At 39.1% G+C, this 58,848-nt stretch overlaps 4 protein-coding genes across 5 annotated transcripts; 3 read left to right on the top strand and 1 right to left on the bottom strand.

Annotated features, from left to right (window-relative positions):
- The first annotated feature begins 11,666 nt into the window (after window positions 1-11,666).
- Window positions 11,667-31,465, top strand: LOC115058082 (RNA-binding Raly-like protein). Of its 2 annotated transcripts, none has more exons than XM_029525388.1 (7): window positions 11,667-11,922; window positions 26,947-27,022; window positions 27,929-27,976; window positions 28,645-28,838; window positions 29,298-29,411; window positions 29,629-29,786; window positions 31,379-31,465. In XM_029525388.1, the coding sequence occupies exons 1-7, from the start codon at window positions 11,667-11,669 to the stop codon at window positions 31,463-31,465; spliced, it is 933 nt and encodes a 310-aa protein (XP_029381248.1). The 2 variants fall into 2 exon arrangements, with proteins under 2 accessions (XP_029381248.1, XP_029381249.1); XM_029525389.1 differs by lacking the exon at window positions 31,379-31,465 and adding an exon at window positions 30,692-30,724.
- Window positions 31,466-33,566: 2,101 nt separating this feature from the next.
- On the top strand, window positions 33,567-45,078 carry lrrcc1 (leucine rich repeat and coiled-coil centrosomal protein 1). The gene is given in 20 exon segments (XM_029524907.1): window positions 33,567-33,989; window positions 34,976-35,181; window positions 35,339-35,404; window positions 35,508-35,605; window positions 35,607-35,676; window positions 35,887-36,053; window positions 36,561-36,776; window positions 37,191-37,387; window positions 38,087-38,261; window positions 38,846-38,994; window positions 40,056-40,260; window positions 40,518-40,657; window positions 41,146-41,347; window positions 41,925-42,110; window positions 42,372-42,546; window positions 42,931-43,094; window positions 43,255-43,463; window positions 43,685-43,822; window positions 44,459-44,594; window positions 44,789-45,078. Coding segments are annotated over 20 exon segments (3,054 nt in total). The 5' UTR covers window positions 33,567-33,945; the 3' UTR covers window positions 44,900-45,078.
- A 664-nt stretch (window positions 45,079-45,742) lies between these two features.
- Window positions 45,743-51,841, top strand: e2f5 (E2F transcription factor 5). The gene is made up of 8 exons (XM_029524558.1): window positions 45,743-45,894; window positions 47,233-47,342; window positions 47,688-47,849; window positions 48,211-48,319; window positions 48,830-49,154; window positions 50,970-51,101; window positions 51,301-51,339; window positions 51,765-51,841. Exons 1-8 carry the CDS (start codon window positions 45,766-45,768, stop codon window positions 51,839-51,841), a joined length of 1,083 nt encoding a protein of 360 aa, XP_029380418.1. The 5' UTR covers window positions 45,743-45,765.
- Window positions 51,842-52,768: 927 nt separating this feature from the next.
- On the bottom strand, window positions 52,769-56,214 carry ackr4a (atypical chemokine receptor 4a). Its single transcript, XM_029524557.1, has 2 exons — window positions 55,946-56,214; window positions 52,769-54,962 (listed from the first exon to the last, which is right to left on the bottom strand). The coding sequence occupies exon 2, from the start codon at window positions 54,956-54,958 to the stop codon at window positions 53,849-53,851; it is 1,110 nt and encodes a 369-aa protein (XP_029380417.1). The 5' UTR covers window positions 54,959-54,962; window positions 55,946-56,214; the 3' UTR covers window positions 52,769-53,848.
- Window positions 56,215-58,848: the final 2,634 nt, after the last annotated feature.

Genomic DNA, 58,848 nt, shown 5'->3' with positions numbered 1-58,848 from the left:
GCTTTTCCTATTGGTGAGAAATATAACTTTGCTGGAGTTTGTTTGGCATATTCTTTGTACTTCTTTGCGCAGTCTCGAAGAGGAAGTTCGAACTTTTTAAAATTCTTCCTAACTGAATGTCTGAGCTGAATTCATGTTGAATAATCAAATAGTTTCAGATCTTTAGATGTTAAATTGATCTTCAAAACTTCTTCCTCGGGACAAATGAGGAGTTATGAAGGATGCAGGTTTAATTTTTCCCCAAATAAGTCTATGATTGCAAGTCACTGCTGTGCAAAATAAAAGATTCCTGCCAACTGAAATAGACGCAGCTGTGCTCCTCCACCCTGTTTCTCTTGCGACACACACAGACAGACATACAAAATCCTCATTGCATTTGATTTTGATAAAAGTCAGACATCACACAGCAAAGGTTGGAAACTTAAATTGGCTCAACAGTCAATAATGAGAGGAAGAGGGAAAGGAGGAGGTGGGATGTGGGGAAGGTATCTTTAAGGTCCAGACAAATTCTGCAGGAGTTCATTATGCAAATTAGGCCGATAGATCTGAGTAATAGTTTGACCTTCACATGCAGTCACAAACCTGCAGGAAACAAATCCAGAAACACTCAAAACTGCTGCAATTAAATTAATAGATAACGCCTACGATCACCTTTTCAAAATCCTTGAGTAAAGTTTGTATTTGTGCTCCATTTAAATAGCTCAAGACAAAAGCACTTTTCAGTCATCTTAAAAAGATATGGGTTAAGGCATTTGACAGTTATTCCAGCCTTCAGACTCTGCAGGTCAGGGAACCGGTGGGGTAAGCCAAGCATGAAATGTGCTGCAACGCAAACAATACTTATCTCACACGAGGGATGAGGTGGGGGGATGGCTCTGGAATAGTCAGCCTATACATTCATGCACAGAATCACTATGAGTCTAGAGAAGGAGCAAGAAGGAATAAAGTTTAGGCAGACATTTCTGGACCAGTCACTAATCTGTCTGTGGCCAGTGATTTCTGCACCCGTGGGTTGGGATGATCATTGACCCTTAACAGTGTACGATTCTGGCTATCTCAAAGCCATGCACCACAGAGCCCATCCTCTGCTAGATACGGGCGAAACACATTTCAGAGCTGCTCCAGCTTTCAGACTATAGGTCAAAGATGAGATTAGGGCAGATGCTTCCCCCTGTCTGTTTGTATATCCTTACATGTGAAAGACAGCTGGGGAGGTCAGACAAATAGAAAGAGTGTTTGGAAAAAACAAAAAACTGCATCAATATTTTTGAGCACATGTCTGATATCCATCTCACAAAAATAGTTCTTTGTTGCATTATGCATGTGGCGGTGCCCACTGCTCGCAATTAGATCTCACATCCATGGATCTGTGTGCTCGACGCCTGCATTAGTCATATTCCACACAGTCTGTCTTGCCCCTGGAAAGCAGCAGTGTGGATTAACACCAGTCACTGTATGTGCTTGCACCTGATGCTCAGCTGCTCGGTTGTGCTGTGAGATGTGCCATTAGCCCGGCAGCATCAGTATCTCAGAACCACGGCCAGCTCCTTTTATTCTCCATTCAAAGAGATAGCGGTCAATTTCAGCACCTTGGACAGCTGCCAGCACTTTATTACTGAGGCAGCTGGAGCGAGCTGATTCCTGCCCGGAAGTCTGGAGTGTCTCTGCTCACTAACCCCTGCCCTCTCCAACACACACCACTTATCCTGCACCCCGCATTTAAAAGGTTAAAAAAAGAGGTGCGACCCGACATGACACGCAAAAAATGCTTTCCCAGAATAGACCCCCTGTGTGTTAAGGATACATATGTTAATATATAACACGTAGTTTAGCCACTTTTATCAATACCAGTACATGGCCATCACAGCAATTGCAGCTCTAAATTTATCATAGACTTGAATTAGCATCTCTGGGACACTGTGGAAACAAAATAAGACATTGTGTAGCATTTTCTTATATGAACATTGTGTTGGACTATGTAATACTGTCGTGAAAGCAGACAAAATAAAAATACTTATTATGGAACAGTTATTATCATAATTATTAAGCTTAGTGACAAACTTAACCACTTTACTTTTTGTTCCTTAATTTAATCAATGGCATAACGAAAAACAACCAAGGATTGACCCAGCCACAAGTACTGCCTGATTCTTTACAGCCTGATTAAATTTGTTTTTGTGTCCAACAGAATGGGGGAACATTTAGCTAAGGGAGTGTGTGAAAACTTTGTGAAGAAACTTGTGCAATTTGAAAACTTTAAATTGTTATTTCAAAGCAAAGAAACAAAGAAACAAATAAGGTGGGCTGCAACAGGCCAACTGCACAGGACATGCCTCAGTTTCCCATCAATGCTGTCGCACCTGAATAGAGCCTGCTGCAATTTAGAGCCAAAAGCCAATGTTAACAAGTGAATGGAGAGGTTACATGGGTTGCTTGGAAATATTGATTGCTTAGGAATCCAGTTTCAGCTATTTCAAGTAATACAACAGTATAACCTTGTACAATACACAAAACTGCTAGTCAAAGTTAAAAAAACAGACCAAGCCAATGGATCAGCACTTCCAGGGCCACTATGTCTTGTGTGGAATAAAATACTGTAACAATATGAATGTCAGAAAGCAGCCATCAAAATATCTATAAAAGAAACCACACTGATATAATATTCATTTATTAGCATGAACTTGGGAGCAGCGCTGCTGTAAATATTCATCTGCTCACTCAGTTGGTTGAAATTAGTTCCAACAAAATGAACTATTCACTCCTGGAACTTAAAGTGTTTTAGGAGATGGTAACGCCACTTAAATGAATGAAATGGTGTGCTGGTGATGTGGCTGTAAGGATTCATGTCTTGAGAAGGAGGCAGAGCCAGTGCAGCTCAAACCACAGACATGATGGCTGTGGAAGTGTTGACAGGCAGACAAACACATTGTCAGATTTTTTCTTTTGAATGCTTTTTATCTTGAAGAACTATTGAATATCTGAATGCTAACCTTTTGTGTTTCTTCAATACTCTGTGCTTTATTTTAAATTATACAACAGGTCTTGTCGTTTTAACAAGCATTTGGATCGAAATTTATCATGAAGATGCAGAAACATGTCTTTGACCCAACCCCAACAATAATTTAGTTTTATAAGCTGAGGAAATACACAATTTATTGCACAAATGCAGTCCCAAATTGCATTATACAACGCTGCCATATTATAAAGTGCTTTTGTACAAATATAGAAACTGGGGAGCCAAAGCATCAACAAGGGAAAAAGCTGCCGCCAGCTGCCTTAATGTTTGTGCTATTTCTTTCTTTCCTTTCTAGTCCCATCACAGTGGATGTTTATTTCAATTTAAAATGGTATAATTTATTGTTTACCGCATCTGACATAGCATGTAGTCGCCTGCTGTGAGTCAGCTGAAGAAATGTGTGGTTTATTTACTTCACAATAAAATGAAACCACGATGAGTCTGGGATGTTTCATAGTAGACCAGACAGGGAAAATCTTTAGCTGAAATCATGAAGCTTAATCACATTCTATTTAGTGATCACATCCTGGAAACTGTGGGCAGCATGGCGGCATAGTGGTTAGGGCTGTTCCCCCTGAACAAGGAGGTGATGGGTTTGATTCTGTGTGGAGTTTGTATGTTTGGGTTAACTGGTGACTCTGAATTGTGTGTAGGTCTGAGTGTGAGTGGTTGTTGGTCTCTGTCTGTCTCTGTGTGTTGGCCCTGTGATGGACTGGTGACCTGTCCAGGGTGACCCCGCCTTCACCCGGTGTTAGCTGGGATTGGCTCCAGCACCCCTGCGACTTGGAAACGGATAAGTGATAGAAGATGAATGAATGAACCTGGAAGCTCTGACTCATACATGGCCACCTCAGCCTCATATTTTTCATTGATTTGATCAAACTTGCATATTTTTTTTAATGTTCTTCAGTACTCTTCTGGCCCTGTTCCCCCTTTTTCACCAGTGACTTTTTACCCCTCGCAGCCAAAGTCTGCCCCAAACCGTTACCTCAGTATGACTTTTGCACCTCAGTCTACAGGCCTCCAGTGCTGTAAAGCAGAAACATATTTTGTTATCAGCTAATTACTCACAACTCCAGTGACCCAGTTACTTTAGCTTGGTGGAGTGGAAGCTCTATTTGGCAGCCGCACAAGTGGAGAATTAAGGAAATGCAGAAATATGTCCATGCCAAGAGATATGGGAAAGCATGGCATATGTTCACATGCCCTGGAGCGGGGCATGTGGATTCCCCTGCTGTAACAGCAGGTGGAGTCTTCTTCTCTTGCGTTTCCTTGCAAATACATGCAGTGTTGTAAGAGCTATCCTTTGTTTTTGAGTGTGTGCATAGAGACAGTTCAAAATGAAAGAAAAGAACTTGTAAGAGTGCTCAGACGGTAGCTGTGTGATGTGTGCTGATGCAATTGAGAATTTTTGAAGAAGAAGAAAAACAAAACAGGGTTAAAAATCTTCCCTTAAAGCTGTAAGTCCCCCCCAGAATCGAATCGAAGAAGCTTTTCGCCCAATTAAATTTGCCCAAGAGTTTCTCTGTATGTTTATTTCAGACCAATTTACAAATGCTTACACTGACCCCAAGGATCAGGTGCGTGATATGAAATAAAATTGATAACAAATGTCCTGATCTCAGAGATTATCAGCCCTGTTATTATCACAAGATAGAGTTAAAATCTCTTGCTGGGGTCTCTCTTCATCACGTCTCAATGTATAGGTCACATTGAGCTATTATCTTGCAGCTGTCATCCCTGGTTGAGGCTATATAGGTTTCTTAAATCAGATTATGCTACAGATTCATGCTTTGGAGCGTCTCCATAAACTCACTTATAGAAGAGGAAGAGGGGATAAAGTGTGGTGTGTTTTCTTTACAGGGGCTTTGTGTAGTCGTACAGCCGTGGCTCTCTCGCAGTTCAAAAAGTCAGTTCATTAAATGTATAAAAAGAAGTGCAAATGATAAAACGCTGATGGAACAGTAATGTAAAAGGAGAGAGTCCCAGTAATAATTTATAAGGAGTACCTACCTACCACACGATGTATGCCTGCATTTTCCATCTTTGATATTCTAGTCCGAGGCCCAGTTCTAAGCTCCTTGAAGATGATTGGCATTGCAAACACCTTTTCCTTCTTCTTTTTTTTTTTTTTTTTTTTTAAACATCTCTCATTCTCACTTTCCATCTCACCTGCTTTTATTTCCCACTCCCTGCTTCTATATCTCTGCCTCTCACCCTTTGTTGCCATTTTCCCTTCTCCTTCTTCAATTCAAACTCAAGACAGGTATTATGCGGGGAGGTAATGGAGTGTAGGAACGCAGGGAAAAAATAAGAATAGTGTCATCCATCCTTGTTAAGCTCCACAGTAAAACTTTGTGTCAAGAAATTCCAGGTACCCAACAAACGTGGTTCAAAAACTGCCAGAGAAATTATTCATTGCATGTGAGCAACAACAAACTATTCTCTATCTTCTCTGCACTGTTAGCCAGTATTTACTGTACAAGTCCTGCAGGAGAGATTAGATTCCACTGGGCTCCTCTGGGCTGGGAGCAAAACGGCCCAGCAAAGGACCTCTATTCATTAAGCCTTTAATTGCTAATTGAGGTCTTTGAATGATTCAGCAATAGCTGCTGCTGTTGAGGCATTAGCTGAGTAATTTATGGCTGTTAGGGAGCAAGAAAAAAATGAACGAGGGCAAGAAAGTGTTATTAAAAAGGACACTGGTGCTCACACAGCATTGTTGTTGCAAACTGTATGTTAACTCAAAAATATGTACGGCATCCATTTTTGCGCCTAGTTTACACTCTATCTGGGTAGAAGTCATCACGTCTCGTGATTAAACATCATCATCATTTAACCATAATGCGATTTGCCTCTGCCCTTGGCATGTGATTTTAATTATATCCTTTTTTTTGATTGAGCGTGCTGTTTTGCTTTTGTGGAAGTTGTCATTGTGTACAACGAACAGTAGCTGTCAGGTCAGTCAATTTTATCTTTAACATTTAGTCACCCGCAGCACGGTGGCATAGTGGTCAGCGCTGTTGCCCCGTGTCTGTGTGCAGGTTTCCTCTGACTGTCCAAAACATCATGTTTGAGTTAACTGGTGACTCTAAATTGTCTGTAGGTCTGAGTGTGAGTGTGAGTGGTTGTTGGTCTCTGTCTGTCTCTGTGTGTTGGCCCTGTGATGGACTGACGACCTGTCCAGGGTGACCCCGCCTTCTCGCAGTGCGAGCTGGGACTGGCTCCAGAACCCCCCACGACCCGGAAACGGATAAGCGACAGAAGATGAATGAATGAATACATTTAGTCACCCAGATATAAAAGCCGGACTGTCAGTGAGTGATTTTTAACCTCATCTTCAATAATCCATACCTGCAGCGTAATTTAAACGGTATAAAAATTTTATTGGACTTCTCTCCACCTTCGCTACCTTTCACTGCTGGCAGTCATTCACAATAAGCTTTCTTGTTATAGAGACTGTAATATAATAAACACTTTGGTTTTTATACAGATGAAACTAACGTCATGCAGAATGTCGGTGGGCTTTTGAGCTGCATGTAGGTGGATGTTTTACTTTGTAGAGCTCCACTTTTTCAGGTGTGTGGAGCTAAGCTAACACAGATCTGACTGCTGCTTAATATTTAATGCACCGACATGAAAGCACAATCAGCTGTCTCTTCTACACTGGGCTAGAAAGGAAGTTACACAACCACATCTCCCAAATCTCTACCACTCGCCTCTTTTATAGTTCATTCTGTCATTTAACAATAAGGTTATCTGAGCAATTGAGGATGATATTTTACTTTTCTACATTTATAGTAATGCCTCTGTCTTTCTTTGTTTCGCACTACCAAATGGAAAAATGTAATAGTTAGGTCATGTACTATTATTGTCCATGACAAACTGCTCAGTGACACTATCGCTGTGGGAGTTTTAATACTAGTTCCAGCTTTTGCATTTTCCACAGGAGGAGTTTTATAAATCTTCCCAATTTTATGCTGCCTATGTTCTCACGTACTGGCGGAAAGAGGGGAAATCACCTATACCTGCACTGCAGTGTAGTCTGCAAATTTAGACTGTAAAAATTTAATTAGATTTCAGTCCACATTTATTCCCCAGTAATGCGTTTGGCTGTCATTCAGAAGAATGAGGCAAAGAGGAAAAAATTGCTTATTATACACCTACATTTCATTCTCTTAAGTAGACATATTTTTTTCCAGGGAGGTAGAACAAGTTGAGACTTGTTTCAAGAAATGCCTGTCTTCTGGCAGGCTATGAAGACATCTCCAAATTAAACTCTTCACCAGCTGATGACAGTCGAACGTAGTCACTGTTAGTTGTACATTGTCAACGCACTCAAGATAAAATGCTGCAATGCAACATTCAAGCAGCAGAGAGTGTGGCCTCAATGCAATCCTTCACATCTCATATGTATTTGTCATATCGGATGAGGAGTTTTCATCTCTTTTCCTCAGACAGGAGAGCGAGTCAGTGAAGACAGATCAGGGAGGGAAGGAAGTGCTAAAATGATTACTCTCACCAGTTCCTTGCTTCTTTATCTCGGGAGAATTCAAACTCTGAACCCCCTGACAGGCTGTGTGAAAGGACCAAAGAAGATCCATGAAATACTTAGACTTGGAACCTCCTCAACACGGGAGGATGCTGTAGAAGCCCTGAAGAAAAAACATCACTGTCAAGCACTCACTGCTCTGTTGTAAAGACTTTTTAGAGACAAACAAAGATGTCTTTGCATGGAAAACACCCTGCCAGGGATAATGTTGGGATGCGTTTGAGACTTCTCTGATGCATGAAGATGTTATTTAGCTTTAATGTGTGGGGTGTCAAGCATGCCAAGATGAATCCAAACCTCTCACTTTCTTCCTCTTTTGCCCGATCAGGCTGCCTCGATTTCAGTGTGAGTGTGTTTTCTGGCCTTGGATGTTTCCACCAGCGTTTTCAGGCAGTTATGCCGCATGCTTCTTCTAAAAAGATTTTGAGGATCCTCGAGACTCATAAATATTGTAAAAGAATCGTCTTTGAAGTCCCCTTTTTTTTTTTTTTTCATTTTGAACAAGCTCAAGGATTAACCTGAAATTCTTCTCCCTGTGATCTTTTTCATTAAAAACCTGTAATTGAGGGCCATTGACAAAATAATGCTCCAGCATCTCTGCGGGGGAATATGTAAGGTGCTGCATGTGGAGACAGAGAGACTGAAAACTCATGAATACCTCGACTTAACAGGGCATGAATTGCCTGCAGTTATGTGATTTCGGATGAGGCTCCGTGACCATTTGATGGTGATAGAAGTTTTACAGGTTTTCAGACTTTTTAGGAAGCGACAAACCATTAGTGGAGCTAATGTCTTGTATCCACAAGCAAGTTTGCATCAGACTTGCAATTCAAAAACAGACACAGACAGTTAAGAATAATTTTGCATTTCTTTCTGGTCTGTAGCTGCCTTTGTGTTCACTGTGATTATGTACCCTTTGCAGAAGTTTTTTTTTTTTTCTTTTTAATCAAAAAGTTGAGTCAGAGTCTGTATTTGTCAAAAAGAGGGCTTCAGTGAGAGAGACAACGCGACTAGCTGCATTCAGATACACTGATTGTTAGCTAAAGTCAGCATGATTTCCATTCATCCTGTGAAAAGCATCACTGTCTAAACCAAATGTCATGGCAATCCATCTGATAGCTGTTGTTGAGACATTTCATCCCAAACAACAAATGCCAACATGTAGCGAAGCCAGAGAAAATGAGGAGTGATCACTAACGTTGGTGCGATTCATCCTATCAGCACCATGAATGATCATTAGACGATTGTTCCACAGCGGGTCAAGCTGTGGAACAATCCACAGGCTAATATTGCTCCCTCCAAAGTCATTATTAGTTTTATTTTCTCATAAGCATATAAGGAAAAGGAGGGTTTCTTATGACTTTAGATTGTTCTGATATTAAAGGAAGTGCCAGAGGCTTCTTAATTTGGTTTGGAGTAAACCAAATACAGCTGCCGTTCAGGAAATCCAGGACGTTATTGCCTCTGACTGGATGCTGATGTAATCGGTGTGAATAATTGTACTCTTACACTTCAGTTTTTCGATAAAAGTGTCTTATTCTTCAGTTCCCCAGAACAATTGACTCACTCCTCACGCTTTCTGCCCTTAGATGTGATTCTTGGTAAATCTTTTTTAACTCTTAAGACGCTGTGATAAACACAACCTAATCAGGGGCCGTGTTGCTTGAAACTGCAGCCTTCGTAGCTGCGATAGGCAGAGCGAATCTGGATCTCTGCTTTAGGTCAGCAGCTCTGCCTGTCTGCACCGTTCTTGTCCCCAGGAAACTTTCTTTAGTAAACTGTTTTGTTTATACAAAAAGTTTTTCAGGCTTTTTAGGACCTTTTCTTCTCGGCTCAAACCTGATGCTTACGTTTAGAACTGTAATCCTCTGGCTCTCCGTTAGTATTACTGGCACACTATGAATCTTGGGATAGAGAGCCTTTGCTGCCTAGAAAGACAGGGATGCAGTTATTGGAAAATGAACCTCCGAAACAGGACAGTAGTCCCTGAATTGGCACACAGCTACAGATCCAGAAGCTCTGCAGCAAAATCTGAATACACCTATACATATTAAGTAACTCCTCCATTTTTCTTTTGTTCATTTCTACCTCACTGGAGCTCCCGTAATAACCAAAGACCATTTATACGAACAATTCAGCGAAGGCCAGAGCCTTCATTTGGCACAATATCCTGACTCGTTGTGGGATTAATTTGAGGGCCTCACATTTTTCCACATTAAACCTATTTTAAAATATGCTTGTTCTTACTCTATCAACCGCCTAATGGCATCACCCCGGCACATCACATCAGTCTCCCCCTGGGGTGAGTTAACAGCAGAGCTGGGAGGCCATTTCAAGGATGAGGGAGAGAATGAATCATTTCTGGTTTGATTGGACTGATGGGTGGCTTTTAAGTCACCCGCTCTGAGATAATTAAGTCAATCAACTCCTTAAAAGTGAATGAGGGCTTTGCCATATTATAAGATTCAGCGGGACAGCAGTGTTAAATTAGCCTCAATTCTTTCTTGTTTTTATTTAAGAAGAGCAGAGGAGCTTTAGAATGGATTATGTGTGGGTGTAGGCAAAGGATGGAAGTAAAGAAGAGGTAGGATGGGGAAAATTGTGACGTGAAGTGTGCCCAAGAGGCGTTATACTGCAAGAAGCACTGGGTGTGTGTTTGTGTGTGTGCGTGTGTGTGCGTGAGAGAGGATGAATATGGTAACTATTGCCCTGCATACTTATGCCTCCATCTCCAACTGGGAAAATGTAGGGACGTATTTTTAGAAAACTTGTATGGATATTATTGCATCCTTTTTCTGCACTTAGTCATCCTCGCTCAAGAGCCTTTAGGTTTGGGCCTGGGCCATAAAACACTCACAGATTAAAATAGATTCCTCTATACCCCCATCTGTGCTCCATATGTTCTCACCGTGAGAGGAAGATTTATGAAAAAAAAAACAAAACAACCCTAACCCTAAACCCAAAAAGACGAGGTCAACTTGTCAGGGCAGAACCATTAAAACCACATGACTCAAAATTATGTTATTAGGGTATCATTTAAAAAATCGATGCTATTTGTCCATGACTGAGGGCTGGAGTTGACGGCACATTCCATTTCCATTTCAACAAGTCTGAAAAGATTTAATGCACCCAATCCCATCGCTGTCATTACAAATACCCTCTGTCCCTGGTCTCCAAATATTCAGTGCGTTTGCACGAATAACAAACAACAATGTGTTTTCTCACACCTAAACTTTGACCGCCACATTACAAAAGTTGCCCTTTCCTAATTCTCCAAAACAGATCTTCAGATTAAATCAAACCTATTATCCCCTGAACCTGTCTGGTGAATGTCATTCTCATTTTAATGGAGAGACTATTTTTGTATCATGTGTGTTATGTGTGAGTGTAGCTGTAAGATAAATATAGTCAAATGAAAAAAAGTGCGAGGAGCACAACATGACAATACTGGAAAACTGGAAAACATATGGCTTATGACTCTACGGTCGTGTGATGTGCTATTTTCAAACGTGGGAATGCAGTTCGAGCCTCCACTGAGATTTCTTAGATTCACACATTTGAATCACAGCTGTTATGTCAGAGCTCCTCTCAGCTCCTGCAGTCAACAATCTTCCTCACCTCAATCTTCCCCAGACCTCAGTGAAAGCACACAGGAAGAGCAGATTTACAGCTGAAGACAACTGGTCTAAAACCCAGATTGGGTCTGTGGGTGCCCACGACACATTAATCCGTCAGAAAAATAATCATTTCACGGTTTGGCTTGTCATTTACGTTTCCAGCCACATGGTGAATCAGACTGAAGATGAAGTACTGTAACACTGTCAGGATAAACTGACATATCGCCTGGCGTGCAATGTAAAAGCAACCAAATGTATACATTTTTAAAAGAAATGAATTACTCAAAAGCTGCATGTCAAGCTGTGTTGGCCACCTGTTGACCACTGAAAAAAAGTGGAACACAAATTAAGCCTTTCACTTTTTCAGCTCAGACATCATTTTTATGTCTCTTTCAGTTTTCAGAACAACCTCTAACCTTCCCTGCTTTCTGAGCTGTGTCCAATTGTGTTTCCCAGCAGGCAGTGCCGTAGGACCACTAGGATGACTGGGAAGACCCAGACCAGCAACGTGACCAACAAGAATGACCCGCGCTCCCTCAACTCCCGCGTTTTCATCGGCAACCTCAACACAGCCGTGGTGACCAAGGCCGACATCGAGGCCATCTTCGCCAAATATGGAAAGATCGTGGGATGCTCAGTGCACAAGGGCTATGCCTTCGTTCAGTACGCCAGCGAGAGGAATGCCAGGGCAGCCGTGGCCGGAGAGAACACCAGGGTAATCGCTGGACAATCACTAGGTAACCCTGATCTAATATGCATTGTTTTGTGATTCATGCATGGGTACGCAAAATGAACAAATTGCTTCACATAAAAAAATATGAAAAGAGCATGAATGGCGATCGTTGGTGTGGAATTAACTACCTAGAATTATCTATTTATCAACCACCTCAAACCTTGAAACACAGCAGACATATTAATGCATCATATTAATAATGCTGAAAGAAACCAGTATTGTTTATACATATTTAGTCCTTTTGACCCAAGTAAATAAGTTGTATTAACTCTTTGAGGTAAAAAAGTATCGGAATATTTCATCACAGCCATTAATTCCACACAGAGAATTGTGAAAATATTTTGCAGCTACAGCTTCAAAGTGATGAAAGGGGTTTGATCATTGCAATAATAAAAGCCTTTATTTATGACATTTTTCTAAACCTCATTACAAAATAAAGCCCTCTATACGAGGCACATAACATTTTTTACAGAAGTAATAAAACACAATCAGAAGTACATATAAGAAAGCCAGCGTCATAAAGCAGGAATCAATAATGAAAGCTCATTTCATAAATGCATTTATTAAAAGTAATTCAATATTAAGCATTTTTCAGTTTTAGTTTTTATTATTTAGTCAGTCTGAGACTTTCAAGCCTGCTAATCAAAATGAAGCAGCAGAATAGACAAAATGATATTTCGAAATAAAACTTCCAGAGGAGCTTAAGTTAACGTCTGGTTTGTATTCTTTATGATCAGAACTTCGTTGAAGCATTGTGTTAAATCTTTGATGAGCTTGATCAGTAAAACCTATAAATACTGAAACAGAGTTTCAGCCAGTAGCCAGTGTTTAGATGTTAAGGAAGAGAATATATTTAAAGTTTTATACAGCCAAGCGTGGCAAACTTCAACATAAAGAGAAGAGAAAGGAGAAAGTGGGACGACAGACGGACACATTCAGAGCTCAGTCCTCGTGGACATTCAGTAGATCCCTGTAAATCTTCCTTATATTACTTATTGATTGGTTCACAGTCTCCGTCATGGAAAATAAAAGTCCTCCCAAAGCCATGTTTTCTCATTAAATATGAATCAGAGTGCTGCAGGGTCATATCTGTAATTCCAACCTGTGTTTGCCCTGTTTCATGCATTTTCGGCTGTGAAATTACATATGGCAGTGTGAAAACGGCAAGGATGAGTTGCATTCACAGTGATTTTCCATATAATTACATGACTCAAGCACTATTACTGTTGGCAAAAGAAAATTGAACTACTGCTGTTAAAAATGGATGTATTGGAGTGCCTGGCCTGAGACTTGCCTGTTATTTTTGGTAGTTTTGGCAACTATTTCTATCAATAATAACTTGGTGCTCACAGGATTTATTAGAGAGCTGGGAACCTGCCAACATGAGTAAAAAAACAATCAGAAAGGTTTTAAATGAGGCCCTGTATTCCAAATTTATTTTGAAGACCATAAATAAAATCAGTAAAACGATTACCCTATCTGGACCTCCTGGTTCAGTTTTAAGTTATAGCTTTTCTCACATATTGTTCCTGTACAATGAGGGATTGCTGCTGTACTCATATTTCAGGTGTGCTAACTTCAGGATTCTCCTCCAAATAAAGCAGCTCTGAAAATCTATCTGATCTGTTGGGTTTTTTCAAAAACTTGTGAGGGAGAACAGGGGAACGAAATGACCTTCCGCAGTACAATTGAAAAACACAACGGCACAGATTGTTCTTGTTTTTCTAAAGTAACATTTTTCATCACTTCTTGCAAGTAAATGTCTTTAATAGTTCATCTAAGATGTCAGTGTGAGACAATAGTAGATGACCTTTGATTACAACCCACTAGAGGTGCTGAGCGCTTTTCTTTTTACCTGTCAGACTTTGGTAGATGTTCGTCGTTGCTCTGATAAATAAATAATGTCATTAGAAAGCATTATTCAAATTAGACCCTACATTGGAATTGTTCTATGAAGGAATAGTCACTTTTTTGTAAGTTGCATGAGAGAATCTGTACCACTCTTATGATTTGTTGCCAAATATGAAATCAATTTTGAACTAGAATGCGATTCGATTTATTCCTATTTGTTGTGATGATGATGATTATTATTATTATAAAAAAAAAAACAATAATAAAATCAACCTACATAAAAGAAACCATGGAGAGTGTAATAGATGTTAAAGTGAGTGATTTTTAACAGGTGAGTTTGGAGTTGAAGATGAGCAGAGAGTTCCCATGGTGCTGAGGCGGTCTGGAGCTGGAGTTGCGATGTGAAGGTCCGATAGGTCGGAGAGAAGTGAGGTTGTGGATGGCCTTAAGGGTGTACAGGAGGAGTTTGAATTCTATACGTTGCTTGACTGGGAGCCAGTGGAGCTGCCAGATAATGGGGGTGACGTGGTGGCATGAGGGGGCTTTGGTGATGATATGAGCAGCAGAATTCTGAACCAGTTGGAGTTTATGGAGGGACTTTTGAGGGCAGCCGAAGAGAAGAGAGTTGCAGCAGTCAATCCGGGAGATCACAAAGCTGCGAACAAGGATGGAGGCAGTATGTGGTGTGAGAGAGGGGTGGGGTTGATTTAAAGTTTCTGTGGATTTGGTGTTGATGAGGAGGAATTCAGTTTTGTCGATGTATAATTTAAGGGAGTTTGAGGTGAACCATGAGTTTATTTCAGATATGCAAGAGGTGAGGGGGGAAGGAGAGGGACCAGAGTCTGGTTTGCAGGATAAGTAGAGCTTGTTGACATACATGAAGCAATGGAAATGAATGTTGAATTTCTGGAAAATGTGGACAAAGGGAAGGAGGTAAATGATAAAGTGAAGGGGCCCCAGGACAGAGCCCTAGGGCACACCTGAAGTGACAGGAGAAGGGTCGGATTTGAAAGATTTAACCTTCATGAACTTTTTAACATGCACGTTTTTGCACAGTGCACATCTCTTGTTAAAACTACATTGGTATTTCTTTTTGTGTTAGTCAGCTTTTGCGGTGCTGGAGGCAGATTTTAAACTTTGGAGAGAGCAAGGCAATGCTAAGATAAGCTAACCAGCTGCTGACGTCATACTGGACCCACAGGATCATCTCACCCCACACTGTGAAAAAAAGCATGAAGACTTACTTAACTGTCGGTGTCAAATAAAAGCATTGCAGATCTATAATGAACAGTAAATAAAGTGCTTAGTTATAAATGGCTGCCAGGAATCAGTTATGGGATGTTGAAGTTCACCCATAGAACCTGATTGCCTGATTTATACACCACACCTCAGAAATAGTCACACTGTTGTCGACACATATTCACGTCCTGTCTGCTCTGTCCTGCCTGCCTCACTGACTCGACTTAAACAGACTCCTCTCATTGTTATGCACACTGACAAATGACAGCACAGTAACATAGCCTAAAAAAAAACTAAAAAAAAACAAAAACACAACAGCTACACGGTCGTGCTTTTCCCCAGAGAGAGGGAGGCTCTACCAAGGGCGTCTCGCTCAGAAGCTCTCAGGTAAACATGCTTCTCTTGAACAAAGCCAGTGAACGCTACATTCACATACAGCAACCAAAGTGAAGGATTCTTTTGCAAAGCGTGACGAATTGCTGTTCCAAAGGCCGCTCTTTACTATGTCCCTGTAAACACTGAGCATCTGTGGACACATACAGACCTGTGATAAATTCAGTATATTAAAAATGCACTGTAAATGTCAATGGTATACTGCAGGTATAGAGTGCCTATAGTTATACATATATATATATATATATACATGTATATTTTTTGGAATTGGTCTTTTCTGCTTCTTCTTCTTCTGCTGCTGTGGCCCCTTTGAAATTTAAGCTTTGTGTCTAATCTTTTAAACATGCACTTTATATTTGATTAGACCTTGGAAGTCCAGAGGCAGGAGCAGTCTGCACAAGAGATGAATTCTTGACATCTTCTCCAACACGTTCCTCTTTTATTAAAATCCACAAAGTGAGGAGCAACATCAAGGACAATTGTGTAAAGGCATGACATGTGACAGGAGGGTCGTGAGGTCATATTCAAACCTGTAATAGCCTCAAAACGCGGCGAGCACGCTTGAGTACGTTTAATAACCGTGAGATCCTGAAGCTCCAGCGATTACTTTACTCAATTTAATTCCTTTGGACATGACTGAGTTGCCGGCACAATGACTTTAAGTAGCTCGTGCAAATAAAAGTGACATTAAATCAAACTGGGGGTTGACTCGAGACAGCAGCCACTTAGATCCCGAAGAAGACATGTGCTGGTGATAAAGAGCATAGAGGAGGATTTCATCACCTTTTCACCAGCTCAGCATTTCTCTCTGCGATCGTGGATAAAATCTGGATATAGGTGAAGTGATATTTTATAGTTAATTTATTAAGTCAGTGCTTGGTTTGATCATATCTGCTTTGCCACGATCTATAGTTCATAATGTGCATGAGCTCACTCAAATGACTGTTGGCAGGGTTGGTCTTTGAGTGCCTCACTGTGGTTGAAATACTTACTACAGGACACAAACCAAGTGCCAAAGGCTCTTCATTAATAAAGACAATGCATGCTCTGATAAAGCTTGCTGGGAAGGCTTGGATAATATTTGAATGCTCTCTTTCTTCTTGAGATTTCTGCTTTAGCTTTATATTTTTTTATATTTGTAGCATGGCGGCATAGTGGTTGGCGCTGTTGTTCGGTTCCCTAGCCTGGGGACTTTCTGTGCAGAATCTGCATGCTCTCCCCTTGTCTGTGCAAGTGTTTCCTCCGACTGTCCAAAGACATCATGTTTGGGTTAACTGGTGACTCTAAATTGTCTGTAGGTCTGAGTGTGAGTGTGAGTGGTTGTTGGTCTCTGTCTGTCTCTGTGTGTGGGCCCTGTGATGGACTGGCGACCCGTCCAGGGTGACCCCGCCCTCACCCAATGCTAGCTGGGATTGTCCCCAGCAGCCCCTGTGACTCAGAATCAGATAAGTGGGAGAAGATTAATGAAAGAATTCTTTATAACAGTGGTGTCTCAAACCTTTTCACAATTAGGAGCCCTAAAGTGATGCGAATAAAGTCCCATGTCTGATAAGGTATTTGCTTTCAACCGCAGAAAGTGTTTGAAATCAAAAAAGGATCACCATCATACATTCTGTCATTGTGATACTTGGGAACAGAATTATAGCAAAAATAAAATATTTCCCTTTTTGAAAGAACTCTTTTCTTAAACCTGGAGGGTCCCCAGACCATACTTTGAAAACCACTGCTTTAAAACTTCCCACAGTCATTAAAACAAGATATGACTACAATAAAATAAACATAAACATAAAATAAAACATACAGGGCATACAGATGAAAATAATGTTGATTTGAAAGCTTTACAACATATTCAAAGTTATGCTGAAAAACTTTGCAGATGCATTTGTGAATTTTCCACCTGCCTGAACACTAGATGGTGCTCAGAGAATACCAGTGAGGACATCGAATCTGGGACACGCGGTCCCTCATCATATATGATTCATTTGCATCCTCAAAATTAAAATTCATGCTGGGTTTTCCTGCTGAATGTGCAATCACATGTGATGTTATGAATAGAGACCTTTTAGGGACTGTATCTGTTTTCTATAGCACTCTGCAGCAGATTGGAAACTGATGACACCAGATTTGCTTTGTTTCAGGACATGACAAAGCCTGTTCTTCTTCTGATAGTTGAGGTGAAGAGTTAAATTAGTTTTAAAATTTATTGAACAAAATCCAAAATGCACAAGCACACAGACAATCTTCTCTTTCAGTTTTGGCGCTGTACCATTTTTTCACTCCTATCATCGAACAGTAAAGTGTCTTTTTAATGTTTCTCCAAAGATGTCAAAATGAGACACTAGTTGAGGCATTTAATTGCCTCAAAGGCATGAGAGCTTAATTCACAGCCTCTATCTTTCATGAGATTTTAATTTCTTGTCTTTCCTTACTGAGAGAGAGGCTGGAGGACGATTAGGACGTCATGCAGCGCGCCAGACAGCTGCAAAACTCCTTGTCAGAGTAATTAGATGTTACAATTACAAGGCTTCATCTGTAACAGAGCCCAAATGCTCCAACAGCTGGGGAATCAGCAGGCTGTTTCCGCCCCCCCGGGCACTCTGCTTTTGCAATCTGCCTCTTAAGTCCACAGCCTGTCCACTTAAAATTACATTTAAAAAGCAAAATAAAACAAAACAAGGAGAAACAGAGCGCCGAATAATGGCACAAAGTGGCAGCAGGAAGCTGGTTTGCCTTTGAAATAGGTGAAAATCAGTTGCCCGATGAGCGAGTTAAAATGGGATGTGTTTCCTTTGACAAACCTTGAATATGAAATAGGAGTCTTTGACGTGTGACACGTTTGATGAGAGTTGTCCTTTTACTTTTCACCAGTCAAAGAAAGTACAAACTAACTGCAGGAAATGATCTCCCCCCGTGGAGCTGGACTGGAAAGACCTTTCAGAATAAACACTGCTGCATGTGTGCATGACTAAGTGTGTGCTATCACATTAATGTTTATGTTGTGTTAACAGCTCATGGTGCACCAGCTTTCCTGGAAATGTATAATGCTAATTAATTATTAACTAATCTCCAATATATATATTTTTTTTCTGACGTGGATTCAGCAAATCTAATTAAATGAAAAGCTGAAAATTAGCATGAAATCAGATTAATTTAAATTATCATAGCATTTAAGAACCCCCCTCCCCATTAGCATGACCATGAAAACACTGGTGACCTGTAATTGTAAATATTAGAGGCAAACATGAATTTATCACTTTTAAATCGGTCATTTTCATCGCTGTATTTGGGTGAAGGAGACTTTTTAGGTGTTGTGTTTCCTTTTTTTTTTTTTTTGCTGTAAATGTAATGTTGGTAGCTGTGCTCCTGGGGGGTGGGGGGGGGCAGCTTCCCCCTGGAATAATCGGACAAATGGTTCGGTCTGAGGCGACGCGGCTGTTAGTTTGGAGCTGGAAGTGAACAGACAGCCTGTCCAGCTTTAGGAGGCTGGAAAGAGAAACGCAGAAAGCAGACCTCAGCTCTTCCGGCCGTCATGACCATGTACAAAGGCAGGCGTCGCAACCAGACGTGTGAGTATCTGAGGCGGTGTAAGTTGGCTCGTTTGGCTGCAGGACCTGGCAGTCATTTCTCTGCTTTTAAGGTTCAGTAAGGTGATTAGTTTTAATGCCGGGCAGAAATAATGTGCATTTCTCTTTGAATCGACCTTATACTGCCAGTTTAGAGAGAAACTGGCTGATAATTATTGAAATCGCCGTTTTTTCCTGTCTGCCTTTGTCCCCTGCGTTTGTTTTTCTCTTGCTCAGTATGGGTCAGAAATCGCATCTAAATGATTCATTTCAAAGAAAAGAAAGTAGTCCTTCTGTATCTTAAATGTGTGTAATGTTAGTGGCGCTAAACAACAAAGCTGCAGCCAGAAAATGAATGAAAGGAACTTTTATTTCATGGATTCATTATTTTTGCTCATTTGTTTTCCATTAAGGGATCTTCTCACGTGACTTTATTTTGAAAATAATTTGGGATTTGGACTCCATTGTATTGTTATTCAGCCTTGAATACATCTCCCTGGGCTGTTGTGGATTAAAAAAAAAAGAAAGAAGGTATTTCTTCATGTGTTGGGGCATTTTGAGGATAATCTGACTGAAACTCTGCAAATCATACAGAACACTCATTTCGGAACCTGTTTGGAAGGATAATAATTCAGGAGTGATACATATTTTTTTGTTGTTTGTAATAGAAAGTATGTGACAGACTTGATCACCGGCAGGTTCTGTCCAAAGGACTGAACATGTACTCTGGCTGCAGTTATTTAAAATTTAGAGTTGTGGGTTTAGAAAGCACTGCAGAGCTGTCTGTGAACAAGGTGCTGTATTTCTTCTCTTGCCTTTAGTGGAGCAGCTCAGTGGCTGGTTGCACATGGTAGCTTGAGGGGTGTGTGTGTGTGTGTGAAGCAGAATAGTGATTTATTATTTTTTGGCTTTTAGTATCGCTGGGTGAATAATTTTTCAATAAAATAAATGCAAAAAATGACCTTAATGAAATCAATTCCACTTTCCTTTCATGTTTTCACAACTCGATAGATCCGACTGTGACTCTGTAGTCTTGACGCACAGGGTTTGGAACTTCATATTTAAAGACTTATTCAAACATTAAAAGTCGTGCATGCTTATTTTATGTAAATGAACTAAATGACGACTTCGCCAACTGTTTTAGGTTGACACAAACAAGTCTGTGGCCATTTATTGGTGACACAAACACACGTCACAAACCAGGAGGCACATGTAAAAGTATTTTGCAGCAGGTGGCAGCTGTTGGTTTGTTCTCCAGCTGTTGGCACAGATTAACGGGTGTGCGGTTAGGTGGAAGTGATGGACCAGCTCCAGGGGTTATAATGCTTCAAAGCATTGCATTTAACAGCCACAAACTTACATCATAAAAGATACCAAAACAGAAAAGGAAGGGAAAGTGCATTAGCAACTCAGGAGAGATGAAAGACAAAATAATTTCTACCACAGGCTACGGCGATATCCTCATTATACTTTAATGTGAAAATCAACATGACTCGATGTTTGGAGGAACCACAGTGGCAGCAGAATTAGACATTCCCTGCTGCTGGTTGGTGTCTTTGGATTTAAAAAACATTCACCTGCTAATAGTTGTACTCCCAGTGCAATGTGCTGACTCCAGCCAACCTGAAAATTTAGCAATCCCACATCACATTCTCCGTAATGAACCAGAGCTCAGGTCTAATGAAAATAAGGCTATCAGATGCTCAGGAGCTTGGGGATGAGCTGCCAAAATGTGTGCACTACCAACTATTTTCTTCAAGAGAGTAAAGAGCAAAGCACAAGGAATTCATTAAGGGAGGATGGGCTGACAAGAAATTGATCCGTGTCTCAGTCCTAACAAAAACTGTTGAAGCACTGAGGTGCTCGTCCTCAATGAGATCAGTCCGGACATGACAGGTTTAAGATTGGGGCATGTAGCTCAGAGAGAGCTGGCACAGTAATTGGAAAAGCTGTCAGTGATGTCTGGTGGGTGATTACTCCCCGTGTTTCCATGGTTTTAACCACAGTATGAGATGTGTATTATTCATATTAAATATACCTGCAGTTCATTTCACACTTAACTTGAAATAGCTTCAATTACATTTTCACTGTTGATAAAAGTCAAGTGTAAAATAAATTCTTAATGCAAGGACTGACACAGTTGTTTAGCAGATAGGTAATTGTAATAACAATAATAATGATGATTTTAATGTTGATGTTGTTCTGCAGGTTTTTGCTTTAGTAAGTTGAACTACTGTGAGTTTTGTTTTTTGCTGTTTTTTGCAGTTTTTTTTTTTTTTTTTTGAGGTTTGTTTTTTTTCTTCCCCAAGCGATATTCAAAAATCATATATCTGGTGAGGTGTCTCAACCACTCTGATGTAATTCGGGCTGTTTGATTTGTAGATGGGGTCACGCTGATTTAATAACATGGACTAACCTACTCTGCAAGATAGACTTTAATTCTAGGTAGCCTGCCACTTTATCACAGCTGTGTTTCTGTGGTAACAAACCTTGGCTACAGTTGCTAACCAAATGATGAAAAAGTGGAATTTATGATAATGCCATAATCGGATCTTTGTGACATTACACTGCAACCAATCAGAGGGGAAAGATTTCAGACAACTCAGCCTACTGGTGGCAAACATACTGTACAACCAGATTGACAAGTTTTGCACACAATTTCATACACGTCTAACAGTTCTTGTTTTATATATATATATTAATTATTTTTATCAATTTTTATCCAAGCAAAGAGCTCTGCCTCATTAAACGCCACAGCAGAGCAGGGCTGCAGTGGATGTTATGCTAATGTTTGATTTTACGCTGACAATGTTTGAGTGATCGAAGGTGAGCATGTAGTTCGTCAGTGAGTTGTTAATAGCTTGAAAATGACATATTTACTTAATTACTTACTTATTCCCTTTTCCAGAAGTCAAAACATTTTGATCAAAGGATGAACTTTATTCATTGCGATAGTTTATTCACTATTTATGGGTTGAGCTTTTGATTTCTAGTTTCTAATCTAACATAGTTTTGGCATCTTCATAAAAATGCTTGATTGGCTAATTACAGCCCATATTTCTCTCAGTATGTTGCCATTTGGTATGACATTGTGGCTAATTAAGATAATGATCCCATTTATTTATTTATTTATTTATTTATTTTTGACCCCAAAATAATAAGTGGACTCAAAATAAAAAAAATAAACTGCATATTTTGTGTGTGTGCTTTCTCACCTTGGCATGCTCGAGGAAAATGCACTCTCAGGTGTAATAATAATAATAATAATAAAAAAAAAAGGAAGCCGCCTGTGCCCTTGAGCCAAGATCAGAGATTATTCAAGTCTTTCCTGTCAGATTTCCAGGGTGAAAGAACACAACATAGATTGGATCTGTGAACGCTGTCATGCAGGATGCCTCTTAGTCGCACATTTGTATTCACACAGGTGCCTGGATGATCTCTTAATCAAATACCACTTACCTGCTCAAGGGATGCGTGCAGCAGCAGAGATGGGGTTTGTTTTGTGCAGGGAGAGACGGTTTGCCTGCCAAAAGATTATGTGTAGGCTTTAGTGGAGGGAGGAAATGTACTGCAACGACCTCAAATTATTCCCATCACGCATTCCCAAGGAGCCATAAGATTAAGGAACACAGATTTAGCAGGTCCAGTTGCTTTGCTTTCCAATGTACTTACATCCACCGGAGCAGACTCGTGTTACACTATCAGTCATTTTTTGGATGGGACAAACTGAAGCAGGACAAAGGCAGTTCACTAATTTAGCTGCATTTTCCTTCACCACAGTGGACTACAATTCAAAGTTATGTGCGTGTTTGTGTGAGAATATCATTGTCTGTGCCCAGTCCAGCAATAATGACTCCACACAAAGACCTCAAGGGCAGAGTCTCCGCTGTACCTCACTGAGATAAAGACACACATGCAGTAACACGGCAACACACTCACAGGTTACTTCACAAAGCTTCATTAAGCATTATTAACAATAATGTACACAGATGGGAGGAGAGAACCCACCACTGTCCTTTTAAAACTGCTCTAGACTATCTACAAAAAAAAAAAAAAATAGATGTTTGATAGTTATGGTAGTTATCTCTGGTGGAGCAGTCCTCCTTAGGGCTAAAAATATGGCTGAAATTAATGTCACAACATGAATAAAAAGTATTTCTATGGTACAGTGATGTAACAAATACTTGATTTGTTTGAAAAGACTTCCTTACCCAAATCATTTTTCAGCCTTTTTCCTTGATGCTGGTGTAATAAAATGCTTTAATCATACATTTTGTATCCGTGAGGCACTGAATTACATCGGTCTTCATGAAATGATGGATCTTCTCAGCCCAGAGAAGTAATGCTTTCCTCCTGTAATTTTGACAGAACTTATACTACTGAAATGCATTTTCAATCACCACCATGAAACACTTATGGTGCCAAATCAGAATTTATATTTAAGGGTATTCCTTCCATTTAAACATAGGACTCGATGGTTCCTGTCTTTATCTTCTTTCCCCTTCCTTTTAATGAAATCATTTGCTTGTAATTCGTACATCACTATGCAATTTACAGTGTAACAGGTGTCACAGGTCAGTAAATACCCAAGGATGTCTTGCAAATCAAGGAAGACAACTTAGATTTCATAAAATAGGAGAAATAGTTACAAATATAATATAACACTAATATAAATACTGCATACCAGGTACAGAATTGAAAAATTCTGCTCTTGGTGTGTGACTGAAAAGAAAGAAATCTCTGAAGTAATCATTTCTGAATTAAATAAATTCCCAGTGAAGCACTCAACCTCAACTATGTTTGATCCACGTGTGACACATTCTCCTCAGATGACAAATGAAAAAAAGGTCTCCATATTGCAGAAAGTTTTTTTTTTTTTTTTTTTTTTTTTTTTTTTTCATTGTGATTGTTAAAAGCTGCTAAAAGAATTAGAAGTATTCACAATTTGGGCTCATCTCTCTTAATTGGATCTGCTCCAATACTCATCATAATACTCTTTATAGACAAGCAACGTTTTAACATGATGTTTGCATCACACAGTAAGAATCAGCTACACGGGCTACAAGAAGGAGGCACCCCTCCCCCTTTACCCTTAAATTACACAGTAAGTACCAGGCATCCAGCCTGGGATACAACGTGAGGTTGTCCTCTGTTTTTACACATCTACATTCATTAATTTAAGTATATATTAAGTATCAGCCTGTCAACAAAGTTTTCCTTTAGAGAGAGAGAGAGCCTATTATAACATAATAGGACATATCATAGTGTCATTTCTTTCCTCATTCCCCTCGGAAATGTTTTGCCTTTTTATCCACACATTCAAAGCTTAATAGCACAAGGCAGTCAGCTGCTAAGTGCCTTGCGAACAAACCTTGACCATATCTCACAGTCATCCATTCATCTGCAGCTTTAACGTTTCCCCCAGCACTGAACAAGAAGTCTGACACTGAACCTGACTTTTTACGTAGTCTGTGAATTTGTCTTGATGTTTCATTGTGCTTAAAACGGTCATTTGTAGCTTCCACTTTTTTTTTATGGACACACACTTCATTCTGCTACCATGCACACAAATTTATGGGCACATTTTCAGTTTTGTATATGATTAGTGTAATGAGTGTAATTAATCAGATGCTCAGTGCATGCGTCTGACGGCGGCGAAGAGGGGTTGGGTGTGTCGTGAGGTGGAAGCAATCATTTTTACTTTGCTTTTAAGTGCTCTGCTCTCCCCTTAATGAACCTAGCAGGGGAGCAGAAGAGAGCAGACTTTACAATGTGAGCCATTTCTCTCGTCTTCCTAGGGCCTAATGATAATGATACAGCTGTCCCCATGCACCTGAGACCTACTGATACATCCACAATCCATTAGTCCATTAGGAAGAGTGAGGAGGGAAAAGAGGGAATAAAGAGAAAGGGAGAAAGTGTGAGCTTCAAACGTAGTACCACCAGTGTTGGAAGATGCAAACGCAGGTGCAATTATGGGAGTGTGTGTGTGTGTGTGTGTGTGTGTGTGTGTGTCAGAGAGAGAGAGAGTCAGAAAGCTGAAACAAAGAAAAACTAAAATCTAGTTTACTGAAGTATGAGATGTTGTTGCATTTTTTTTTATGTAGCTCAGTACATTAGCAGTCTTGCTTGGGATTTCATTATCAACCACTTGAACCCCTTCAGCAAAGTGACTCAACTCCAGCTCCAGCTCCTGTCATGACATTTGCCACATTGTGAATCCCCTGGGGCAGTTGATGCAAAACTGATGTCTTATCTGTACAATGTTTTGAAGCTATAAAGTGGTGACTCATCCGCCACACAGGGATCTCTCCTCCTTTTGTCAGTGTGAGTCTGCGTGTGCAAAGGCAAGGCTGTGATATTTGTTTGGGTTTTTGTATGACCTTGAGCGGACTCAAGGCTGATAGAGCTGAGCATGAGCAACAACAGTGACAGCAAGTCGACAGACTAAACTCAGTGATGTCAGCACAGATTAAGAGCACTTACCAGGTAGAAGGGCTGCCAGTCATGAGAGGAGCTGTGAGGTGTTCAGTGTACAGACGAAACACAGACGTCCCCTAATGTGTTTGAAGGAGATTTTAACTTTTTTCTTTCAAGTTGTTGTAACATTAACATCGAGTTCTCCAAGTCTCAGCTGTCTGAATGTTTAAATAGTAAAAAAAACCAAAACAAAAACAATAATAATAATGAAAGAAGCTTCTCCAATAGTTAATCTTTTTGAGAGCCACTCGAGCCTGAAGTCAACTCACTTTCATCACATCCAGCAGAGCCCTGTAGCTGCTGAGGCCAAATAACAAATGCTTATGTTTTGATGCAACTTTCCATTATTTGCTCAATAAATGTATTCTTGTCATAAACAAAAGGTGCCGATATCAACGGATATCCATTAATATATGCTATTAATTGCAGATTCGCATCTTGTATACATTTTGTTCAGTATATGTTACAAAATTGCTGTTTTTCTACATTATATTTGATAATGACTATATTCAAATGTACCATATCTCTGGTCTGGTTTGAAACTTGTGTCTTGTTAACAGACTGCTCAACAAACAGTGCTTCGGTGACAGACTTTGTGATGAGAACCCCTCAGTGTTTTTGAACAGTATCTGTAGTTTTGATGTCACCGTCGACGGTCGTTCTGCTTATTTTTCTTTGAAAGGTTCAAGGTTGAAAACCCCTTTGTTCACTGCTGTTTCAAAAACTGAAATCTCCATTTTAGGTATTTTGGGCTGTAGTTTTTATATTAGTAGTGTTGATGCAATTAGAAACACTGTTGCGGGTGGGTGCCATGGACATTATGCTTTTGTTTATAATAGCTGCAGTGAAACTTGCTTCATAAGATAATACAAAAGTAATTGTGCAGGGTTTTTTTTTTTCTTTTGGCATTGTTCATAAACAGAATCTGCAGAGTTTAACTGCAAAGATTTAGCCCTTTGTGAAGGCGTGCTGGAAAAGTTTCCCACATTAAATCCATTGCTTGAAGATAGAAAAGCAAGATAATTTCATCCATGAGGTAAAATTTAGAAGACACTGAGTGATTTAGGGGAATCATCCCTCCAGCCTTTCCTGGTGACGCGCTTCTTCTAATCATAACTTGCACCCTTTTTCCTATCTAAAGAAAATCATTTAATTAGCTAGTGAGATGCTGTTCAGTTTTTTCTTTTTTGTTGAAAATGGTAGAATATAAAATAATGAGGAAAATTTTGAGCTTCTAAGAATATTTCATTTGTGATATTTTGAAAATAGGAACATGTTTGGTCTGTTTTTGATATTGTTTCGTCTTCTCTCTAAAAACAAATTCTGAGGTTTAGCCAGTGAATGTGAAGCTTGATCAGACTCATATATATATCATATTTTCATGTTTTCACAGAAAATTGTTGTTGTGGTTCCCTCATTTCATTATTGCTGTAATTTTCATTTCTATAGGATATTTGATAGTTACATTAGTTTGGCAATATTTATTTTCATGTTGTTTGCAGACATCAACATGGCAGGAGAGCCAAAGCCATACAGGCCTAAGATGGGCTCCAAGAGGCCTCTCTCATCACTGTACAGGTTTGTGTGAAAGTTATTTTACTGTATCAGTTTACTTTTGCTGACCTACTTTTCTTGCTGTACCTTCTGCTGCCTGTGAAATATATGATCATCTCAGACTGGCTGTCCGGGTTCTTTTGGAGGAACAGCCAATTCCCTGCCTGTGCTATCTTTGTGTCTGTTCCTCTTTGCTCACTCCTGATAGTTATATTTTGAATAGAGAAAATCAGGACCAATATCTAAAGGGATAGTTCAACATTATGGGAACTAAGCTTCCTCGCTGAGAGTTGCAACACACAATCAAAGCCACTCTCTTACTGCACATGTTGGCTGGAACCAGGTGATGGCTATCTTAAATTAGCATTCATTACCAGAAGGAGGAAAGAACCTACCAGGACTTTGTCAGATATTAATAAAACCAGCCTACCAGTATCTGCAGAGCTTGTTAATTAAAGCTTTACATCTTGTTTGTTTATTGAGTACAAAAAAAGAAATGAAGTGTAAAAAAATCAATATGCTTTCCGCCCTTTCTTGCTGATGGTTTGGTGAATAAACATCAAGTTACAAGCTGATTAGTTCTTTGGAAAAATCTGTAAACAGATAAAAACAGCTAGCTGGTTTGAGCTCATTCCTTAACCAAAGAAAGCTAATCTCTCCTTCCAGCACCTCGATATTTTCTTTCTTTTTTTTTTTCTGTATGTTAAGCTCAGCTATCCAGCTGCTTGCTGTGGCTTCATTATGGCACAGTTGTGAGAACTCGCCAATCACACAAAAACAAAATTACCATAATTTTGAATTCTTTCAGACAATACAGAGCAGATCATTTCAGGCAGGGTTTTGTTTCTTCACCAGCTGCACACAAAAAACACCTACGTTATATCTGAATACTGGATGATTAAGATGGAACCTTTTCTATTGCATTCACAGTGGCTATGAATTTGACTACGACTACTACAGGGATGATTTCTACAGCAGGTATGTAAAACAGATTATTTTACGTTACGTTACGTTACGTTACTTTGTTTTAACGCTTCCCATCATTGTTCCCTTAATTTCATGATTTTTGCACTTCAGTGTAAATATTCCATCCCTGTTTCCAAGTCAGCTCTTTGGATAAATATGACTTTTAGCAGAATAGTCCCATTTCCATCTGAGGCAAACTTACTACATTATCATAGGCATAATGGATGCCATATCAGGGAGGTTTTTATTCCTCTCCATTGGGTTTACTAATGACGCTTTTATCCACATAGGCAAGTACTGAATGTCAGATAGTCCCCCGGCTGGTCATTTGCGCTGGCAAAGCAAAGAATGCATCTTCCTTCTGACATTTTCATTGGTTTGTTTACTTCCTCTGGTACGCAATATCCGAGGGTGTAAAATCCTTCAGCTTTGAATCATTATTGCTATTTTAGCAATTTGATATGTCGTGGGCCACAGGGAGCAGGACTGATTGCATGTTTTATGCATTGGTCCATACGTATTGCGATTGTTCAGGCATTCTCTGCCACATATATTGGATGCTTTGTAAGCATTAATTGTTGGCATAGTTAATTTTACCTAAAAAATGTGGGTTCTGCACTCCAACACCTTTTATGAAAATGAAGTTGTTGAGCTTTAATTGTTTTTTCGTGTGTCTTCAGACTCTTTGAGTACCACGGTCGTGTCGTGCCTCCCACCAGGGCTGTGATCCCCATCAAACGTTCACGACTAGTTGTGCCGTCCACACGCAGAGCCAAATCCTCCTTTCCAGTCAGAGCTTGTTCCTCCTCGTCCTCCTCCTCTTCATCTTCCTCTCGAGCACTCAATGCTGGCGCTTCAGTCACAGGCCCTAAATGTATGTACCTTTTTGTCCCTTTTTGCTCCTCCGGATCACTTTTCCTCGTTCTCTTTACCGAATCATTCAGATTTTTTTCTTTCTTTGTTTCTTTTTTACGTGTTTATGGTTTGATCACGAGGCTAAGACAATCAATGCATTCAGCTTTAAGCAGACCAGTATGGTGTGATTGCTGCTGAATGGTAGTAAAAATTACAAATATATAAATCAGGTCCTATTAAAGTGTACATTTTCTTCAGCTCTTCCATAGTTTGCACTGCTTACATTGATAGTAATCAGTATGCTCCCCACAATGCAGCACAGTGAAATATCACACTTTTCTTCCCATGCCCTTTCACTGATTAGGCTTCAGCCACATTTCTGCCCATGAACACGCCCTTCTTAAGATTTCAGAGTAGAGCTGTGTCTGTGACTTTGTGATTTTATTTATTTTTTTACTATGCTAATCTCTACTCACAGTGAAGACAGACCAGCTTGTAACAATCAAAAAGGAGCTGTCACAGATCAAGACAAAGATTGATTCACTGCTGGGACGGCTGGAGAAGATTGAGCGGCAGCATCGCTCTGATGCTGGTAAGATTTGTCAGATGAGGGGGGCCTGTCTGCTAAACTACACTGTAGATGATACAGAAGGTCACCAGGTCTCAAATTATAAGAGGTGGAATCTTTTATACAAAGGTACATAGAAAATACAAAAGGCTAACTGAGTTGTTCACTTTAATAAATCTATTATGATATAGACTGGCAGTCTTTTCTCTGATTTTCTCTCACCCTCGTTCTCTTTTGCCAGACATGCAGAGGAAACAAGAGGAGGTGTGTGAATGTCTCCATGGTGATGCAGCAGACCACTCCGGTGGAGAGGAAGCAGAAGGGACAGCCGAGGTGGAGGCGGGGGAGATGACGGATGGGGCTGAAGATGACTTTGAAGATGAAGGTACCAATGACATGGTGAGTAGGCTGTGCAACCATTTCCAGCCTAAACAAGGAGTAGGTGGAGTCAGTGAGTTATCCTGTTTCTGACGTAAATCCAAATGTGTTTCAGGTATGATGTGTGTGTGTGTGTGTGTCATGTGTTCATTGTGTTCATTTTACAAGTCATAATCTAAGCTATAAGCGAAACTGACATTTTTTGATGAAGAGTGTGATGGAAAAAAAACAACTGTCACACCTACACTGTAAATGAAAAGCTGTCGTCAGGACTGATCTTGGTTTCATCTTCTCTCGCTTCCCTGATAATATGAAATTATTTAAATCTAAGGTAAAGCCAAGCTGCTTTGTAATCTGCATGAACTGAATTGCATTTGAAAGGAAAGAATCTGAAGCCCTTACAGTTAATCAATAGCTGATTAGCCTCTTGTGCCTCCTGGCCATGAAAAAGATTACACACGCTGCTTGATGGCACCTGTGGAACATTAAACATATGAATACTCTATGTACTTCCTGGATTGCAAGCTATAAAATCTACTTTGTATTTTTTTGATGAGGTCATTTATAAATTAGTTTAATAATGTGATCTTAAGTTCACATTCCTGTTTTTCTGTATGCTTTCTCTATATGATATAGAGCTATATCATGGATATGGAGATGAAACTGAATAGATGCCATCAACGAGAATAAAATAAAGTGCTTTGGCAGCATTACAGAAAGTTTTGATTTACAGCATCCTTAATTCTGACATTTTGCAATTTGTCCTCGTTTTGTAGGACTAGATGTTATTATTCCCTAATATTAACACCTTGAAACTTCATCTGTTTCTGTCCAGTTGGGTGAATGGATGAGAGTTTATGCCAGTCATGTCTGGACTGATCTCGTTATGATTTTTTTTTTTTTTTTTTTTTTTTCTTGTTTTGCAGATAGAGAACCACATATCAGACATTGACAATTGAGTAAGGTCAGTAATGAATTGTACTATTTGGCACAATAGAATGTTATTTACAAGGAAACAAAACAATAGTGAAGCAGCATGAGCTATCTACGTTTTCACTTTGTAAATGCCTAACAATGTATAGACAACAGCAACGGCAACACAAATGATCTGTTGCTGGTTTGAGAGTGAGGAAAAACTTGTTAGTCACCTTTCAATTTAAACCCCCACTCTGTTCCTCTAAATGGACTGTCATTCTCTCCATCAGGGAGTGTATGGAAAGGCAGCTTCTCTGCAGTTATCACTGATGACTGAACAACCACAGAGATAGGATTCTTTCTCATCCTCACTTTCCATCAAACGACATTTAAATCTCCCCCGATTTGCTTTGTGTGAACAAATAGCTGTAAGATTTCATTTGATTCTTGGCTGACATTTCCTCCTTCCTGTCCTCGAGTGCCCGTTAACAGTCAGTTTTTTCTTCAGGTGGATATTTTAGTCATTGGCTGCAGGTAATATAAAGAGCGCTTAGCAATGGTTATTTTGTCATAGCCCCCCAGGCCTCCTCCATTTTCAACCCACCATTTCCACAAGTTTTCTATTAAAGACAGTTTGACTTGCGTATTTGTGTCATTGATATGTATTTATATTTTGTCTGTTTTTCTTCTTTTTCAAGTTTGGAGAGAGGATGCGTACAGTACATGAAGTTGGGAGAACAGATACCAGCAATACCTTCTTGATGAAGAAGGTGTATTTAAAGTAAAGGAATGCAGTGACAGCTGACGGAAGAGTTTTTCAGACTTGTTTGTTGCTTGTTTGCATCATTACAACATGACACTCCTGATGTGTACATCATGAAAATGCTGGTTAAGAATATTCTCCAAACCACTGCAAGGTCAACTTCAAAGAACAATCAATAAATTCTCTTCAAACTGATTGCCTTTCTGAAAAATAAGGACAATACAGTATGTTGTGTACTTAATATATTATGGTCTGTATTATTCATAAAAATTACAATAACATGATCAATCAGATGAAGCGTGAGACATGGCAGTATCTCAAACAGGTTCGTTTTGTTGTCTGTGCGACAGGTTATGCTGTTCCTGTGATCAAACAATGAAGTTTGTTTGTTTGTTGTTGTTGTTTTTGGTTTTTTTTTTTATGTCATTTGTTGATGAGATCAGGCCGGCCTTGCAGATGACAGCCAAAACTTTGCAAGGTAAACTACTCATTGTCTGATCACAAAAACTGCATAATCTATGAAACACAACACACCACCAGACACAAGTTCTTTTGCTGTACTGAAAATGTATTTTTGTTCTGTTTCTGTGCATTGACTGTAATTGAGCCACAATGCAGGCAGAGAGCTAAATATGAATGTATAGTATGAGTACCACATTTTCTTTTTTATGTGTGATTTTCTTTTTTTTTGTACATTTTATTGAAATGTACAGTATGTAATATATTCACGTTTTCACACAGTATTGCATATTATGTTTGTTATTTTTACATAAGTTGCATTTTAAAATTCTGTTTACAATCTCTATAGTAATCAAAAGATGACTATTTTTTGTGAAAAAAAAGTGGCTATTATGGATCGTTTGTATTCATTGCATCTGTTATAGCTTTGGATGATGATAGTTTTTGAAATAAACATGTTCCTCCACCATAAAAAAATATTGTGAGTGTTGCAGCTTTCATTTTCTCAAACAAGCCAAAAAGACCATTAAGACTGTGACAGACTGTCTGTTTCTGTTTCTGGGGGTCCTCTGCTCAGCACTATGACTAAAGGCTTGTACAACAACTTCAGCTTTTTGCAATGACTCAAAAGACTAACTTACAAGTGTCGTCAATCAGTACAATTAAGTAATGAAAGCCATGAAATGTGATGCAAAAATCTCTATACAAATACAAAAGACTACTGCAAGTAGTGGTGATGAAAATCATCAGAATGGTAAGAAAAGGGCAGAGATATTTTGCACAACATTAGATATAGCATTGCAAGCTTACTTCTTAATTCCAAAAGTTTTCAAAACAACTCAAGCAGGGAGAAAATTATGGCCCAGTATGATGCTAAGTGCACAAATTTCCCACTCAAGTTGAATAGAATTATTCCTTTTCATTAGCCCTGTTTCTAATGGACTATGAAAATATTCATCGACATGAGTTTTATGCAGTGACCTTGAAAACTTCAGGCTATTAAGAGATAAGTGGTGGCGAGGCAGCAACAGATGGCATTTCTAATTCATTCACTTCATTAGCACCATATCATCATTTTCATGGGTTAAAGAGGACCACTGGCGATGTTGCAGGTATAATTGGTTCTATCATCACTGGATAGCAGCCAGTTAGTATAATCATTAGTCATGCAGCTTCTCTAATAAGGCCAAGGTTCAGTGAGTGAGATGAACTGAATCAATCAGCAGTACATGTAGCAGCTAGATGAATTATGAAAATAATAGGGGTCAGGATCGCTATAATACATCTGTGATTAACCATAACTGAGTAAGAATAAATAACTCATTGTATGCATTACTTCTCAGCCATATATTAGATAATACAAAATGTTAACAGGCTTAATTAATTATATCTTATGGATATAATTAATAATTAACTTTTTTATTTTATTTTTTATTATGTTTTTTACTTTACTTACTTTTTATTTCAACGAGCCACAGTGCTACGATACCTACATCTAATTTATGAGGAAAATTGGAGAAAGTTTTGATGCAAACTATTAACGCGATAGTTTGGATTTTTTTTTTTTTTTTGATCTACGTGACGCATAAAAATTCTGGGCGGAGACTTTTACGTAGCCTTAAGTGTCCCGGATGTCGCCGTTAACAACGTCCTGTAAACAGGAAGTCCGACGCTAAACGCGGCTATTTCAACCCGACACAAGTTATAAACAGTAGTAACGAGAAATGTTTGATGGATCTCAAGCAGACTGTTTTGGTGTTTAGTACTGTATCTCATGTGCCGTTTTGAAGCTCCACTTTTTGACCGCTCCGACTTACTGTAACTGTTTGAAGGCGGTTTGAGCTGAGTTAGCCTCCTGTCAGCTAAATGAACAGTTAACTTAATGCTAAGATGCTAGGCCACGTAGCTGACTCTGTCGGCTCATTTTTCCACAAAACGTCTACACATTTAACTCACTGAGACGTGAGTATGTTTTGTTCACTAAGACCCTGAATGACTGACAGCACACAAACAGATAAATAACTTTGGCTGTGTGTGGCCGTGATGGGAGACAAAGAGCTAAGTCTTATTGACAGGAATATTACAAGGTAATTCATTTATTTTCATTTATTTTAGTCTCAGTTTAATTAAAGGTTGCACAGTCTACACTTCTCGTTGTAAAATATAAACCATTTAAGTAAAATTACATGAATGTAAATGTGACGTTATACTGTCCAAGGAAACTAGGTATTGGGTCATTATTACTGAGATTTATGTGTTAGCATGAGTTAGGGCTGATTTGAAAACAATTTATATACTCTTTAATCTACGGCAGTGTGCCATGTTTTTTTTTAGATCATTATAGATTTTCTTTGCTGAATTCATTTTAAAAGAGTCCTGTATCTTTTTAACTTGATAACATATAGAGTACATTGTTCCTGCATACTGGAGCAAAAGTATAACAGGATGAAATTTAAGGCTCAACATCCTGTTTTTCAAACTCTTATGTAGAGTATTACCGAATGTTGAATTTAAGTTATATTAACCCTATACCACTGATAAGCATCAGACATGAATAAATGGGTTCAACAATAACATTATTCTGCTGCTTAACATTATGGCGACATGTCCTGATTTTTCTCTGCTGTTAGCTTTCTGCTTGTGACATGCAACAAATATCAGTCCCAGAAATCACATGGTATCTTATACTGTCTGACAAAAGATTATGAATTTATTTGGATGAAGTTAAAGTGGCTAACGCTGTTGCCCCACAACAAGAAGGTCACAGGTTTGGTTCCTGGTTCTGCGGCCTTTCTGTGTGGAGTTTGCATGTTCTACCTATGCCTGTGTGGGTTTCCTAACCATCCAAAGACATGTATGGTTAGATTAATTGGTGACTCTAAATTGCCTGTAGGTCTGAGTGTGAGTGTGAGTGGTTGATTGTCTCTATGAATTGACCACTCCAGCGTAAGAATTTTTATTGATTTAGTTATTGTTACAATTGTAGAAAATTATGGACATTTTCTTGTAGAACATCGTTGTCCGGGACAATAAGTGACTCCACTTTAATTCTTTTCTGCTTACTTTTGTCTAGTTTGCTGGAAATCCCCCTGACTCCAACTGTAACATCCCTCAGTCTACACTGCAATCGCATCCCCAGGATCGAAGGATTGACTTCAGCTTGGCACTTGCGGCACCTAGACCTTTCTTCCAATTGCATTTCTAAGATTGAGGGACTAAGTTCCCTCACTTCCCTGAGAACATTAAATTTGTCCTGTAACTTAATCACCAGAGTTGAAGGTGAGTCTTTATTCAGATAATAAATGTTTGAACATTGTGAGAGTTTGCCAAGTAATAAGTCTTTATTAATGACTCTTGTGTTTACTCTGACATTGCTGTGACTGCTTTATGAGCTGTATAATCACTCATTTGTTAATGTCCCTTACCTGTAACACAGGACTGAATGGCCTTGTGAATTTAACGCGATTAAACTTGTCCTACAATCAGATAAATAACCTCGCGGGTGAGTTCAACACTGACAAAAAGTTTTCTTTTTCTGCATTCTGGTGAAAACATTAGTTAGTGATTTACATGCGAGTGCTCTTGATTTCTGATGTTCCCATTAGGATTGCTGTATCTTCATGGGACAGAGTACAAACTAAAGTACCTCAGTCTCCATAGCAACCACCTGGACTGCACTGATCAACTGCTGCAGTGCCTGCAGATTGTTGCAAAGTTTAAGAGAGTTGACTTTAAGGCAGGATGGCAGAGACAACCCTGTGTGCAGGTTAACAGGTAAAGCTTGAAAATGTTATTTTGGAGTACAAGGGTAACTACTATTACCTGAAATTATTACATTTATTTAATGAGCTGCGTCAACAGTGAATATGAGGATATCTCTTGCAGAATAGGGGTTATTCATTTATACAACATAACCAGCATGACACTTGATGTTTTAGATAGGTCAGGTTTTTCAAATGAATGTGTGTGTCTTTCATACTGCAGGTTATTGGGAGATTGTTATGCAGTCGTTACCACAGATCTCCATCCTAGATGGCCTTAACCGGCTGGGAAATCCATCCCATCCAGGTCCAGGCAGTCCTTGTGATATTCCTGGTCTGGAGGATTATGTGGATCTCCTGCTCTCATCAGATACAAGTTACAATGAAGCTGTAATTATTGATATCTCACTGCAAATAATTTAGACAGCAGTTTATATCCATAAGCATAACACAGTTGTTGCAGTCTTTCAGAATTTAACAACAAAAACACCTCCAGTCTTTTAATATTTGATGAACTTTTTCCCATAACTGTATATTCTGGATTTGGAAAATTTAATCACACCTTCAGAGGGGAAAATAAAAAGTGTGATTCCTCACTGCAAAGTCTGTACTCTCACTTTCAGAAAGTGCTAACAGAAAACGAACAGTGTCTTCTGAACAAATATAAGTTTAAAAGTCACTGAAGTACTAAAACGTAATGTAATTAGGTTGATTTATACCAGACTAGCAAAAGTTAGGGCATCTGATCTCTCTCTACAAAGTTACTTTACATATTCATTGCACTGGATGGCAATTTCCAGTTTAAATTAGGTGGAGTGGAGTGTAATACAGCTGTAGTACATACCCTAATGTAAGACTTAATCAAGTGGGAAAATATAATTTAAGTTTCCATTGCAGCATAGAGGGGATGGCCCTCTCACCACACCCCGCGTTGACGAGGTGCTGGCCCAGTTTCGTCAGCGGATTGCCTCTGAAGCAATTACAGATGCAGCTGCACATCTAGTTCTCCAGTGCTCCCAGCCAGTTCATTCCACTGTGGTTGATCAGGCAGACCCTATTAATGAAGAACGCATCAAGAAACTGGAGCAGCAGGTGTCCCAGCTCATCCAGCAGGTGCTTTTCTCACACGGCAGAAAACAACTGAGCCATTTATTAAGAAGTTTTTGTGTCAGGTGTGCACTAGGTGAGAGGAGGTAAGGAGACATGCAGACCAGGGTAAGTTTTCTCTCAGTTGAATCTGTAGTGTTTGGCCTAGTTGTAGACCTCAAGCTCCTGTTTTAAAAGTAGAAGTCACAGAACAATATGTTTGTTGTAAAGCGAGCACAATTTATGGTTTGTATATCACTTATAATGTGTTTTTTTGCCTGAAATCTTTTGAAGTTTCACAATCTATGTCCAAGATTATGTTGCTACTTAATCTATTAAAACACCCCATGCTTGATGCTTTTATTATTAAATTGCAATAATTCAAATTCAAATATTTAATAATTATGTATTTATTTAACTATTTCTGCAATATTTGCCAAGGTCCCTGCTGGTGACAAGTCCAAAGGCTCTGTTCATTCTGCAGTAAAGTTGCGAAAAGCCAAGAGGGACACAGACCGTACATCAGAGAGTGAGTGTGACAGCAGGAAGGAACACAAGAGACGCTCCAGGATCCCTAAATATTGTAAGAACAGCCAGAGCACAACCAGCCGGGAGACGAAAGGCAGGAAGTCAGAGAGGTGACTCTTCTATACACATAGTAGGCTAGCTACTCTGTAGTGAAAACTACATTTTTTACTTTTAAGTTCTCAATTTGGAACCCAGACTTTGTGTCTAACTGCCCCCCCCCACGCATAACAAAATCATGTTGTCTTCCTTTGAGGAATTATAATCATATTCTTAAACTACTACAGTTTTGCTGGCATAGATGTCTTCATGATGTAATAATTGATAAAAGATAATTAAGTACCATATGTGGCAATAGATATTAACATTTTGTGGAGGCATTCATCAAGTTAATATCACCTGAAATTTTAATGGTAGAGGAAATCTTTTTACCCCTCAGCTGAAAGGAGGTGATGAATGTTCTCCTCTGAGTGATGTGGTAAACTTTACTCCTCTCTGTTAGAAATTACAACTGTCATCTAATTTCAATGATTAATGGCCATGCTTCTGTGGTCTACACCCTCATCTTACTTCATCAGCCACTGATGATGTCCTTAAGATTCAGTAATTTAACATAAGTAAGCTCCCAACTTTCTCATCAAAGGCAAGGTGATTTCAGAATATTATCTCCAAATTCAATTTAAAGTTGGTCAAACTTTGTTTACCTGTAATAGTCATGTGGTTTGATCTTCACTGAATCAGGCATTATGTCGAAGCAAGTTTATAATCAGTATTACAGCTGGTTTAATACTTGTGATGTGCTTTATGTGCAGCGATCAGGAGGATCATAAACAGAGAAGTTCAAAGTCTGTCATGCGGACAAAGGGGAAGACTACTGGTGCAGTTGGTGCAGATGCAGTTGGGTCAACAAGGAGTGCACCTTTGAGACCTGCTAAGGCCTTAGTTGATATTAAACACAAGTCCACTGAAGAGGAGGAAACGTACAGGGTACAGGATGAACACGCCATATGTAAACCAAATCATGCCATCGTGTCATGCCTTACAAGAGGTGAACAGAGAATAAGAGAATAATATACACCAGTTGAAAAAAATCCTGATCAAACAGTACAATATAACATCAAAACTTGCCCTTTTCAAACAACTGACCAAGAAAACACAATGACTATAACCCAGTTGTGATTTGAGCTGTAGTTACAAAACAGCATTGTATAGTTAGACATTTAACTGCAGACAGATCAGTGTTAAATTTATTAATCAATTGTTGCTATGTAGCTTCTGTTAGAATTTGGGCTCAGTTCTAATGATATTCTTTGATTTGTTGAATTGTTTATTCTGTGAAACATGTAAATATGTAGTTTTCAATGATCTTTCAGCACTGTGAAGAGCTCAGCTCCCTCTGGAGAACTTTGTCTCTGCAGAGAGAGAGCACAACACAGTGTTATATTATTGTATTATTTATTCCTAGATCATCTAATATTATAGTTAGAAGACAATTGTAAAACCTTCAAATGTATTCCACATGTTGCTTTTTGTATTTCCTATGTCTCTATTTATGTCTGTATGTGGCTCAGGCAATTGTGGAGGAGCGTGACCAGGAAAGAGAGAGGCGTTGGAAAGCAGAGCAGGCTGTGAGGAAGCTAACAGAAGAGCTTAAGTGCCAGCAGACAAGAATTACTGAAGAAAAAGACCTCCAGAGCATGGCCCTGCATACCACAGACCGGTAAGAGGAAAGACAGAGTACTGTGAATTTAAACTGCTACATGAATAGCACAGTAGCTCTGAAGCAGACATGATGAAATGGGATAATTGACCTTGTCTCTGTGGATTTAGTTTTCAACTGCATAATGGGTTCTCATCAATTTCTACCCTCTTAATCTTTTGTGGTGGCTCTCCTGAGTCCAGGGCCCAATGCTGGCCTTTTTCTTGAACAATGAAAATCCATCCCACCATTAAATGTCCTATGTATGTCCCAAAGCCTCCTAAATCAAGCACAATCACACCAAAACATTTAAATATCTGTGCTGTTGTCTGTGATAATAAAGCTGTTTGGTATAAAAAGGATCATAGGCCAACACATCCATCCAGTTTATATACCTTATTTTTAAATTAGAGCCAAAGGCCATAATTATCTATAATTAAATACTCCCTCCCTAATCTCTATCACTTCACTCTGTGCTCAACAGATACATCTAGCGGGACAGGTAACTTGTGCTCTGTCCTCATTTGTATCACACCCTGCTTAGATAAATCTGCATTATGATTGTAATTAGAATCCTGGTGACAAGCATATGTCAACGGTATTACATGAATCAATCTTAACTGTCAGCTTCTAGCGACACGGAACACAGCTGTTAGCGTTCACTCCCTCACTTATCAGAAGTCAAATTACTGAAAATGGCTTATCATCGCACATTTAAAAAGGGAACCGATATATATGAGGGGAATGTATGGGTCTATCTTACTTATGCAAGCTCTCCTTTTTTTTTTTTTTTTTTTCTTAGTTTTGTTTTTTGGTTTTTTTGCTGTTTTCACAACATTTTTATGTTCTCCCCTGTAAGATAAGAGTTTAACAATTCCACATTTTAGCACTGGGAGGTAAAATATAGAGGAAATTCAAGGGCATTTGCGAAATTGGTTGTACTTGCCAATACCAATTTCTACATAACGTAGAAAGAGACATTCAAATAATTATTCCTCCCCCTCCTCCTCTTGTACACTGTTCTCATGGTTTTTGTTGGGTTTGTTTGGGTTTTGTTTTTTGTTTTTTTTTCCCACATCCAGCCTGAAAGAATTGTTGCTAAAGGAGCGATCAGAGCGCTCTGAACTACAGACTCTTGTTGAGGAGCTGGAGGGGAGGTGTGAGTCTCTAACCAAGCAGCTGGAGCAGGCTCTCAGCAGTGAGGAACAATACAAGACTACACTGCACAGATTGGAGGAAAGCATCTCCCATGGAGAAGCACTGAGGACTCGCCAGCAGGCTGAAGAGGTACAGAAATTGGTTTGGTATGCTCACACCTGCAACATTGTCTTTGCATAAATCATGCGGTTCATGAAAAGTCTTAACAAGTTTTCTCGTGATTCTTCCAAATGTAACCCTGTTGTCCTCTGTCTGCTATTACGTGTTCTTATGTCACTGTTGACATAGATTATACTAGTACAGTATGGAGTAATTCAGCCTTAAGAAAAAGAATTCAGCAGAAAGGGTCAATCACTATGAAAGGCCCTGTTGTTGTCCCTCCACAGATGAAGCGACACCTGGAGCTGAAAAACAGGGCAGCAGCTATGAGGAGGGAGTTGGACATTCAGAGAACCTCTGTACGCCAACACAAAGACAAACTGCAGCAACTGCATGAACTACTTGCATCTAGGGAACAAGAGCACAGGTAAATTTAGGGATTTTATTCTTGTCAATGGAGGAAGACTTTTTATGACATTTTTTGCTGAATGGCTATCAACTTTGACCACTTGTTTTCTTAATCATTGTCTTATTAGAAGTGATGGGAAAAAAAAAACATTATCACATGAGATTCAGATGAGAGATTTTTAGAATTGTATTTTTATTTTTATTTTTTTGCTGCAATTGGCTCTAGCAGCCCCTCCCTCCCCCCACCCTGACAGATTAACTGTATGGATCATGATGATTAGATGTTTTTGGTATTGGGTAGAGCTCAGAGGGTGAAAGGTAATGTGTTTCTGTTAGTCACATGTAATTGAAGGGTTAGGGTTGGATCAAACACAGTCAAATTTATTTTGAAAAGTAACACAATCTCTTTTGAGGTTATCACCCATAAATTACAATATGAAGCCAACCCCAGTAGCCTGTTAAACACATTGCTGTACTATGCCTGTTTGCTGTTTTTTTTCTGTTCAGAAAACAGCTGGAGTTGCGATGGCAGCCTGGAGGTGCAGATTTCCACGAGGCTTTGGTTAAAGAAGTTGCATCAGTGGAACAGAGACAAGCTCACAGAGAGGCAGAGCTGCAGGACAAACTTGCAGACAGCAAAAAGCAGTATGCTGCTCTGGAGGACGAGTTCCGTATGGCACTAACCATCGAAGCTGCTCGCTTCTCTGAGGTCTGCTAAAAGATGGACTGCAGCCATACAGATGGCTTGCAATTTTACATTATATTTCCTATGCAGCTAATAAAAGATTAGTGTGGCCTGTGAAAAGTGGAATGATTGAACTGGAATTGACCCCAATTGGGACAGACTGATGGGGAAAGCTGAGATTGAATTAGGATCATTTGACTCTGGACAAGTAGTCTGTGATTGCCTCAGGAAGAACACTGTACAAAAGGACTGGATTTGAATCAATATGTACTTTATCATTATGGTGACCAATTTTATTCAGGCTCTGCAGAAAATGTAATCTTATTCTTGGTGGCTGCTGCTTGCACAGTTTTTTTATTTATTTATTTTTTTTTTTTGCCAATTTAAATCACCAAACTTTTAAAGTCTTAATGAACTACAGTGCAAGCCCAAACCTTCATTCCTGAACCTTTTATAAGTTTTCTTTCTGTAAATCCACAAAGCTGAAATGTTCTCTGTAGGACCTCAAAAATGACTGTGATTGATTGATAAAATTGTCAACTGGTGCTTGAAGCAAAAGTTTAATTCCTCATTCTTATTCAGCGACACTCTGCTTCTGTAGGTGAAAGAGGCTTGTGATCAGATGACAGCAGAGGTGATGGAGCTCAAAGCGACCCTGAGCCAATCCCAACAGAGGGAGAAAAAATCAGCCTGTCTGGTGCAGGAGCTCACAGCCATGGTCAAAGAACAGAAGAATCGCATCACTGAGCTCATCAATGCCAAAAGAGATGCTGTCACTAATCTAAAGGTAGAGCAAGGGGACGTTATTTATTTATTTATTTTTTGTTGTTAAACCTCCAGGTAAATTAAAAGTAAATCGTTTCTGGTTTGGAAAAAGAAAGTAGAGATGACCAGTTCTGGGCATCAGTCATTGCCTTTTCAAAACTGTTCAGCCTGCGCTTATAGGAGGCAGACTACTTGGGGATATCCTAAACACTGAAAAGTCCAGCTGATGTTCCATCTGCCAGCAATGACAGATGATCATTAATGCTATTTCTCTGTCTGCCAGAGCCAAATGCGTTCCTTGGAAGCAGAGGTGGAACATGACCGACGACACAACCTGCAGCTTGAGTTGCTCAAGAAAGACAAGGCCCGACTGTTGTCTCAGCTCACAGCTCAGGAGTCAGTGATAGATGGACTCAGGGCAGAAAGGAGGATATGGGGCCAGGAGCTTGCTCAGCAAGGTGGGAGATGCCCAAATAGGGCACTTGCCCCCTTTGAATCGCCTGCACAGTACAATACGTGTAGTGACAGCCAGTTTAATTTGTTTTTATGGATTGCAAGAATTCATGTTACTCTATAATACATTAGCATGTGAGTCCTTGTAAACATTTCTAGAGTCTAACTCTATTTGAAGAAGGCATTAATTCTTTGGCTTAATACTGTATGTCCTGATGTTTTATTTCATACATATCTAGTAAAGCATGCCATCTAGTGGTTGTTTGGGCAACACCCACAGGTGCATTTACCTGATATAAAGTTGTTTTAAAACACATTTAAATATATATTATAGTATACTGCAGTTTCACAAATACTAAGTACAGATTCTATTTGTATTCCTTTGCCAGGAGCATCTTTAGCTCAGGACCGTGGGCGTCTGGAGGCAAGGATTGAGGTGCTGAGCACTGAGCTGGAGACACAGAAGAAACAGAATGAGAGGGACAATGATGCCCTCAAAATCAAGGCCAAAATCACTGATGACCAGACAGAAACCATCCGCAAACTCAAAGAGGTAAGATAGCGAAGGAAAAAAAAAAACATCCTAAGCAGAACCTTTAACTTCTTGTTTGTAATTTATTTTCCATAATTACTGTGAGTTTGGGAATGTTTATGGTCATTTGGGTATATGTATGTATCTGTTTCTGTTATCTTGCCCCCCCCATGGTGTCAAGGTCTTGCAGGAGCGTGACAATCTAATCCGTAGATTACGTGAGGAGGCGGTTCAGGCCCATAACAAGTTCCAGCAGCAGGGGGAGGAGGAAACAGCTCGACAAGCTGAACTAAGAGAGCGGTTGGATCATGTCAGCCTGCGCAAGGAAGAGCTGAAACAGCAGCTTGAGGACAAAGAAGCAGAACTCAATGAGGTCAAAAGAGTATACAGGCAAGGATTTATCACAAATACACCATACCTAGTGCCCTAGTATTGTGTATATGGAAAACAAAGGGAAAGAAGGATGAAAAGCTCTCTCACCAATTTTTAGTCATTATAATTTTATTTTAGTTGACCCTGACCCAAACCTTCTTTATAGGCTAACATTCCTGCGGATAATGATGAAACATTAATGTTGCAGCTACTGAAACACAGTTTTGTTTTCTGTTCAGTGATTCCAGTAAGAAGTGGCAAGAAAAAGCAGAGCTGCTTACTCGGTTGGAGAGCCAGGTGAAGCGCATGAAGGACAACTTTGATTCCAAGGAACGCTTGCTGCTGGAAGAAAGAGATAAAGCAACAGAAGCACACAAGTATGCTACAAAGAGAGACAATATCTCTGCTGTTCATGAGGCTACACATATTGCTATTGCACTGCTTTTAGTCTGCTCAAGTGGTCCAAGCACGTGGGTGTCTCATCAGTCATACCAATTTATTATCTATACTGCATAGCTATACAGAGTCACAGGAGCCTGGAGCCAATCCCAGTTGATACCGGCCGTGGGCAGGTTCACCTTGTGCAGGTTGCCAGGCAATCCGATGTCAAACACAAAGGAGAGACAGAGACAACAAAACTCTTGCCTCTGGGCAATTTAAAGGCACCATTTCACCCACTGTGTATGTCTTTGGGACTGCAGGATGAAGCCACAAACATGTAAACTCCAAACAGAAAAGTCCCAGACCTGGGGTTCAAACCAAAATTGCATATTCATCCTGGGTTTTCTTTTTTTTTATGTTTTGCTTGAAGTGGCTAGACATTGAAAGCAAATCCATCACAGTGAAATCAAATTTATATTTAACTAAATTAAATCACATCATACAATTTTTGATAAATATTAGATTAGATTTATGCCAGTGCTTCAGCTTAATTTAATTTTATTGTACTTGTCTAGCTACTCTCTCACCTTAACATTATATTAATGATTTATTTGTGGTCGTCTGTTCTACAGAGCTGCAGTAGAGAAATTACACAGTGTTGATGATGCTTTTCGTCAACAACTTGAGTCTACCCAGGCCGCCCATCAAGCTGAGCTGCTGAAAATAGCGAATGAAAAGCAGAAGCAGATTGATCAAGCAAATCAGAAGGTAAAACAGACACCTTTTTGACAATTTTGTGAGTAAATCAGGCCTCCAACCTGATTATGGTGATACTGATTCTCTTTCATTGTCATGCAAAGCCTCAAAAATATGAATATAAAAACTACTGTATTTATCAGGTTTTTTTTTTGTCATGTCATGTGTTTGGTGTAGCTGAAGCTTTTTTCCTGGGTCTTCTTCAGGTATTTGAGGTAGAGGAGGAGATGCGTCAGCTTCTGGGGGAGATGGAAACCAACAAGAGAATCATGGAGGAGAAAATCAAACGTGCTACGAGTGTCCTTCAAGATTTTTAACCAATGAGATATTTTGGTTTTGCTGCTAAACAAATGCATGACTGAAAACACTTGAAGATAGTTTTATTTTTATAGCTTTCATATTTTCAAAGCAATAACAATTAGTTACTTTTTATTTATTTTATACAATAAGTTATATCTGTATTTCATGAATTCTCTAATAAACTCTATTAAGCATATTTTAATTTTCTTTTTCAACTGCAAAACAAAATTGGGTCTATGCTCAATGAAAATAAGAACACCAGGTTCTGTGTTAAATACCTGCTTAAAGGTTGAAAGAAGTTTAAGTTTCTCTTAAAAAAAGGGGGGGTGGGGGTGGTCTTAACTCCTCAATCAGATGAGAATAGGTGACAGTAGAACTGAATACATGACAGCACCAATTCACATTGAAAGCGGAATCTACTTTAATCGTATGAAGAATTAATAGAAGTGTATTAAATAATTTTTTGCTTACTTGATCCTTTATTGTTTAAGTAAGTTCATATCTTCTTGGGTCTTTAAATCGTGCTTTTTCTCAAATAAAAAAAAATATGGATGACAGTAAGGTATGGTGGATACACACATACATGTAAAAACAAAGTAAATGTATATATATATAAAAATATATATGTATATAAATGTATATGGCGTTGTGCGATCCAGGGGTTGGGGGCGTGGTTTAATTTTACGTGGGGTGGGGTGGGGGGCAGAGCGGGACAAGGGTTGCCTGGCAACTGTAACAAACGTAACGTCCGTTCATTTAAAACGCCGCAGGTAGCTGCCGTCGTCCCATTAAGGTACCGGACCGTGTCTGAATGGAAAGAGTTTACTTCTACTTTTCAGTGAAACCCAATAAAAAATTACTTTAAACTGTTTACAGAGAGAAGATGGAGTTTGAGGCGACGGAGACGGTTCGCTCAACACCGAGACGACACGAGAAAAGTTTGGGGCTCCTCACAATGAAGTTTGTCAGCCTGCTGCAAGAAGCGAAGGATGGCGTCCTGGATCTGAAAGTGGTCAGTCAGGCTCGGTGCTGCTCTGGTTGTTGTTGTTGTTGTTGTGGTGGTGGTGGGGCTCATTAATCGGTGTTGTTTTTGTAAATGCCACCCTGTATGGACAAAGGGCTGTCAGTCCCCACCGGGCCCAGTCAGGTGCTTGGATTTGTTTTAACAGGTGGACTAGCAGGCCGCCATTAACCAGGCCGCCTCGTCCTGCTCTGTGGGCTCAGTAACTCTGAGCTGCTTATTTTTATTTTATCCTCTTTTATGCCTTTCACTACTCAATTTATATTAAAAAAAAAAAAAAAAAACAAGCAAAACCTAAATAAATAAACTAAATTTATGAGACATTTAAGTAACTATAGTAGGCATGATGAAGGAAACCTCTCTAATATATCTCTATCTCTAATATATATATATATATAAACCTTCAGAAACGTCCTTTTAAATCAGTACAACTTGACTATTTAAACTTTTCCCCCATTTTCTTCTTAGTAATCAAATAACCACAAAAGAACTTTCTACCACCAGACTAAACTAGCTACAACACTAATATCTAATATCTCTACTGGCAATCTATTAATGCCATATATAATGTATACACAAAAATATATATGAATGAGTTTTAGCTTTTCCCTTTTTTTCTGTTGGAAACTGAATATTCTGGTTTTCGTCTGCTGGTCATTAAATCATTAAGATGTTGCCTTTTGTTTTTCGGATCCATTTTTTCAGTGGTTTTTCGAGTTTGTAAAAGTTTGTCAAGATGCTCAACAGATCAGACTTGAGTAGTTAGTTGCTGTGTCATGCAAGTTTTCCTCTGGCTGTTTGTTGTCAGCTACTTTTAACATGGAAGTAAATGGTTTTTCATCTCTTTAATTGGAATGTTAAGGTTTTATTTATTTATTTATTTATTTTTTTAAACCCACCATTTACCATTTACCCACCAATCCTTGTTATTTTGAAAAGTGATTATAGCTTTGCCAGACATACCTGAAATGCCTTCAAAATTATACCTTCTTTTCTTCACAGTAAAAAGTAGTTTTCCCTCTCTTCTATCGCGCCAGAGCTTGGTAATGTTTACACAGCAGGCCTCTTGGATGATTTCCCTTTTCCTCTGTCTTGTTTTGTATAACTGCCCTATCCCACGGAGGAGTTTGAATTCTATTTTGTGTGGCTTAATTTGACAAATTGTATTCTGGTTGTTTTTTCTGGATCCATTTTTTTTTCTCTTAATTCATGCATTTCATGCATGTTTGCTGCATGAATTAATACACATTGTCTCCCCTGTGATGTCCCTTGTCACCAAGGATTCACATTTACTAAGACTTTCCTTGAAATGTCTCTCTCATCTAACAGGCTGCAGACAGCTTGGCAGTAAAACAAAAGAGGAGGATATATGACATCACAAATGTACTGGAAGGTGTTGGACTGATTGAGAAGAAAAACAAGAATATTATTCAGTGGAGGTTTGAAAGCCCTGGGTTTTTTACATTACTATTTTTTATTATTATTATTTACAAAATGTTTACAATTTAGGATATCATTTGGTTATTTTATCCACCACAGGATCTTACAAGTACACTGCAATCTTTCCTATCAACATATGAAAGATGCTTTTGCCATGCTACTGGGTGCGAATAGTTGTGTTTATTAACTGGCTAATAAACCAATTTGTCATTTTTATTTGCCCATTGATGTTTGTATTAGCTTTAGATGCCATGAATTCTGCTAATATTGAACACAGAGGGCAAATAATGGGTAAAAAATTGCAACAATATTAATATATTATCTTTTATGTTCCTTGCGTCCAGAGGTGAGAACACAGGCAGCCAAACCCAAGAGGTGCTTGAACAGGTAAAAGTTTTGAAGGCACAGATCTCTGAGCTAGAGGCTCAAGAGAAAGAGCTGGATGACCAGAAGGCCTGGCTGGAGGACAACATCAAACACCTAAACCACGATCCCATCACCAGCACATATCCTTGTTTTGCTTTTTCTCAAGCGTAGGGCAGTGTGTTTTTCACTTATTTTATATATGGGCTAAAATTTTTGCTTACTGTTAAGAAAACATTAAAACATCTCATTGAAGGTTTGATCTTTGATGTTAGTAATTTAACTCCCCTTTATTCATTTCAGAGGGGAAAACCCCCCTCTTAATCCTCTTTAACATTGTCTGCTTATTGAACAGAAATGCCATTACTGCTATTACCAGTGTCTTGTGAAATCAGAGCCAGGCTAATCCTGATGTGCACAATTCCCACAGCCTTGTTTTTCCAGTTTATTGTCTCCATTTGGCTCCCATAAGTAATCCTGTATATTTCCTTAACACTTTTCTACTTATAAATTTGTGACACATGAAGACATCTGCAGTGCCTTCAGCGGTGACACTCTTCTTGCTGTTGTGGCTCCTGCTGGAACACAGCTGGAGGTTCCTTTACCTGAAACGGTTGGTGTCTTTATTGATTCAGACTGTCTTGTGTGTGAAGACTAACTGGAAATGAAGAACTAGCTTACAAATGAAGCAGAGAATCCTCCATGCAATAATTATACTAATATAAATTTGTACTGTTGTTTCAGAGGCAACATAACTTAGCTATGAACATTGAAACTATTCTTACTTCTTATTCCAAATGACTCATGTTACACAATATTTTCTCTCCCTCTAGATTAACTTTTGGTTTCCTCCAACCTGTGTGAAAAATATATTTGGCTGCTAAATGCTCTGGACTGTACACCTAGTAACTAATTTTGACTGTGCTTTTTTTCTCTAAGCAAGTTCTTTCACATAGATAAAGTCATGTGATACAGTATATACAAAAATGTATTATAGCTGTTATGATCAAAAGTTAAGGGACGTTTATTTAGCACTATTCAGATAAAATCCATGGCAAAGGCATGGATATACATTATAAACAAGACATGCTCTTAATCTCATCAACATGTTGCTGTTCCACAGGGCCTGAGTGGTCAGAAGAAGTACCAGGTGAACCTACGCAGCCACTCTGCGCCTATCCAGGTCATGCTCATCAATAGAGATTCAGATTCCACAGTTCCTGTGGTCTTTCCTGTGCCACCCACTGATGACATCTATCCGATGCCATCTCCACCCAGCACCCCTGCCAGCCTGCAGAGGTTCCCCCTCTCAACAGCCGTATACTCCACCTCCAACACTATCTCCTCCTACTGCAGCCAAGACTCTCTCTGCTCAGACCACCAGATGGTGCTGCCAGAACACGATGAAGTGCTGACGCCTTCATCCACCCCCCCTGATGTGCAGATGGGTAAGAAATTTGATTTATTTGTGCCCTTCATGCCCTTCAAATTATGTTGATTTTAAAGACTCACATTCAGATACAGCAGAAGGGTAAAACATAAAAAAATGCCTCTCAATTGTAACTGCAATATCTTTTTTTCCAGTACCCTTTAGTTTTGAGTAATTTCTCAGGTCGTGTTGAATGTCAGATTGATGTCGGCTGAATGCAGTCTTGAAGTTAAATGACAGTAGAAATGTTTATGATAGATGGTAGCTATAGTTTGTAGTGATCTTTGAGACTGTAGTTGAATCACTCAATAGCTGACAGGACCTTTCCTTTTTCAAACTTTTAAGCTCTTTAAGATTTGCTACTTCAGAGCATACTGGTTAGAAAACAGCTGTTAAGGTTGGCTATAAAATTCTAGAAAAGCACATATACTACAAAACGTTCAACAAAAACTGACAAAAACATTAGACTCTTTGTAGAGGTGATGTATAAGGCCATATTAGTTTTTAGTTTGCTTTGCAGCTGAGCCCATCCATCAGACACTGAGGAATTTCCTTCATGTAATGAAATACTTGCAAAGGCATTTCGTTTTGTTTTTCTCTTTCAAAGTCAGTTGTTTTCAGCCATGCTTCCATGTCCAAGAACTGAAAGTAATTCATGGCTGAGCTTTGGCGTCAGGAAGCCAGAAGATAAATTACGGGAAAACACCAGTATCTTAAAAGAAATAATCTGAACTCCATCTTTTGTTTCTTTAACAGGCAATTAATCAATATCCGATGTCACAGCGTCTCCACATGCAAGAACAATAAGTTAAATAACCCAAAACAAATTTCCCAAAGCAGAAGGAATCAATCGAAATGGTTTAGAAAAACTGAAATATTAAGTATATATCATTTGAACGAAATTGAATAAAACTGTTTTTATTTGCATGCCATGCATAAGCAAAAAAGCAAAACACAGTGACAAATTTAATTTTTTACTGTTTATTTATCAATTCAATATTTTGAACACTTTTTTCCTGTGATCTATACTTTATATAATAGAACGAGGGATGCCTACAGCCTGCCCTTTCATATCTTTTTTGCTATTTTTATTATTCGTGTATATAATTTCTGTCCTGTTTATTCAACATCGATTTCTATTAAAATTTTAGGAACCCCCACACCAGTCTAGTGTGAAGAAAAAAGACATTCTGGGCAAAGCCACAAAAGTCTTGTCTGCAAGTTTTGTCAGTTTTACAACTGAAATTTTATTTAACAAGTTGATTTGCGGTGTTGTTACTGTGGGGGAGATCTATTTATTTAAATGTGGCACTCCAATTTATCAGAACAACTTACCAGAATTTTAATATGTAGCAGATTTCCAGTATGTAAAAACAAAGCCTAAAAAAAAAAAAAAAAAAAAAAACCTTACCACTTCCTCATTTGAAGAAAAATCATGATTCACTATTTCAGTCTGAGAATAGAAACACCGGATATTAAACATTTCCTTGTGTTGTCAGAATGAAACTCAGCCAGCCCTTCCCACTAGGGAAAAAAATTTACTTTTTACTGTAATAAAACAAATGAAACCTTTTGTGTGATTACTCAAATGCATGCCGTGTATTATTACCCTTAGACAGAGTGAAGCATACTAAGCTAATCAAGTACACTGATTTGAAAGTGGTATTAATGTTTTCATTTAGCTCTCAGGCATGAAGGTACATATTCTCTAATAACTACTACTACTGCTTCAGGATTTTTTGAATTAGCATCTGTCCTCTTCAGGTAGTCCTAGGTCCAAATAACTGAACCCTATATTACTGCCTGGAATAACCTGTATAAATGCTCCCTACAGAGTGTCAGCCACTGGGAGTGTTGGAACAGCAGCAGATGGATCTGGCCGGCTCAGAGTTTCAGCCTGTACTGGATGTGAGCAGCCTGTTGAAGCTCAGTACTGCTGGAGATCACATGAAGGATGACAGAGAGGGTACGGGTATGAGCGTGATGGGGATTTGTAACAGTTACTTTTCTAATTGAATCTAACAGTGAGTCTTAGGAGAAAGTTAATGTTAGTTCATATATGTTCTTTAAAGGCTTAATAGTCCAAGCCCACTTTTATTCACTGAAATATAACAACAATTTTTATTCATCAATACTGAAACATTTTGTGTTTAATTCTTTTGTAGAAGCTGTTGACTTGATCGATGAGCTGATGTCTACTGATGGTAAGAATTACCAGACCAGAAGTAATCAAATTTATTTCTTAGCATCAAATCTTAAGAGAATTACATATAGAGCAGGTCCAGACTTGGCTCTTTATATATCACAGACACCAGCCTAGCAAGCATGTTTCACTTATGTTGTGCAGTCAGATATGTTCTTTTGATATACAAATTACAAACATTGCCTGATGTTGTCACTAAAGAAGCTGTGATAGTTATTATTGAAGATATTATAAATGTCTGTTCAAAATCCCACCATAATGAATCATTCAAAGGCCGTTTGATTCTTAAATAGAGTTTCTGAAAACCTTTTATTTGTTGTTGACCATTCTGTGTGCCATTTCCAGCCATTTCATAGCCATCTGAACCATGGCCTATTGGTCTTTTCTTACGTTTTACAGTAACTTTGCTGCTCTCTTCTCATGCAGGTATAGATTACAGCTTCAACCTGGACGACAATGAGGGAGTCTGTGACCTGTTTGATGTACAGATCCTCAATTACTGATGATTGACAATCTCTCGCTAGACACATCCATTTCACCATTTTTGGCATGATTGCACAGCTGATACTTTACCAATCTATTGTTCTATACCCTTAAAAAACAAAACAACTAACACACAGAGGACTTCACTGCCTTGCACTAGACTAATTCAGTTTACTATAGTACATGCCTGGATACATAACCATTTGATATTAATGGAGCCAGGAATCATTTGGTTGGGTCTTAAATAGTTTACTGGGTTGTTCCACAGAACTGAGGTGCCTTAATGGAGGAAAACCAGGAGAAATCCTTCTGCCTTCTGCTGCCCATTTGTATGTAAATTTATATTTTTCCACATCCAGTGGGAAGTGTGATACTTGAAAACAATTGCTTTATTTTTTTTGTAGTTTATCAACATTTGAGACTGTGACAGTGTTTATCCTAAAATTATATTTACAGTAGCCTGTTCAGTATTGGCTTTTTTTTCCTTAACATATTTAATACAGGGTTCATGAGTCCAGGGCATGTTTGCATAAAAACCATAAAGATAATAAATGTCATGGTTGTAGTTGTCAGTTTTAAAATGGCATATTGTATTTAATGAGTGAATGTTTTGGTTACATTCTGTAACCTTTTTCTCATTTGGAAAATGCCAGGAAGTCTTCTTTTCTATTGTTGACACTGCCATCTTAGGGCTCTGATTTTTTTTTTTTTTTTTTATATTTAAAAAACTCTTAAAATTACATTTATATATTTGAATAAGTAATATTTTTTTACTTAATTTAACAAAACAATTTTTTGGTTCTACTGAAGCTGGTTGAATGCCTTAATTGTAATTTTGAAAGTGAATTTGCCATATTTATCATTGGAAATAACTCATCAGAGCCTTGAGTGGCTTTTTTGTGTATTTATAGCTTTCTCTTATCACGAGAAGCCATGTTTGTGTTACATTTTGGGGGGGTTGCACATTTTTGATTTTTTTTTTTTTTTTTTTTCCCAAATAAATGGATTTAATCTTGACTTTACTTTTCTGACAACTTGTATATAGTTTGATTTGAGAATACTGAATGAAAAGAAAGGAATTGTTTCAATGTGATCTTGGTTTTTGCCCATTTCTTTCTGAGTGTTTTGCTCAGTTAACAGATGGTAGACTTCAGTGAAATGGCTTCCAGATGAGACAGTTCAAGTACCAAAGCATAACTGATCCTTTTCAGTTGAGAGGGAAGGAAAAATAAAGGAAAGCTAACATAAATACATAAAAACAATTGAAGATTATATCTGATATAAAATGTGATAGCTCTAATATTCAGTGGACAATGTTTGAGAAATTAATAACATGACAAACCACAGTGTATGCAACAAATCAATTAAAATATGACATGTGGTACTTATGTCTTACAATTTGTAACTGCTTTTGAGCTAGTTGATGTCGCAATTGATTTGTTAAGTACACCAGCTGCTTGACCTGAATAATTATTTCCAGGTTGACTCTGTTGAAGGAGAATCATGACAATGAGGCCAGTTGTTTTTCAGTCTGTTGTGCAACGTGGTATTCCATTCAGACTACAGTAGGTGTCATCTGTATTACAGATGGACAGACAATTTAAGGAAAGAGTAAAACCTTGTCACACATATTGAAAGTTATGTTAAGTTAAGTTATCATACAGTTAGAAGCTGAGCCAATAGTTTGTTTGAGCCAATTCTGTTTGTAGATGTTTTAAGGTTTCATGTAATATTTTGAGTTCTTAATAACCAACTCAGCAGCAGATGCTTTGATTGGCTTTTTTTGAATTGACTTTTTTTCTTTATACTTTTATTTCAAGGTTGTATTATAGCTGTCATCTAAACTCAAAATATAGATTTTTTTTTTTTTTTCTTCGATCAGGGTATAATATCCTAAAAAAATGTAATTTTCCATTCATCACTCCCTTGATAGAAAATACATGTAAAACAACAAATCTTATTCCACTACTAGGCATTTAGTGTACATTTTCCTAAAACATTCACTGGGATACTAGTGGTGCTGTAACTCATATGGAAAAAGTGTTTGTCGTATGAGATGCACTGTGGGAATTAAATGATATCTCCATCCCTTCCTCTTCTGCAGGACTTTCCTTTCTCCTTCTCTTTCTTCTCTTCTCTCCAAACTTCTTGGCCACTTTCATCATGTGCTGCCTGAAGGAAGACCCCACAAAGGCGTAGAGGATCGGATTGAGGCAGCAGTGAGTGAGGGCCAGGCACTCCATCATCTGAGACGCTTTATCCAGAAGTTTACTTGTCCCGCAGTGAGTCACTAAACCGTAGACCGAATCCATCATTTGATAGACCTTCAGCACATTATAGGGCAATTGAGTGACCACAAACACTCCCACTACTATTAGAAGAACACGCAGGGCTTTCCACTTCTTGCCTCTGCTTTCAACAGGGAGGCCCTTCAGCACGAGGCCCAGCTTCCAGTAACAGATCACCATAACTAGGAGAGGAAGCAAGAATCCAAGCAGCACCTCGGCCATCTCCACTGCAGCTTTACCTCCTCTTGCCATAGATGGAGAGTAAATAGTCAGACAAATGCTCCTGTTAGATGCCCACTTCACTTCTGAGAGTATTAAATCAGGAAGGCCAAGGACAAAGGCTGTTGCCCACACAGATAAACACACCTTCCAGCAGTGCCTCCTGCTGAACACCCTCTGCAGCCACCCGCTCTGAGATCTACCTTGCGCCCTGGCTAATGATAAGTAACGATCCAGGCTGATGCAGGCCAGCAGCAACATGCAGCAGGAGAAGTTCACCGTGTAGCAGGCCGACACAATCTTGCAGACAACCTCCCCCAGCTCCCAGCCCCGTGCAGCATCAGCAGCCCAGAAAGGGAGTGTGAACAGCAAGAGCAGGTCAGCCACAGCCAGGTGGGTCAGGAAAGCGTCCGTCATGGTCTTCAGCCGTTTGTGGTAGGCGTACACCATCACAACCAAGGCGTTTCCCGCCAACCCCACCACCAGACACATTGTGTACATGATTGGGAGGAAAATGGCAGCAAAGGAACGGACATCGGCCTTCTCACACAGGGTGGGGTAATCATCGTAGCTGAAGTTGAAGGTGATATTTTCATGGTAATAGTAGTCGTACTCCGCCGTGACAGCCATGATCCTAACGAGGCAAAAAAAATGCTTGATTGGTTAAAAATGATCAATGCTGCTTGTGAGACATTATCATGGTGGTCACAAGAGTACAATAGATTTTCATAAAGTGGCAGGAAACGGCATTTTGCCATTTTTGCTTCACCTATGTATGTGTATGTGAACGGTACCTGGAATTTAGTGTAAAGAGGGAGTCACACCAAATCTAAATCCTGAAATTTAGACTGGATTGCAAAATAGTGGCCATGGCTTAAAAAATGCATTACCAAAATTTTAACCTCCCTGCACTTCTTCCTATTATAGGCCAGATAGCTACACTAGTTAATAATAAACCGTTTTATAGAGAGCTTCATTCCCAGGTTCATGGTCCAGGTTGTCTGAAGTCTGGTGTAGTTTGTTTCTCATCATTCTTGGTGCAGGTACTTTTCTGGGTAATCAGAGTTAACATCTGCTTTCCACATCTGGACATGGTGTCCTGACCTGCCCTCTCTGTTGCTGTTGTGCCTTCACTAAGATAAATGCCATTCATTCTTCATCTGTGCAATAAAGCTCAGCTTGTATAACATTTTTAAATTCCCAGGAGATCTGCTGAAATGTCTTTGCAAGAATGAAAATATCGGATACAACTTCTCTGCATCAGCTACATGAGAGTCACAGTTTATCCCAACTAAAAGTAGTAAATGTAGCCTACTTGTGTAAGACCTACGCACACAACAATTATATTTGAATAACTCCCACAGACTTAAAATACGGTCATTACTTAGTAAGGATCTAAAACCACTGTATCAAATGGACGGTAACACAATGAAAACGAAATGAAATGGAATAAACTGAAGAGAGAAACAATCTGGATGTTAAATCGTATTTCAGTGGGACATATTTGCGGAGATGGAGGCGCACCAAGAAAGACGCAGTTGATAGGAAGCAGACATGAAAACAGACTGTGAAAGCCCGAGTTTCTTTACAGAAGAGCCGAACGAAGGAAATACTCACAGTGTGCCTGTCCTGTCGGTCCCCCCCCCATCAGCAGTACAATCGGCTCTGTCACTCTTTCTCTGAGGCGTGCGTTTGATTTCACACCAGTGCAGCTGACGTGAGCGGGAAGTTCACGTGATCATTGAACGCAGAGCTCCATTTAACCGCGGCTCACCTGCACCACTATCAAACAAACAGCGATAGCTTCTGCTGTGCATTAACGTTGGATACCACACTGTGTTGCAGGATTATAAGGATTTCTAGAGAATTATAAGGTTATAACGCCTAATTTTTAAATCAGAGACCAGTCTTACTGTAAATCACTGCTTTGTTTATTCTTGTCATTCGCAGGACAGGCTTAGTCTTGTAGCTCTGCTGTATATAAACACACTTCTTGAGGAAGGATGACTCAGCCACACAAGTCAAATGACAGGAGACAGAAACCAAGTTGCCACTAAACTATTTGTCCAATGTGTTTATTGAGGAAACGTTTTGTTTCTGTTTCATGGGCATGATTGAACATGTTTGAACTGAGTGCATGTCAACAGCATAGCAGCAATACACACAGCAAGCCAGACAAACAATTAGATTTGGTTTAGAAAAGATAAGAGACAGTATTGATAGAAGATGTTTAGATCGTAAGAAAAAAGTAACACAGCAGACTTCAGCAAAATATCCAACATATTACATCTCTAATGATAAGCGTTACTGTAATAGCTCAGTTTTAAAGGAAACTCTACTGCCACTGAAAGCATGTGTCGGGCATATATACGAACAATTGTATGAACCTCCACATCAAACATTCATAACTTCTCTTCTTTTAATACTTTAATGCTGACTGAGACCAGCAGTCAAGCCACACCCAGCGACAGAATGAGCAGAAGAAACAAACAACCAGTTTATTTCTGTTCCCAGAGGGAAAACATTTGGATCTTATTGGCTACAGAAATCTCTACATCTGAACATCACACAGACATGTAGAGAAAAGCCATATGTTGTACATCACTGTGTGCTCTATATTTACAGGCCAGTTACTGAAATCTTTGATATCGCTGCAGGGAGAGTAATGTCTTTGACAAGGATTATTTATATGCTGTCTATGTGGTGATGGTGGACTGCTACATCCAGTTCTGACACATTATTGATACCATCGTTTTTAAAGGTTTAAAACAGCTTTAGAAAGTGGAGATACATTAATGGGATGAGAGGTCCAGCACCAAGAGGGGGCACTGTGACATTTGTCAAATCTCTGCAACAGACACAGACCAGCACAGTGATGAGGTTCGAAACCATCAGTCAGGTGTGTTTGGGTGTAGAACTTTTCCCATTTCTGACTCACACCTGGTCACACCTGCACTTGGACAGTTTTTTTGTTCTGTATTAGTCTGTCGCTCAAGGCAGTTTTCAACAGGGATCTGCGAACTCTTTGATCACAATGATGAAAATATCAGGCAATTGTTCATATGTGTCTAGGAGGAAATCCAAATGGCAAAGGGAACAAAAGTCTTTTCCAATAAACACAACAAAGAAAGTCTGCAGATAGTCAGATGAAGTCAGTCAGTTGAAAATGAAGTGAAGTAGCTCTCAGTTCTTCCAAATGCCTGTTGATAGGTTAATTGACAGTGGTGGTCTTTGTGACAGGGCATCATGGTGAGAAAACACTCTTGCGAAGGGACCAGCCTTTTGGTTGAGTTCGTTGTGGAAGAAAAAGAAGTCAAATTTTAAGTGAGTCCGACTGTCTTGATTTTAATTGCACGCATTTGCTTTGATTGTTTTACAGCCTGCTGATTACCTGTGACTGCTGTTGGAATCTGACTGTCCAAGCTCATTGCTCCATTAATGTCCATGTGAGAGGTGAGCTCATTTTTCTTACAGGCTGGGTTTTTGTGGTCTTGGTCTTCCTTCATGTGGTGATGTCTGTAAGACACAGAATGAGTCTCAGAAGCTGCTGCTGAATTCTTCAAAAGCACTTATAATCATGAATTAAGTGATTAAATGAATCAGCCTTGTGTTTTCATGCTCACTTTTCTGTTGGCCGTACTTCCTTTGTCTGCCTGGAGCAACAAAAATGATGAAAGATTTAAAGAAGCCATATTTTTGTATTATTTGCATTTTCATCATCTCTGTGATGCCACAAAGTAAATCCCGATTCAAACAGAGCAGCAGTACTCTGCCTTTTCAAAACAAAAAAATAAACCATCTTCCAGGAGAGACCACCATTTAAATCCGAAAATGTCTTCAGCATGTGTTCTCACCATCATCAGGGCTGAATATACTTGGATGTCCGTTAGGCCCCTGAGCTTTCACTTGTCTGTTTTTTCTCTGGTGTGAGCAATTGTTCCTTCTACCTAGCCAAAGCAGTTTTTTTTTTTTTTTTTTTTTTTTTTTTTACAAGATTTTACATCATGTTGCAAACAACCTCATATTTTTGTTCTCACTTTTCTTTATCTGCAGTAACTCAAGGGTTAAATGCTCATGTATAAACTCCCATAACCCAAACCGTTTGGCTTAATGTTATTGTGCATAAGCATGATCTTGAATATTTAACAATCCTAGAGATGAAACAAATCTTCAGTTTGTAGTCAACCCCAAGCCCAGTTTTATCTCATCTACTTTAATTTTTACATTGGAATATGCAGAAATCAACATGATTTACTGACCCAATGCAGTGGTCAGCTTTAAGTAAACACTTCCCAGTTATTCTTTTAATAAAAAGTTGACATTTGTCACTAACTTCAATTTAACATGATATAAACTGCTGAGATACAAAGTCACTGCACTGCTTTTTCTGTTGTACACTTTGTCCAGTTTCCAATCAAACAGAAGAGGTGATTGTACAGAGCTAGGGAGCAACAAATTATTTAGTGTAATACAAGTATTAGTAACAGATAATGTTAACAACTGATAGATTATTAGAGTAG

Source organism: Echeneis naucrates, chromosome 17 (genome assembly GCF_900963305.1).
Source record: "Echeneis naucrates chromosome 17, fEcheNa1.1, whole genome shotgun sequence".
Classification (NCBI taxonomy): Eukaryota; Metazoa; Chordata; class Actinopteri; order Carangiformes; family Echeneidae; genus Echeneis; species Echeneis naucrates.
This window is presented reverse-complemented; position numbering and strand designations above follow the sequence as displayed.

What these genes read in the sequence shown, in the direction of transcription:
- ackr4a (XM_029524557.1), bottom strand. Translation starts at nt 54,958, where the DNA reads ATGGCTGTCACGGCGGAGTACGACTACTATTACCATGAAAATATCACC.
- LOC115058082 (XM_029525388.1), top strand. Translation starts at nt 11,667, where the DNA reads ATGACTGGGAAGACCCAGACCAGCAACGTGACCAACAAGAATGACCCG. An exon ending in CCTCTCTCATCACTGTACAG is followed by an intron (nt 27,023 to 27,928) that starts GTTTGTGTGAAA and finishes TTGCATTCACAG; the next exon opens with TGGCTATGAATTTGACTACG. An exon ending in AGGGATGATTTCTACAGCAG is followed by an intron (nt 27,977 to 28,644) that starts GTATGTAAAACA and finishes GTGTGTCTTCAG; the next exon opens with ACTCTTTGAGTACCACGGTC.
- e2f5 (XM_029524558.1), top strand. Translation starts at nt 45,766, where the DNA reads ATGGAGTTTGAGGCGACGGAGACGGTTCGCTCAACACCGAGACGACAC. An exon ending in GCGTCCTGGATCTGAAAGTG is followed by an intron (nt 45,895 to 47,232) that starts GTCAGTCAGGCT and finishes CTCATCTAACAG; the next exon opens with GCTGCAGACAGCTTGGCAGT. An exon ending in CCCCCCTGATGTGCAGATGG is followed by an intron (nt 49,155 to 50,969) that starts GTAAGAAATTTG and finishes TGCTCCCTACAG; the next exon opens with AGTGTCAGCCACTGGGAGTG.